The 70,648-nt window shown below is 41.5% G+C and overlaps 1 protein-coding gene across 5 annotated transcripts; it reads right to left on the bottom strand.

Moving 5' to 3' along the window:
- Window positions 1-18,444: 18,444 nt before the first annotated feature.
- Window positions 18,445-69,138, bottom strand: ECT2 (epithelial cell transforming 2). Of its 5 annotated transcripts, none has more exons than XM_034782207.1 (26): window positions 69,046-69,137; window positions 65,151-65,271; window positions 64,409-64,567; window positions 61,687-61,766; window positions 61,495-61,587; window positions 60,183-60,365; window positions 58,198-58,287; window positions 56,959-57,066; window positions 55,550-55,623; window positions 55,275-55,405; window positions 53,680-53,795; window positions 53,420-53,482; window positions 52,654-52,876; window positions 49,976-50,112; window positions 49,181-49,300; window positions 41,482-41,550; window positions 40,097-40,207; window positions 38,382-38,478; window positions 37,100-37,181; window positions 36,098-36,176; window positions 35,752-35,871; window positions 29,367-29,505; window positions 27,443-27,597; window positions 24,961-25,068; window positions 24,218-24,364; window positions 18,445-19,770 (listed from the first exon to the last, which is right to left on the bottom strand). In XM_034782207.1, exons 2-26 carry the CDS (start codon window positions 65,233-65,235, stop codon window positions 19,681-19,683), a joined length of 2,859 nt encoding a protein of 952 aa, XP_034638098.1. In that variant the 5' UTR covers window positions 65,236-65,271; window positions 69,046-69,137; the 3' UTR covers window positions 18,445-19,680. The 5 variants fall into 5 exon arrangements, with proteins under 5 accessions (XP_034638098.1, XP_034638100.1, XP_034638099.1 ...); XM_034782211.1 differs by lacking the exon at window positions 18,445-19,770 and adding an exon at window positions 19,790-21,462; XM_034782209.1 differs by lacking the exon at window positions 65,151-65,271 and having other exon boundaries at window positions 69,046-69,138.
- Between the last annotated feature and the right edge of the window lie 1,510 nt (window positions 69,139-70,648).

Raw genomic sequence — 70,648 nt, 5'->3', positions numbered from 1 at the left:
TACCTGCCTCTGGAGATTTCCATTACTTGCATCTGAAGAAGTGAGGTTCTGACCCACGAAAGCTTATGCTCCCAGTACTTCTGTTAGTCTCAAAGGTGCCACAGGACCCTCTGTTGCTTTTTACAGATTCAGACTAACACGGCTACCCCTCTGATACTTGACTCCATCTAAATTGTATTTCCCTAGTTTGTTTATGAGAAGGTCACATGAGACTGTATCAAAAGCTTTACTAAAGTCAAGATATACCACATCTTCTACTTCTCCCCTATCCACAAAGCTTGTTCCCCCAGTCAAAATAAACAAAAGAACTATTAGGTTGGTTTAACACAATTTGTTCTTGACAAATCCATGCTGACTGCTACTTATCACCTTATTATCTTCTGTGTGTCTGCAAATTGACTGTTTAAATTATTTGTTCCCTTATCTTTCCAGGTCCTGAAGGTAAGCTGACTTCTCCTTCAGTACTGGCAGGGCTGTTAAGTCCCTGAGCATGAAGGAGAGCAATAGCTCCATAGAGCCTCACTATCTTCTACCAACAAGGATGGCACTTGAGTTGGCACTCACACCATTGAGTTAGCCCAGCAGTCAGTACCCAGGCATTCGGTTCCCTAAACTCTGAGCAAGCAATGGTGCAAGACACCATAAGTGTATACTTTAGTACGCCCACCACCGGCAGTGCTGTCACCTTCCAGGATCATGGCCTTGGCTTTGGTACCAACCCCATTTCAGTACCACAGGAGTTCAGATATACCAAGGACCTCTCAATAACAGATGAATGGGAGTCCACACTCATCGTGGGCAGAGTATCTCTCAGTACCAAGACCCAGATCTCTGGACTACATCCTCTGGTACTGCAGGACTCTTTCTGCGGGTGCTTCACCTTTGGCTGAGATGGAGGAGGATGAAGGAGACTTCCAATTGGTCTCCTCTATTTGTGTTCAGATTTCTCCCACATATCCCTTCAGGAACCCATTCTCTGAATCATAGAGAAGACAGGATACTGCACTGTAGACCAGGATCTTAGTTTCCATTTGCCGTTCTCTGTCAATAAAGCCATGACAGAGCAATTTTCCAAAGGATGCGCTGGTGCAACAGATGCTATGTTGTATCTCCACTTCAAGATTGGCAGCTACCAAGGTAAGGGAAATGCTCAATGTTTTCCAGGGGTTCACCACTGATAATTTGTGGGATAAGGGGGGCAATTTGTGCTTAGGCAGGCTGATGAAGCCCCTTAGTCTTCCCAATGCTGAGGAAAGGCTATGATTGGTGCCTGAGGAAAGATCTAGTGTGGATTGCAAGTCAGCCTCGCTGTGTGTGAGGATAGCACAGTCATCAGCACACTGAAGTCCTAGTAACCTTAGTTTTAGAATAAAGACACCACAGGTTGAAGAGCTGGTTGTCCATGTGAGACTCAATCCCAATTCCAAAGGAAAGGTGGTTACAAATAAGAATCAAAATCACAGCAAGATAGATGGAAAAAAGGGTTCAGGCAATAACACAGCTCTGCTTCACGCCAGTATAGATGGTGAGCAGGTCCATCTCCAATTCATTACAGAGGACGGTGTCGGTCACCCCATCATGAAGTAGCCTGACAACACGAATGAACTTCAATGGACAACCGAACCTGGACAGTACCTTCCATAACACTTCACGATTGATGGAATCAAAGGCCTTAGTTATATCAATAGATAACAAACAATGGCTGGTGTTGTTCTCTACACTTCTCTTGAATCTCTTGTGTAACAAACATCATGTCGGTGGTGCCTCGAGACGGTCTGAAACCACATCGGGAGGGGTTCCAGACCATTATTCACATGACGTGCTCAATCGATTGGATACTCCACTCACTGCCATTAGGATTGGTTTATTCAGAACAATGAAGAAATCCTAGCTCTTATTCATTTGAAGAGAAGTGCATTTTGTACTTGCAAAATGAACCCTCTAACCAGCAAAAATGAGAGACTTATCATCAGCTTAAAGGTGTAGTTCAAAGGAACTTGTGTGACATCAAGAATCACTGGTGGCAAGCAAAAGCCATAGAGATCCAGAGCTTCACTGATCAACATGACGGGAAGTTTTTTTCAAGCAACAAAAGCCATCTATCGGCCAAGTTCAAATGGCACAACTCCTCTGCAATCCCAGGATAGCTTCACCCTTCTTAAGGACAATGTAGCCCACAAGCAACATTGGAAGGAGCATTTTGAGACTGTTAAATGGAGAATCTGAAGTCTCAGCTGCCACCATCAAGTCCATTCTTCAGCATTCAATAACAGAACATCTTGATGACCCCCCCATCTTCTGAAGAAGTTTGGTTTGCCATCATTCAATCTAGAAACAAGGGGCCAAGCCCAGAAGGCATCTCCCTGGAGGTCTTCAAAGCTGGTGGCATAGCACTTATGCAAAAACTTCATCAACTTCTTGTTAGAATTTGGATTAATGAGGAAATTCCACCCTACCTAAAGAATGCCAATATTGTGACTATTTTTAAGACAGGGGACAAGTCAGTGTGCAGGAATTATTGAGGATTGCCCTCCTCTCCATTGCCAAGATCCTTGCTCGCATTCTTTTGAACCGTCTCCTCCCTCTTGCTGAAGATGTTCTTTACACCCCATGGACCTCAGTGGAGTTGCACAGCTGTAAATGAGGCCTGAATTTGGACAACTGACCAAAGACTATGTTTCACTTTTTTTTTTTTAAGTGCTGGAGAGAGGCTGACATAAAATGATATGGATTATTATGAAACATTTTAATACGCTTTTATGTGTTATATCAGAAATATTTTGCATACAGATATAACCCACTATATTAATAAAATTTGAAATCTGAACCACAGGTAAAGAAATTACTTTGATATTGCTTGGGACAAATGCAACAGCTTTATTTTTACAGCACCTTTAAAAAATAAACTGTTGCATTTAACTTCAGTGGAGGATGACCTTATGTAAATCAGATCAACCTATTCATATTTGGCACAAGAGGCTGAACCCCATTTTATTCCATTTCATGTGCTAAGAGACCCGCAAGTACCTTTTTGGATTAATGAAACAAATCTCTAAACTATGTAATCTGAGTCTATCTACGTCATCTACTATGTTTCTCTGTAGCACTCATCATTCTCATGTTTAAACACTAAATCAGCAGTATAATTTAATTTTTACTTTGGATGACGGATGTCCCCGCTACATACCACTGCTTAGAATTTTACATTTGTAATTGGCATTGACTAAGTCCTTTTATTGTCTCAGATTAATACAGATGCCCCCCAGGTTACGCAAACCTGATTTACGCAAATCCACACTTATGGAAAAAGTTCCGTAAGGTAGAAATAGTTTTTTGTTTTGGTTTGGTTTTTGTGCATAATGGTCGGGTATACGTTTCCGACTTATGCAAAATTTGAGTTACGCAAAGTGTTCTGGAATGGAATGCTTGCGTAAGTCGGGGAGCATCTGTAATAAAAATGGTCCCTGGTTTTTTAAAAGGTGAAGAACTAGATTTGGATGGGGATATTCCTGATATTCAGGAAGTAATGATGTGTCTTATCATGCTTTATCTTTTTCTTCTAATACACTTTGCTTGGGTTTTTTCCCTTCTTTAGATTAACACCAAAAGGGACAATTATGATGATCTGAATGCCAAGAACTCTAACACTATACTTTTTGATAAATGCGAGCTGAAATAATGTCTTGTTCTCCTTTACCTTGGCTTTATGGCAATATCTCTTGTGGACTTCCGTGCGCATAGGTTGAGCTATTCACTACTTTGTTGACACACTCACAGAAGCGTAACAGATTAGGAAAGCAAAATTTTCCTTTAGAGATGCTGTGCCAATTTTCCCCTTTAATGAACGTTTGTCTAAGTTGTTTGCAATTCTATTTTAATTACAGTTTCAATTAGTAAAACTGCCACTATTGAAGTAAGGCTTTCTGGTCTGTAACTCCCTGGATTACCTTTAGCACCCTTTTTAAAGGTAAATCCTGTATGATTTGCTTCCCTCCAATCCTGCAGCATAATGGCTAATTTTAATGAGACCGGGTTGTGAATTTAATTCTGGAGTAATATTTTTAATATTACCAGACATTTTTTGAGAAGCGTTATAGCTATTAGTCCCCCAACTCTCCATGATGCTGTCTGTTCCCATCTAACGCTTGATGACAACCACCTCAAAAAGCTCCCACCTTCTACCTCATTCTTTGTCTAGATTGCTATCATTAAAGTATGCCCCTCTGGCAGGGATCAAATTAAATTCCGAAAGCGTGTTGAATAAAACAGACAAACGGAGGGGTAAAAAAGTCCATTCCTGCATTTGTTCTGGTGTCTGGGGGCAACCTAGTGGGTGCCTGGGGTGGTGAATGAACTGTCCCATTTTACAGATAAAGGCTGAAGATCTCATTGTTCTTCATATTCAGTGAATGATGGGTAAGGTGATCCATAAGAGACGGAGTGTGCCGGGAACCACGCTGAGTCATTATCCTGCCTTTAACCGTCTCCCTCCAAAGTCTCCTTTATAAGTGAGATGATAGATTTAGAAAATAGAATTACTATTTATCTGCCACTTACGTTAAAACTACCTTGAGAAATTTCATTTCACACAGGGATAAGAGCGTCAAATTTTACATAACCAACAAATGAGCACAGAGAAAGCTTTTTGCTAAGATCCAGAGTGTCACTTTTCAAGGGGTATAAACTGGAGGTGCAGAAAACTGAATTCTACCATTTAATTAGCAATCAGCAATGATCTGTCAGTCATAGCTACTGTAATTCATGAACTGCTAAGTCAAAGCAAAATGGCAAGTAATTAGACTGTATCCATTAGAGCTTTGCTAGCACTCACTCATACAGCTAGAGTTTTAATCTGAGGAAGAAATGGATGTGTGAAACTCCTTAATATATTCAGCTTTTTAATTAGCAATCAGTGCTGATTTGTCAGCCATACCAACTGTAATGCACAAACCATTGAAACACAGAGAAAAGACACATTTTGGAAATCAATTATGCTTATATTTACATTCCCTCCAGGCTGAGACATTGCAGAAACTACCAAAATGCTATCTCTGCCATCACAGAGTAGCAGAAAGCATGTAGGAACTTGCAATCCAATATAGGCAATAAATCACTTACTGTTTAGGTAAAGATAGGGAATCTGAATATTCATGAAGGCAGTGATGCTGAGGTGGTTAGTATCTCCCAACAGTGGGACATACACACCACCATTTTTAACTGTACACAAAACAAATCCTCCAAGAGCACAGGTAACAGGATTTAGATTCTAGTCAATCCCAATTTAGAAGAAGCTCTCAACAGATCAATACTGTGCTCAGCAAACTGTGCTTTTATGGGAGGAAAGGACGGAAATGAGCACCCACAAACCACCTTCCAAGGCCTCAGATAGAAACAAGCTTTCCTCCAGCCCACAAAGGTAGACGGCAACCTCGCCCCTGAGCCCACTAATTCCATCTTGAGCCCTTGCCAGGGATTGTGAATTGGGGAAAGTGTATGAATTACTAAAAGACTGACACATGATATTACTTCCCCAAAAGGGGGACACATGTTGCATCCTCAGTGCTCCCAGCCCGAGCCCACCCCCCAGAACAAAGGATTCACATATGACTGGCATTAGGTCAAAAGGCAGACCCTGCCCTAGCCCAGCTGGCAAAATACTTTTTTAAATTATTAGCCATCCAGTGATTCTGAAAGACTAGAAATTTCAGTTATGGCTTCACCACCACCATCAACTCTGTCTCTGTATCACAACCATTGTTCCTCTTACCCACCTACATTTCTACTCCAGTTCACATACCCTTACTTATCGCTATTGATCACTTTGTGGAGTGAGAGAAGACAAGTGAAAAATGGTGAATTTTTTCACAAAAATAAATCAATGAACATGAAAATATTTTTTAAAATTTCAGAACAGATCTAATGATCAACTAGACCATTCCAATCCAGCATCTATAGGCCACTGGTCTTGTCTCTTCACTTCTACTGGTTAGCACACTCTGCAGAAACCCATATCTTATCTCTTAGTTCACATATGTACTCCACATATATAAAGCCTCCCATACGTCCTATCTATGCTCAAAATATGAGAATATCTCACATCTTATACCCTTCACAAATGTATTATCAGCCTCCTCTTTCTTCACCATCGGTCCTGTTCCCCTCTTTATACAATAATAAAAAAAAACCAACCCACCTCTCAGTCATTATTCCTACATTATTAGAGGTGACTGCATCAGTTGTGGTTATACATAACCCTTATCTGAACATTACCAAGCTTAATTAATTACTGCTATGATCAGACAATTAAAGGCACTAAAAGAGCACAAAACTAACAGGCTTTTGCACACACAGTGGATAATTGTGTGCCTAACTAATTTGCACAAACAAATGTTCAGTTGTAAATGTATTCTGTGGCAACTGAAAATCCAGCCCTTAATCGCGCTAATGTTCCTATCTAAAAACAACTTGTTTGCCTAATGTTTGACATTTAATTTGTTTTTGTGGCATTCTGATTGCCCTTTTGGCTTCTATCAGTGGTAGAGGAGAGCAGTTTTCTGACTCTGAACTTAAAACCAGTCTCAAGGCAAAGAACTTGACATCAATTTACTTCACCACTCCAACAGCTGTTGTGTAGAGTTGGCCAACATACCTAACTCTGAACAGCTTTTCTTGTCTGTTTAAAAAAAAAAAATCACTTGAGCTGGCCCTTATTTTGTCCTCAGCTGATGTCTGGCTTCTAGATGTAAACATCAGTTTCAAAAATAGTAACAAGAAAACAGTGTGAAATAGCTGCTATTTTATTGTAAAATACAGGTCAAGCAGTCTTCTCTGCACCAGACTCAAAAACAGGTACACTCAGGCAGTTTCAATCTCTCCACTTTTTCTCTTCAAACAAAGCATTGTGAAAGATGAATCATCTGAGTCCATAAATGCTTTAATAGCTTGCAGTGAAAGTATGTTTATTTCAAACGGTGAGGTATGAATTCTAAATAGGGATAGGTTTATGGCTGGCTGCGACCTTGGAGCTCTCCGATCTGATGTAAGGAAGCGTTCTCTTGCAATTCAGGCACTGGACAGGGACTCAGGAGGAAAGGGTTCAAGTCCAGCTGCCGCCCAGACTTCCCAGATGACCTTGAGCATGTCAGTTCCTTTTCCTGTGTTTTAGTTTCCCCATCTGTAAAACAGGGGCAATAATCTTCCATGTTTTGTCAGTCTTGGCTATTGACAATGGAAGCTTTTGAGGGCACTGATCACTGGGCACTACTGTAACTTTTATTATAATAAATCTCTTTAGCTTAAGCATGGCCATGACATTCTGTTATGTATTAACTATGATCTACAGTAATGATATCTCTAAACCAGGACGAGGCAGTTAGCAAAAGGGACTTGAAAGAGATGTACATACGCACTGGGAGAGAAACATGAGGCTGATACCCAAAATTGTTGAAGGTGTGGAGAACATTCACCTTGATAGTAGCTATGTAACTATTTAGTAGTGCAGATTGTAAGGGCATGGCTACACTTGCGAGTTACAGCGCATTAAAGCAGCCCCGTGCGCTCTAACTCACAACGCGTCCACACTTGCAAGGCACGTAGCGTGCACTGACTCTGCGGTTGGAGCGCTCTTGGTACTCCACCTCCGTGAGAGGCATAATGCTTGGTGCGCCATGGCTGGAGCGCTGCGGCGCCAGTGTGGATGCCCTAGCCTGTTAATGCGCTCTGATTGGCCTCCAGAAGTGTCCCACAATGCCTGTTCTAGCCACTCTGGTCATCACTTTGAACTCTACTGCCCTGCCCTCAGGTGACCAACCATGGGACCCGCCCTTTCAATCCTCTGGGAATTTTGAAAATCCCTTTCCTGTTTGCTCAGCCAGGTGTGGAGTGCTCTCAGTGCATCTTTCCAGGTGACCATGCCAGGCAATCCCCAGTATGGAGCAATGGCAAGTTGCTGGAACTCATCAGTGTTTGGGGGGGGAGGAAGTTGTCCAGTCCCAGCTAAGCTCCAGCCATAGGAATTACGATACCTTCGGGCAGATATCAAGGGACATGATGGAAAGGGGCCATGACCAGGACGCATTGCAGTGCAGGGTTAAAGTGAAGGAGCTGCAGCATGCCTACCACAAAGCCCGCGAGGCAAACTGCCACTCCAGTGCTGCCCCCGCAACCTGCCATTTCTACAAAGAACTGGACGCAATACTGGGGGGCGACTCCACCTCCACTCCGGGGACCACCATGGACACTTCAGAGCCCAGTTCAACAAGGCAGGCAGGGGAGGAGGAGGAAAGTGGGAGCGAGGGTACTGAGGAGAAGGAAGACACCCCGGCATCCCTAGATGCATGCAGCCAGGAGCTGTTCTCAAGCCAGGAGGAAGGTAGCCAGTCACAACAGCCGATGCTTGGGGAAGGACAAACACCAGAGAAGGTGCCCGGTAAGCAGCTTTTATTTTGGGAAGGAAGTTATTCGGTGCGGGCTCCTGGGGCAAGGAGGGTTAGGGTTGAATGCCTGCCTAGATGCAGAATAGGGAGTTGATGCGCTCTCTCACATCGCAGTAATCGGCCGCAGTGATCTCTTCAAAGGTCTCAGCCAGAAGCTGAGCAATGCGCTTGCGCAGGTTCCTTGAGAGCGCTACTGTACTCCTTGTCCCAGTCAGGCTAACATGTCCACGCAACGGTGCTGTGAGGGGCGGAGGGAACCATTGCTGCACACAGGGAAGCTGCATATGAGCCAGGCCAGAAGCCGCATTGTAGTAGAAGACCCTCCCTTGCTTCCCAGGTCACCCTCAGCAGCGAGATATCTTCCAGGATGAACTCCTGTGGAAAATGTGGGGACAATGTTCAATATAGGGGCCCCCTGCAGCTGTTGGCTCTCCCCAAGGCACAGAACTCCAGAGGAGTACGGCCATGAAACAATCAGTCCCCCTCGACCCTGTGCTTACTCACCATTTTGGGGCTCCTCTGGGTTATGTGCACTTGCTTTGGGACAGGCAAATTCTGCTATTGTTAGACTGTGCTTATCTTTAAGAACTGGCAAATCATTGCTCTTACTGGTGTGAACAATGCTGCCTCTGTTAAGTGTTGCATTTTGCCTTTACAGATGCAACCTTGAGATCTCAGCTGTCCGTGTTATCACCGGCCAAAAGACTCCAAAGAATTAGGAAGAGGCCACTTAAAAGCAAAGAAGTCATGCAGTAGTCCCTTAATGAAAATCAAAAAGCGCAGGAGTGGAGGGAGAGTGAAAGGAGGATCCGCCAGCAGAACGCGGAGTGCCGGCAACAAAGCGCGGAGTGGCTGATAAGCATTATGGAGCACCAAGCGGACTTGATCCAGGCACTCGTAGCCATGCAGGCAGAGCATACCATGCCCACACCCCCCCTACTGCAGCCCTTGTCCCCAAACTTTCCCTTGTGCCTCCATGTCACCTCCAACCCACTTTCCCCAACATCTGGGTTCTCATCACCACAAACTGCCAACAACATCTGTAGCTTCACCACCCAGCCCTGAAAACTACAACCCTTACCCACTGCATGCAACCCCCATCACCATGCAGTATAGCCATCCTGAAGTGCAGCACTGATTGCACAGCACTCCAGACAGGAAGCTGAGTATGAGAACAGGACATATGCAGATCTGTGATTGAACCATTCCCCACCCCACCCCCTTGCCCTTTCTGTTTCCCAAGCAATTGTGTTTCTTTTCAATAAATGAATTTTATTTTAAATAAATGGCTTTTTTGGCTTTGAAAACATTCATTATTATTGCATTAAGTAAAAGATACCGTAGCCCAGGAAAGCAACAGGCACTGCAAGTCAGTGTAGCAAACACAGATTCCTACTAACATTGGAACCACTGCACATCACTCCCGTGCAGGGCACCAAACATTACTGGTGGCTTTCAGCCTCAAATTGCTCCCTCAAGGCATCCCTAATCCTTGCAGCCCTGCGCTGGGCCCCTCTAACAGCCCTGCTCTCTGGCTGTTCAAATTCAGCCTCCAGGTGTTGAACCTCCGAAGTCCATGCCTGAGTGAAGCTTTCACCCTTCCCTTCACAAATGTTATGGAGGGTACAGCACGGGGCTATAACCACGGGGATGTTGTCATTGGCCAGGTCCAGCTTCCCATACAGACAGCGCTAGTGGCCCTTTAAACGGCCAAAAGCAGACTCCACAGTTATTCTGCACCAACTCAGCCTGTTGTTGAACCGCTCCTTGCTGCCGTCGAGGCTCCCTGTATAGGGTTTCATGAGCCACAGCATTAAATGGTAAGCGAGGTCTCCAAGGATCTCAACGGGCATTTCGATTTCCCCTACGGTGATCTTCTGGTCTGGGAAAAAAGTCCCAGCTTGCAGCTTCCTGAACAGGCCTGTGTTCCAAAAGATGCGTGCGTCATGCACCTTTCCAGGCCAGCCTGCATTAATGTCAATGAAATGCCCACAGTGATCCACAAGCACCTAGAGAACCATAGAGAAATACACCTTCCGATTAATGTACTCTGAGGCTAGATGAACTGGTGCCAGAATTGGAATGTGCATCCCATCTATCGTCCCTCCGCAGTTAGGGAAATCCATTTGTGCAAATCCAGCCATAACATCATGCATGTTACCCAGAGTCATGGTTCTTCTGAGCAGGATGCAATTAATGGCCCTGCAAACTTGCATCAACATGATTTCAACAGTCGACTTTCCCACTCCAAACTGGTTAGCGACCGATCAGTAGCTGTCTGGAGTTGCCAGCTTCCAGATTGCAATAGCCACACACTTCTCCACTGGCAGGACAGCTCTCAATCTCGTGTCCTTGCGCCGAAGGATGGGGGCGAGCTCCTCACACAGTCCCATGAAAGTGGCTTTTCTCATCCAAAAGTTCTGCAGCCACTGCTTGTCATTTCAGACTTGCAGGACGATGTGATCCCACCACTCAGTGCTTGTTTCCCGAGCCCAAAAGCGGCGTTCCACATGAGCATGTCTTTGAATGCCACAAGCAATCTCATGTCATATGCGTTACGTGAGTCGATATCATGGTCAGACTCATCACTGTCCGTTTGTAGCTTAAGGAGTAACTTGACTGCCAAACGTGACATGCTGGCGAGACCCATCAGCATATTCCTCAGCACTTCAGGATCCACTCCTGCAGACCGACAGGGAAGACAGAGCGCGCAGCACAAAAAACGTTGAAAGATGGCGCCAAATGTGGACAGAAGCACAAGGATTGCTAGGATGCGAAGCGATGCATCACGGGGCTTTGGGACAGGACCCAGAATGCCCTGCACTCCCCGCCCCCTTCCCACAAGCCACAGCACTCCCCGCCCCCTTCCCACAAGCCAGAATGGGAAGAAGTGCTCTGTGGGATAGCTGCCCATAATGCACCGCTCCCAATGCCGCTGCAAGTGCCACAAATGTGGCCACGCCGGTGCACTTGCAGCTGACAGTGTGGACACACTGCTGCGCTTTCCGAGGCTGGTTTAACTCACAGCGCTCTACATCTGCGCGCGTAGCCATGCCCTTAGTGTGGGATGGACAGCAGTGCAGGGTTCCAAGGAACGTTATGCCCCCACCTAAACTAGTCTGAGTAGGAATCCTTTCCTGGGGAGATTGTTATTGCCTTTTCATTTCCTGGTTTGAGACAATAGGTGAAGGTCGATGCTCCTCTACACGGTCACAGAAATCCAAATCCTAGCCCCCTTGAATCAGTGGCAAAATGACTGCAGGCTGCAGCAGGAGCAGGAATTACCCCCAAAGAGATCAGATTTCTTCCAGTTACAGTTATTTTCCAATAACTGCCAGTACAAGTCATCGTAATCTCCTATTCTTTAAGAGCTTCTAATTTTGTACATCCACTGACAAGATGGATTGCTGAGTTTATGGAACAAGTTCTTTGTTTTCTATAAGTCATCTTCAGATTGCTTTCACTTAGGGAGCGCTGAACCCTCCCTTGCCTGCTGAATATTCACTGGGCTGCTCTTTTGCCAAGGCACAAGTGAAAGTGAAGCAGGCTTTAAAGAAGTGCCTGCTGCAATTGTTCTTTCCACACTGACCCCTGGTCCCCTGAAAAGTTGGAGAGGGCATTCCTATATACTACTGTGGCTGAAACCTGGGGATTTTTTTAAACCACATTTGAAGAGAAAAAAAGCTTACAAATTACCAGGGGACAGCCAGATTTGTAATATGGGGATGCATCTAAGAATCCCAGGCCTGGACCCCTTTGTACCAGGGACTGAACACAAATAGGTTGTAAGCTCTTTGAGACAGGAACAAAAGTAATATAAAGATAAAGAACTATTAAATATCCTGTGTTCTACAGCAGTGGTTTTCAACCATTTTTCATTTGCGGACCCCTGAAAAATTTCAAATAGAGATGCAGATCCCTTTGGAAATCTTCGTCTGCAGACCCCCAGGGCACCCACGGCCCACCGGTTGAAAACCACCATTTTACAGGATACCTTACATCTAAGAGGCTAAATTATTTATTTATGGAGAGAAGCTAGCAGCAGTGACTCTACAAGCCCTAAGATGTTAGTCTACACTTACAACGCTATAGTGCAGTCACTACCTCTGCCAGAGAGTGGGATTCTCCCAGGAGCAGAGTCTACTTCCCCTAGAGGCAGTAGCAACCCAGTGCTATCTACACGGGGACTCTGTTTAACTGTGCAGCTCAAGGGTGTGGATTTTTCACACCCCTGACAGAGTTAAACTGACCAGGTCATTGCTACAACAGTTTAAGGTTCTTTCCAGTGGGAGCTACCCCTTTCATCCATTCTTTCATTCCTCCCACCAGTCAGTGAACAAAGCAGACATCCATCTGGAGTAGAGGTAAAGTGGTTGTGAAGGGTTGCTGGTTCTGTGAACTATGGCTTTTTCCAGTCCTGCCCATTCTGCTATGAGCAAATGGGTGTTGATAGTAGTTCTTTGGTGCATGCAATTTTGGTCCCCTCCCACTATTTCCCAAATGGTTTCCCCTTGCTCAAGTAGTCACACCAAGGTGTGCTTTGATCAAACTGCACGATTTACTGGGTGTTAGGACAGTTTGACCTGTTCCCTGTCAGGAGCAGCAACAGGGTTGACAGTTGATTGACTGAAAACCTATGTAGTATCATTTATTGATGACTATTGCTTCTATTATGTTAGTCCCTTTGAATGTCCTCCTAACACTCCCTGTTCATTATCTGATGGTACTGCACTGTTTGTTACACCCACTTGTTACATCCAGCCTTGGATTATAAAAATCTTTGGTCAGCAAACATTTTTTTCATGTGGTTATATGATGCCTAACACAATGGAATTTGGATCTCAAACTATTACCTGACACAAATAGTCACCCATTTGTGCGGTTGGGAAACATTGAGTTTAGTGAAACCGCAAAGCCATAATAACCTACAAGACTAATGCAGTTTGCCAGTTATACTATTCACCTGTTATGGAACTGCATAAGTCTTTAGTATTTTAACCCCGCTGCTTTTTTTTTTGTTTGTTTTTTTTAATAATAAATAGGAATTCCATCCTCTTAGTTCCCCATTCTGGCTCTCTTAGGGGCAATACTAAAAGCAGAATAAGGGCTTTTGACACTAGCCTGAGATTTATAATGGCAGGTGCTCTTAGCAATTCAGGGAACAAACATGCCCTGAATTAACTGCTGCTCAAGTCTGTCACTACAATGCAGTCACAAAGCAGCACACAAGGCCACGCAGTACAGTCTCTGCACTTTAGCACCTCATTTGAATAGGGAGGTCTCAGTCCTTATGCAGACCTACTGCAAAACCTCTAATTGCTAAGTTCAGCCCCGCCATCTATGGCAGATTTGCCTAGTTACACAGAAAGGCATCCCCCCCCAAAAAAGTGGGGGGAGAAGGACTGGGGATGTTATCCCCACTCTCACCCTTCCTCTTAATAGAAACTTTGGCCTGTTGATGTGAACAGAACTAGAGCCTCCATTTGAAAACATTGAAGAGATTTAAATTTGTAATTAAATATCAAGGAAAAAGTCTTTTTTGGGAATGGGTATGTCAGACACAGGACTCCCCCCTTCCCCTCCCAGCAACAACATGATTGTCTGCACCTGGTCTACTCTGGCGCTTATATCATTGGTAGCAGTAAAGCACTGAAAGTGAGGAATTAAGCATGTGCCCATTTCCCAAGCTACCTGAGGGCAGATGATATTGGTTCCAGCCCTTTGCCACACAGAGTGCACAATTTAGCTCTATGCAGAAGCTCTGAGGTATCCATTTGACCTTTTACAACACAATTTATAAAATGCAGTGATGGCTGCCCCATCCAGGTGCACTGACCATTAACTAAGAGTGCATTGTTTCTTGAGAGCACACCAGTGAAGCCTTGCCCCTCTGACGAAGAAAGATTAAGTATGAAAGTCCAAATTATTTTTTTAAGTGGCAAAATAGAATGAAATGAACCAGTGTGCTAAAGTCCAAAAATGTGATATTATCTTCATGAGTGAAGTGTAGGTAAACAAGATGAGTATCTAGCCTGTAATTCTAATTTTGTACTCATAGTTCAACTTTCCCTTCCTGCCAGCTTTTCCATGTTGGTGCATAAGTAGTACAGAAGGTGACCGGACAGTATTAAGTAGAATTTGCAAGCCCTTATTTGCAACTATAGTTTAGTGTTAAACTAGGTCTTGGGTAAAACTAATCAGCAGCCTCATTTGGACAATGGTACTGTTTAATTCCTAGTTCTTAAATTTGGAGTTTTCAGAAACAAGCTTCCCTCCCACACCCTCCTTGACAGAAAGTCTGCCGAAGAATTTTATCTTCAGTTAAGGACTTACAACATCAAGTGTTCACTGCACAAAATGGTTGATTACAGCTACCTTTTACACACACCTGCTCTGTGCTCTCTATAGAATGCCCCATTTAAAAACAAGAAAGTAGGCACCTTCTGCTCCAATTCAAACCTCCAAAGCAATTTAAAATGCAACCTCTTAGATAGACTACTGCTATGCATTCTAACCCTGAAGAAAAAGGTATGGACAAAACTAGCAAGATTGGTATCTGAAAGATAAGGCTCTACACTGTCTGGTCAGGAAAGGGATATGAAAATGTCTCTGTTCAATTGCTGGATTTGATGTTATTGTTGCAGCCCAAAACTAGTGTTGAAAATAGTTTAAAAGAACCTCTCAAGCATTAATTTCTAAGCCATGTTAGTCATATTTGAAGAGGAGTACAGGAACTGCAAGTTACATCAGCTTTGTTCCTTAACCTTTTTTGAATGATGGACTCAAACATTACAAGCAGAATGTTCTCAAATTCCCCTCCCCTCTCCCAGCACACAAAGTTTGCAACTTGTAAGCTCTTCCCCAGCCAAATTCAGACAGGCAAGCAAAGAAGTCAAGACCAGTCAGAAGGAAAAAGAAAGTGTCCTGTTTATGATCTATTAGTACACTAGGTGTCCATTATCAGCTACAGATACTGCCTAAAACACTTTCCTGAAGTATCAGAGTCTGCTTCACAGCAGAAGCTAGACAGGAGAATCCAACTGGTTGGGGGAAGAGAGGAAATCTTCAGTATTAGGAATTAGCAGACAGAGCATGAAATGAACAAGGAGAGATCAACAGCACACTAGTCATGCTAAAGCCTGAGAAACATGGCCTGAAGTGCAATAGGCTTGCTACCCATTTGTGCCAAATTATGGAGTAGAAAACTAAAGGAAAGAGCAAACAAGACAAGCCACCAATAAAGGAAAGACGAGCCTCTACTTCTAGGTTTTACACTTCAGACCACAAAAACCCCACTTAGGCTGTTTACAGCAGTCCTTTCAAGTTTCCTAGCAGCTTTTTACCTTCACTTCAACCCTTGGGCCAGCTCTAAACAGTTATGTAACCAAAAAAATACTAAAAATCTATATTTGTAAGTTGCACTGTTACAACAAAGATTGTACTACAGTACTTATAAGAATTGATACTATTTATTTTTACAGTGCAAATATTTAATCAAAAATGTAATTGAAATGAAAATATATAACAGAATACAATATATATGAAAATGTAGAAAACAAATATTTAATAAATTTCAATTGGTATTCTATTGTTTAGAAGTGCAATTAAAACAGCAATTCATTTTTTAAATCTCAATTAATTTTGTTTTTAAATTGGGTGAGTTAACTGCAATTAATTGACAGCCCTACTCTTATCCAGACACTGCTAGAGTGAGGTTTAAAAAAAAAAAAAAAGTAAGTCTGCACTCTATGGTAGGGAGTAATTCTACAGGCAGTGGGGTAGATTCCATGGCCAAATTACAGAATAATGGACCATGCTGATCCAGAAGGATAGGTCTTGACAGACTGCAGTTACAAGAGGGCCAAGTAGAGTGTACACAGAGTGGCAGAGTTTTGGTTTATTCTGGTGGAAAATTAGTTAAGCCTTGAAAGGGGGGGGGCGGCTTTAATCCAGCTCCATTTGAGGTTTGAACCTAGAGTATCCAATTTATTTTACTTTGAATCTTGCCTTCACAAAATGTAAAAGACTTGCTAAAGAAAACCAGGGGGCGGAGGGGGGGTTCCTGAACATTATACATATAATTTTTTGGTTGTGGGAATGGCAGAACTAACTGAGCTAGTCAGCATGCCTTTGCTTTATTTCCATTGGTACACTGGAACCCTATTGATTACAGTGAGTTTGGGGGCTTCCCACATAAAAGTCTAAGACTCATGTCAGCATAGCTGAGAAATATAGTTGACAATGTTGATAGCAGCATTTATTATAACCACATACAGAATAGATCTACAACTATACAATAGAAAGCTGTAATTCCATCAAGGCATTCTTGTGACATTGTATTAGAACACAGCTAGTAATCTCTCACCCAGAAAGATCTATACATAAATATCGTGTGACCTTGTCCCTTGGTTGGCCTTTGTGATGATGGTAGACCAGGTGCCAGCTCTCACCAGGGCTTTAGGCACCAGATGAGCACTGACAAATTCATAGCTGGAAACCAGACCAGTTCACCTGTACATTAGTCTTACTCAAGAGAGACGTTAGACTTGTAAGGATGCATTTAGTCTCTATAAAAAATGATTGTATGCATTAATCTTATTTAGAATGTCTGAATCTCATGCTATAAAGGTAATACTTAAGTTTTGTTCTATAGCTGTGAAAATGCCTGCTCTGAATTTATGAACCCAGGCAGGAGGAATGGTTCCCCAGTAATCAAGGGCTATCAAGACTCAATGGGCCATCATGCAACGTCATGATACAAAGACTGGGCTGATGGTCCTCTTACAGCCGTGAAGGTGCTACGTGCAAGAAAGCTCATCCTATCACCTTGAATTTTGGAAGAAGAAAATAAAAATAGCCGAATTAGAATTTCTCTCTCCCTTTGCTGTTTGGACTTTCACAGGGCTGGAGTGAGGAAACAAAAACAGAGATTCCCCAGTTAACCTGGTTTAGCCTTAAAAGGCATTCAATGCTGACAGTTACATCTGTCACTTTTTGGAAGCATAGACTAACTCATTTGTTTAAATATGTTGCCTGCTTTAAACTGTAAAAAAACCTTATTTTTCTTAGTGAATAAATCCTTAGTTAGTTTACTATAGGATTGGCTACAAGCATTGCCTTCGGTGAGACACCTACGGTACAAATTAACATGGGGTAAGTGACTGGTATCTTGGGATTGGGATCAACCTGAATATTTTGAGATCTTTGGGGTAAGATTAGTTTATCACTAAGTCCTGCTTGTCTGGGAGGTAAGAGACTGTGCCCAAGGGGACTGTCTAGGACTCCACGGTAAGATAATTATAGTGCTTCAGGAGTTCACATTTGTTACTGGTTTGGTGAAATCTAATTTTAGAACATCTATCATGTTTTTTTGACAGTTTGCCCTGAGGTTGGCACTCATGGTGATGAACCACTCCGGACAGCATGACACCCTTATACAGCTTTGTCCTGTGCGTTAGTTTTAAGTGAAAACAAGGGCCCAATACAACAAGGGACTCAAGTGAATGGGATAAAAGTGCTCAGGACCTAGCAAGAGAAAGCTCATTGTTTGGCACTTTGCAGTTTACTGGAAAGTTAAAGCATTATATTTCTGATACCAGTAATGTAGTGTAAGCAGCAATCTTATGATGAAATATACTGAAAGATAATATTATTACAGTCTAAGGAAGAATCAATCTCCATCCATCCTACAGCTAGCTTTCAGAGCATGTTTCTGTACTTTAGGGATTTTCCTCTTGGAAGATATAGCTACTTTTTCTTCAAAAACAGGAACCCAAAGATAGTCATATTGTCAGAAAATATGCAACACACTGATAGAACAGTATCCACAGTAGTAAATCCTCACAAGGAATTTCACAGGAACCTTGGTGGGTATATATATATTTAGTGGGCTGGCACTATATTACTATGATTCACTAAACAAGCTTCTAGACTAGCTCCTGATGCAGTAATGCTCTTGACAGACTCATTGGACTTTTCTGAAAAGTCTGTTTAGTACAACAGTAAGCAATGTTGTTTTAAACAGTTTATTTACATGATTTATATTGGCAAAAAACCTATCTTAAAAATACAGAAGTAACAGGCTGACATCTTCAAAAGCAGCACTAATTACATATAACAGAAAAAGTAGCATTTTGCGGTTAAATGGAATCTTAGAGTTGGAAATGCCACACATGACATACAGGCAATTAGTTCAAAGTTATTAAGTGCAGAAATACACACAGTTGGACAATTCCTGAGACGGCGTTGGATAATACAGAGTGAAAACGTGGTTATTTTAAAATGTACAGCTTGCAAAGAAAAAAAATACAGAAAAAGACTAAATATAGCAAAGATGTAGAAAAAGGTTTTGGAAATTATACACCAAAAACCTGCAAGTAAAAATATTAGTGTTAGAAATTGAAACCAGGTCCACAATTTCAGCTTTGCACTGGGAGGAGCCTGTGCACGAATAAACTTTATATAAAAAGTAGTTAAACAAGGGTCTTGAGACAGTTTTAAAAATAGTCTCAACTCAAAGGCTATAAATACAATTTAAGTACAGTGATGTTTTTCCTTGGACTGCCACATCCAAAAAGTGTTAGTTTTAATTCGCTATCAGATCAAGTTACTTTTGGTGGCTAAGCCAGTTATAGGATTTGGATGTATTGGATTAGAAAAGGATGCACAGAAAATATGAAGGACCATATGCAGTAGACCACTCCAAGTACATTCATGCACAAACACGCTAGATCTTCTAGAATACCCAGAAAAAGCAGCTGTATAACAGGCCAACTGTCATACTTTAAAGGGCATATCAAACTATTTCAGTTTAGTCAATGGTCCATGCATTAGCTTTTAAGAGTACAGAGCCAATTGATGAAGTTAAGCAACCTCTTCTAGATGAACTGAAGAACATCATCCAGTGGATGACTCAAGAAAGAGAGACTTCTTAATTTCAGCATTTGACACCAAAACAGTTTATTGCAAAAAGGAGACAATTTGTTGAAAGAAAGTGTTTACATTATGCCGGTGAGGAAATGGATTGTTCAAAAGAATACATTATTTCTAAGCCTAGATCAAGTTTTTCCACTTGTTTGCTTGACCAGGTCATCTGCTTCAGTACTAGTCAGAGTCCCTACAAGTTAGCAATCTGTTAGGTAACTAAGCGACAATGACTAAAGTACCATTAATGTCAGTAATAGGTCATCTGAACAGCCAGTTGCTTGTCAGTCATTACAGTATAGTAGTTCATTTTAAGCCTACTTCATATCAAGTGGGTTGTTGATCGACTTAAGGTATGACTCCTCTTTGCAAACATTGAAGGAAGGTTGACCAAGGAAGGAGAAGGGATACCCTGGTAGGGGAGGAAAAAAAAAAATTGTTAATATGATCAAGGTATCAGTCTCAGTGTTGTAGTCATACCGCTCAACATTTCAAGACCCAAAATAAGGGGGACACAGTGGGTCCAGTTTCTTCAATAGAAGTAGTCTGCTAACCCCTAATTTTAAGGATTGGCATTTTCAAGTTTTGGATAACAAACTTGGTGGGTAAGACACACAGATAAGTTCGTTATAGAAAATGAAGATTTCCCCCATAACAAAAAACTGTTGAGAGGTATGCACAGAACTAGGAGACCTTCTGAAGAATTCTTAATAAAGCAAACATATCTATCCCACATCCTTGTGCAGTTCATGCTTTTACAACAGCATAGTATCTCCTTCCAAGTTTTCAAATGCAGAACATGTTATAACACAGTTTGCTATATTAGCAAACCTTGAAAGATTGAGATGAACTTCCTCTAGCTACATAGCCACTTGAACTGGTTCTGCTCTTACCATATTTTCAAGATTCCTCAAAAACTACTGATTTGACCCTTACAGACGACACTTTGGTATAAAAAAGCCACAAAAAGTGTAACTTAAATTTTGATAGTTTATTACTGAATAGTCTTAGCCTATATATGTCTGTATATGATTGAAAACTAGACAAAAGGCTTGCTATTCTGATGTTGTGAACAAGTCTCAGCAAAACTGATTATCAGTGGATTTTAAGGTGATCTGCAGGCTTAGCAGTTTGTTGCTAAGCAAAAGTTGAAACTAAAATTAATAGAATAGTTGTAAGAGCTGCTTTAAGAGCTAAAAAATTTTCTTTACAACCTCAGAAGTTTAATTTCACTTGAAGTGATAACAAGTGATGGTACTATAGTTGTGCTTTAGTTGTTGACCTAGAAGAGAAACATGTTCTTATGAAGGTTTTTAGCAGATGATAATTGCAAAACTCACTGTTTAAGGCTCATGAAAGTCTCAACAGTTGTACTCTAGAATTCTTCCATATTTGCAATCAGAGGCAATAGACTCCATGCTGAATCCAGAATTTCATGCGTCAAAATTTTTACTTCAGTATGAAGACTCGCCCATATTTACATTAAATGTGTAAATATAAAAGAGGCACTTCAATGCCATCGTAGGGCAAACATGGTTAAAAAAACTTGGAAAGAAATCCAAAACCCCTTGAGACCAGTGATGTCAATTCCATTTCCAAAGAATTTAAATTCCCCATTTAAAACCCAACTAGTTAACAACAGAAGAAATGTTAAGTAGCCTAATGGGAGCTGAGATGTGCACCAAGACAGACCAAGGAAAACCCTGCACCCGTTAGAAACATTTGACTGATTCTTTAATCTTTTAGTAGTTGTGCTCCATAGGAGAATCTTTAGGAAGCTCACTTTATACAACGTGGGCATTAAAGATCAGGGTTTGACGCTGGAACTGTTCTCAACACCACTCCGGTCATCTCCTACATCACAAGTGGTAGTAATGACAGGAATGGGACATGGTCTGGCCAACGAGTGGCCATTTAACCTTTCAGGGCTGGAAAGAGTTTTTCCTTCTCTGGCATGTGAAGGACGGCTAGTTGGAGAGTCAGGACAGAGCACAGGTCGAGACCTGGAACTTTGAGAGCTCCCATCAACAGAATTGGAGCGCTGAACACTAACGACATGTTTGACAGATCCATTTAGGCTGTATGTAGAAGAGGAACGAGCAATCTACAAATAGGAAGGGGGGGTGAAGAGTTAGTGCAGACACTGCATAAATTCACTGGCTATTCTTTTATTGTGCCTTATTTCCAATGCCATTTCTCTAAGTAATAAATAAATAAAATAAAAAGAATTGTACATACTGATGGCCAGGATATTATCTAGACAAAACACTTCACCTAAACAATTCCTTCGAACCTCTTTGTAAGAAACTTAGTGGGCTCTTATGTTCTACGAATTTTAAAAACTTACTCAATATCTTCAACAGATTAATTTTGCAGGAACAGCAGCGAGATCATGCCATAGCACTTTAAACAGGTTCAATAATGCATACAAGCAAGTTCAGTACTCTTTCTGCAATAGTTTGCTTCTAGTGGAGATTGTATTAATGGTCTTAAATTGAAGTAATGACAAATTCACAAGTCGTTTTCCCCATCCAAACGATGCTCTTGGGTACACATTATCAGTGCTATTGTGTGTTAGGCCATTGAAACGCCTACATGAAGCGCTGCTTTGACTGGGTATCCCAGGTGTCTATATCATCTGTCACAGCAATATACAAAGCAAAATTTCAGACAATTGAATCAACTTTATAGAAGTGTTATATGTAACTTTAAGAGCTAGGATCCAGAATACAATCCCAAGGCGGAATTAGAGGGCTGCCTGCTGGAACAAAAAATCACTGGGGTAATTATTGCAAATCCCTAGGCAAGTAGCAAGTCTAGAGTAGCTTTACCTCCTGGGGGAAGTTGCATGTGCTAATTTAACTCTATACTGTTTTTGGTTATTAGTCAGGGTCTCAAAGTGATCACCCTAACATAGTGGGGGAAAAGTCACTTTCACCTGATCAGTGACACTGACCAAGAGGGCCAAATACTGAAGGACTTGGAGAAATGAAATATGGGTAACTATTTGGTAAGTCAAGACTAGCATGTGAGGGGTTTTTAAGATATGTACTCTTTTGATCTGAAGAGACTCTTTGCTTTGACACGGTCATTGCCCCAGAGAGCAAGCAGAACCGCAGGTGCTCAATGAAAAACTCAAGCATGATGAAATAATCTGTGAATTGAAGGAGGAATTACATTCTAGATCTAGATAAAGAGTTGCGGGACTCCAACTCTCAGGGTCCTAGCAGTCACCTAGAGGGTGGGTGTCCTTAAGGAGGCCACAAAGAGGTGAGAGATGTAGTTACCTTGAAAACTGTGAAAATTGCCATTTAGCGCCATGCAAATGCAACACTTGATTTCATAACGGATTTAGCTGCAGGTTGGATTATTTTTAACCACAGCTGCCCTTTTCCTAAGCACAGGATGGATGCCATGCTGTCAACTTGTATGTTTGGTAGTTTACTATTTGGAAGAACATCAAGAGATTTTGAATTCATCTTGATAATGCACAGAAAATAAAGGGATTCAACCAATCCCTGGTAGTTCTGCTGACATGTTTAAGGGTAATGCTCAACTATGTAAGGACATAGGAGGTAGAGAAAAGGCATGACTGGAATGCAGCTATTTTTATGAGATACAAACTGTACCAGAATGAGGATAGCCAGAGATACAATAGCAAGAGGGGAGGAGGAATAAAAATTAAATCTGTAAGTGATTTTTTCGGGAAGGGGGATGCTCACAGCATAAGTCCAACTTCTAATTAATGGGAGGTAGGATGCAACTATCCCTGTGGCAATTTATTCCTTAGTTACCTTCTGCTGGGCTTTTACCAGTTTCCTCTGAAGCAGCTATTTCTGGCTACTGTTAGACACACTGCACTAGGTTGACCACTGATCGGATTCAGAATGTTAGTTCATATGCTACCATCCTTAACTCAAGCAGCAGAGTGAAGAAATACTTTGACTGGGTTGATTATCAGTGGGCTATTAGCATGCACATTATACTTTATTACCCCTATTCCACAGGGGATACCCTGAAAGGCAACTATAGGAGAACACCACAATGAGAGTTACAAGGGAAATTTTCAACAAGTTACAGAGCTAAGAGCAGGTATTAGAACGTTAAATTCTGAGTAAATTGTGTTTAGTTTATTTTCAATCCTACCAAGTCCCATCTGTTATAGTCAATTGTGCTGGCAACTTGAGTGTCTATTGCTATAGTTCTTAAACTACAGCAGAGAAAAAAAAAAAAAAAAAAAGAGTAGCAGTATGTTATTTTAGACACTGAAGACTAAGATCCTCTTCCCTCCCCAAATCTATGACACACTGAGTATCCTTTCGGGGGGAGATGGGGGGGGCGCTGTAGTTTCTTGGCTCCCCACCCCCATTTAGAGTCCATGAGTATAGAAGTTAATGAGGTAAGACAGCACAGGATGTCTGTTTTTATGGGAAATTTACCCATTCAAAGTTACACGAACCAGTTGTATACTTCATCCTAGGATAGCTTCAGAAATTATTTCATTTCAGGTTGTGCTAGGAGTTTCTCGTCTTGCCATGAGAGGGCACGATCACTCTTATAAGGTGGTCACTTTTGGAATCTGCATAGTGCATTTCTCGCTCCTTGTTTCCCATGATACAGCAGAGTTTTCTGCATTTTACAGACTAATGGGACATCTTAAGTGACTTTACTCAAACCAGAATATAAATGAAGTTTTTTTTGTTTTGTTTTTTTTAAAGTATAGACAAGGGTTGCATATGCATTGTGGACTTCGTTTAATAAGAGGTTGCCATGTAAGAATATGTTCTGTGCACCAAAATTAATACAGTTTTATCAAAATTAAGGTTATGCCATTTAGACAGTACAGCCAAGTCACTTACTGCTAATGAGGATGTACTGGTCAGGCGGCTGCCCAAGTATCTTTCACTAGATGAGCAGGGACTCCTTCCTTCTACTGTATTGTGTGCCATTAAAGCCCTTCGAAGAGCTCTCTTTGGTGTTTTGGAGAAAGAGAATGCTCTTGTAACCTGCAGAGTTTGACAAGAGTTGTTACATACATTGTCTTAGCGTGAGATCATTAGCATCTAACATGCATTCACATTTTGATTTGCTGTGGAATTACATTAACAGTCTAGAGACCTTGCAATGAGAGACCATGTCCTACAGTGCTTTCTATAGACCATCTTAGAGGTGTGTTTTAATAGTCAACCTGTGCATGCTCTCTTTTCAATCCCTGCCCCTTCAGCTGAATACTACATGTGGTCTGGACACCATGAGTTGAATTAGCACAGACTCTTCATTTTACGTAGCTCACAGAACAGTCACATTGAAACTCTGCAGCACAACTGATCTCATGGAATTTCCTTTAATGTATAAAAAGTAAAGGCAAATTTTTTGGATGCCTTTACAATCCTGCAATTAAAAACAAAACAAAAAACCCAATTCCATTTTCTCCTCCTAATCAGTTATATCTATAGATATAGAGAGAGAACGAACTTTGGCAGCACTGGCAGAAATACCAACATACATTTCTTGACTACACTGACCCTAGTAGGTTTTGGTGTGACTAAGAAGGTTCACAGATCAGGTAAATTACTTAGCAAGCAAGGAATTAAACACTTACCTTTTTTGATGTTTTCTTGATTGCCCTGGATGCCCTACTCAACGTACTGTCCACATCTTTCGTATTTATGTCAATTGAATCAGGATCAGTAGTGTAAATAAGGTTTTCCTACAGACAGGCAGAACTATAAGAACAGGTGCACAAATCCACCAGGATTTTTCCAACACATCTTTGAGTACACTCAAAAATTTGAGTTTAATCTTCTAAAATCAAACAGGAATTGATAAATAATTACAAGATCCCTAAATTTCACTGGAGAATGGATAGCGAATGTACCTGTACTTAATCTTGCAGCTGCTATTTGGATTTACTCGATTTACTGAAGCTAGCTACTAGAACAGTCTCTTGTAGGAGACCTTAGCCCCATTTTCAAAATCAGGGTGGACCAAAGCAAACCAAGTGGGTCAAATCTGAAATTGTTAAACAGCCAGGCCTGATGTGAAGGGGTACACACATTTTAACTGTAAATGTAGTGGAATCTTGGCAAGGCAAGACACTCCACTATTCTAAATGGACAGAATGGATAGTCTTCAAAAAGATACAGTCTTCTAGTTAAGATTGATACCTTTGGCCTATGTTTGGTAAAAAGTGCTTCAGAAGCTCCCAAGCCCCTCCAGAGAATAGAAATTAACATTACTGTAGTGATACAAAATGTAGAATACTCAGTTACGTAATTAAGAGCAGTGCCCTAGTGCATGGGATAGGATGAAGCTTTACGTATTTTTATAGTTTTACTTGCCAGTTTTAAAAGAAGAGTCACTGACATCCCAATAATTTTTTCATATTCTGCGTTCTGAAACTCCAGTAGCATCACAGGAATCTTTAGATTAGACTATTTATGTGAGGGATAAGGAATTGATCTTTTGTGAAGTCTGAGGAAAGCTGCCCAGAGAAGACTGTACACACACAGTTAAGTTTCAACAACAGCTTATGACAACGTTGTTCACTGCAGTGCTACTAGGCAGAGCTGGAGTTAAAGCCTTTACTGCCACCATGTGGCAGACTTGTAAATACCTAGGTCATTTATGAGAAATGAGGCATACTTATCCAACATCACAGACTTTTCAGAAAGGGTGCGGCAGCCAGGTACAGATGGAGAAGAGAATCAAGTTTTTGACCCCCTAAAGTGCAAAAAGATTCCATTCTATTTGGTATTCAAATCCAGCTAAAGATGGGGGCACATTCAGGGTGGAAATGTGTTGCTTTAAAGTGTGGTGGGGCTGCTGCCTTTAAGTAGACACCAATGTATATTACCACTTTGAGGACTAGATGTAGTTAGGAATGGACTATCTTTCTATGCAGGCAAGGTGCGTTTCAGAATGTCATATTCCACATTGGAAATAGTGAGGGGTCAAGTGCTTTTCTATTGTACTGTAATGTGACAGAACATTAGTAACAGATTATGATACCCCATTTCTACTATTATACTTATTAGAATTGAGTGGCGACAGAGAGACAATTAAAGGAACTGACAGATGGGTGGCTGGCCCACTTAGCAAAATTGTCATTTTATCCTGAGAGAAGTATTTATCTTTTACTGTGGGGGAGAGGGGGAGGAAGGAAGGAAGAGGGTTAAAATACCCCTGCTCCAGAAGTTCATCCATTCAAAGTGAGCCAGTGGATCAGAAATAGTACACACCTTCTGAACTAGTGTCCTCATGGAAAGACAAGACTCATTTAAAGTTTTGGGTTTTTTTTTAAGCCTTAAAGAAGCATCAAATATTTAACAGATTGTATGGTGAAAATAAATAGCATGCTGAACACAGACATCAAACTCAAACCAGCTGTTCACTCCAGTGTGTGTGTACGTACTTGCGCGCAGAGAGAGAGAGAGATAATGAGAATGTTAGCTGGAAGGTCCCTGCCCTGCTACCATTTTTGTGCTGTATTTCAAAGTTAGTAATTTTTTTATTTTTGGCTTCTGGTCTGAAAATACACACTGGAAATGCTTAAAGGGGTGCTGGCAGAAGGCTGACACCTTAGAACATTCCAGTTGGTGATGAAAGATGCTTTAGGGCTCTATGCCTCACTGAGATAAAAGCATTTCATACCTCTGTTCTATCAGGCGATCTATACAGACCAACGAACTACGGGATTATACACAGTCAATTTCTACATCTTAATGAAAATGCCTATGGTTAGAAATGCTACAACAGTGCAGAGAGAACTGCACTGACTGGCTTACACTGGTGAAAGACCCAAAAGATAATTCCGTATAGATACAATAGGGCATGTCTATACTACAGACCTTGGACTGTTATCATAACCATTAAAAAAAGTTTTATTTAAAAAATGCTTAGGTTCTATAAAACCTAATGGTTAAGGAGTAGGCCTCAGCACCCCTCTTAATCACCAGAGAAGTTTTATTCTGTTAGCTTGTGGATATGCCAAGGCCTCGTTTCTTCCGGTTATCACAAGGAACTATCTAAAAGACATTTGTGATGAACTATTTTTACGGATAACCTAGTACTAGAGAACTTACAGCATCTGCTTTACAAATTGTGTTCGCTAGGTGCCGACACAGCATCTTCAGCCAATCCTCTTTAGGAGGCTCCTCAGTTGTCATCTGAAAACTGAACAACAAGTTGTTCTGTTCTGTTGGTGGCCGCACAACCAAGGCAAAAGCTTTGTGGCAGTCTACAATTGAAGACAAAAACATTCAGTTCACACTGTTCCAAACAGAGGACAGTCAACCTTCATACAATTCTGAAAAAAAAAAAAAAAAAAAAAAAAAACGAACACCACAGATTTTAAGCAAGTAATCTTATGACTTACTTTTAAGTAGCAGTCTGGTTCAAGTTAAAGACTATTAGGGTATGTCTCTACACTGCAATTAGACACCTGTGGTTGGCCTGTGCCAGCCGTGCTTGGGTTAAGGGGCTATTTAATTGCACTGTAGACATTCGGGCTCTGGCTGTGAGGTGGGAGGGTCCCAAAGCCTGAGCTCTAGCCCAAGCCTGAACATCTACACTGCAATTAAAACAGCCCCTTAGCTTGAGCCCCACTAGCTAGAGTCAGCTAGCACAAGCTAGCTGCGGGTGTCTAATTGAAGTGTAGACATAGCCTTAGAGGCAGCATGGTCTAATGGATAGGGAAATGGCAGTAACAAAGCTTGGATTCTCTTCTCAGTTCTGCAACTTTGGGCAGGTCCAGTTTCTTCACCTGCAAAGCAGAGGGAAGTGATGCCTGCCCTATTTTGTAGAGCACTTTGAGAAGCAACATTGAAGCTTCTATTTATTCTATTATGGAGGAAGTTTGACCATTTGAGGTATACCAGTTTGACTAAACAGAATTGTTAGAATTACATCTTAAAGGATATTGACATTAAACCCAGTCTATGCTGGACAAGTGACCCGTTGCTGACAACCAACAGGGGCAGCTGAACCAGTGCTGAACACAATTAAGTGGCAAGTGTAGACAGACAGTGCTCAGCACTGCTTCAGAAACGTGGGCTAGAACTTGGTCGGAAGAGTTCAGATACTCTATTGTCACCGATGGATCATCTTTCTAGTGGGAAGAAACCCAGAGGCTAAAATTCATTGTCAGTCTACTCTAGTGTCTCTTTCATCAAATAATTAGGCTACAGTAGAAACAAGCACTCTGTTAATACCAGTTTAAAAAGTGACTGCAGTTAAATCTAAAGTTCCAGCTAGACTGTATGAGGCTGCCTGCTTACTAGATAGATGGCCTCTTCCTACTTCTTACTCAGAAGAGTTGTCTTAAACTCTGAAAAAACATACAAACCCAGTAAGATCTGCTGAAGAGCTCTAGAGAACACCAGCCAAAAAAGTTTGATCGCTTGAAGTGAAACATTATTGTATTTTAATTTCTAACCAGAAAATGTTTACAACAATTACAAGCTTCTAAATACAGATTTATGATGGCATTGCTGCTACAACGCTGAATAATGTGGTATGAACTGTTGCTACTGTGAAACATTAATCTAACCGTGACCAAGTGGTAACACGAGTTAAGTTAAGCCTTTGTCCTCAGGTAGCATGGATAGCTCCTTGAGTACCATCACCACATTTTAAATGAAGATTTGTATTTGTGGAAACAACAATGGGCCAAGCAACAAAAAAACCACTCAGCAGATCAGGGGCTGTATTTAAAAGATCTGTAGGCTTATTTTTTTATTGCAGGATCACAGTGCCATTTGGCTGGCTCTTGTCAATATGGCCTTTAGCGGTTATTTCAAGATCATTGGCCAGCAGGTAAACAATCTTTAAATAAAAAAACACGTTGCTTTCGGATTTCAAGCCAGAACATTAGCATTTGTAGCTGTCAGTTGAAGTGTAATCACATAATTAGTTCTCAGAATAGATTATAAGAACACTTCAGTGTTCTATCTCCCCCTCCATTCCCCCACTGGGTTTATTAGCTATAACACCATTCCAAACACAGACCTTCTGTCTCCCTGATGTCTAGCACTTTCTTGATCTGCGAGAGAGGCATGAGAACAATGTGCTTGAGAGATGCTGGGGGTCTGGTCTGGCCATGGGGGCTCTTGAAAGCACTGATAACTTTGTGCCGTTTCCTTGCAATCTGTAAGGAGAGTATGAGATAAGTTTAAATCTTACAATTAAAACAACCATTAAAAAAATCAAAGCTTAGCGAGAGAGAACAGATGAATTCTTCATCTAGTAACCAGCTCCAACATATGGATTTATACTTCTACTTGAAGAGAAGCTATACGTCTTTCAGAAGAACTGGGATTCTTTTCTTTAAAAGAGGAGGCATGTTCCTTGAAAGGCTATATTTCCTCATCTGGTTCCCCTAGTTTTCCAGCACACTCTTGTATGCACCTAGCCATGGAACAAATCCTAAAAACAGCAGATCGGTCAATGTTCAAATAGAGATGCCACCTGTTAGTTGTAGCTCAGTCCAAGATTTGGATTTCCACAGCCCTTGGCCTAGCTTTGAAAATCCACTTCTCTGCAATCAGAGGGGTTAAAAGCAGTTTTATCTACAAATAGGATACGGTTGGCTTTACCTAAGTGAGACAAGCTACTGAAAAACATGGCAAGCTCAAAGCAACGAGGGACACAGCATTGGAAGGTGGATGGGCTAGGGGTTCCCAGGAGATCATTTGGCAGCTGTTTGCTTTAGGTTAGTATTTTTTAAAATGTCTAACTGCTCTTTTCCATGTAGCCTCGCACTATTTGCTGCGGGAAAGAAGGGGAATTTGGGGATAAATTGTTCATAAGTAATCCAAGGTAGGGAGAGAGTTTCAACATGGTCCATTGCAAGCCATCTTTTGACCTCACATGCCTCGCCAATACCACCTATGCTTAAAGTACTTTTCTCTTTTACCTTCACGCTTAGAGTGTGCGGTGTTTTTCTGACACCTCAGATACCTAATTCACCAGGAGTCAGTTCATGATTCTGTTCTTACACTCTCAAAACTAGAACAATCTTCTCTGTACTCTGTCTGCTGCATTTTGATAATTACTTCCTCTTCCATGTGCTTTCTTCAGGGATTAACTATTTTTTCCCCCTGCAGATTGTCACTGGATCCCTTATTCCCTTGGTTTACTTCCAGATCTCTCTCTCCCTTGAGTCACTCAGATTCCAAGGGAAAGAGTTCACACCCAGCAATTTTTTACTCTTTGAGGACTGGAGAGTCTTCTGCAATCCACCAAAACTACATAGTATAAAAACCTATATTTATTATAGCCTGTTCATTGCTCAGCAGCAGGAGATTCTTTAGAAATGACATGAAATGTTCTTTCATCAGAAAGGCACAATACTGCAGACCACCTTGAATTCCAGATTCCTACTTGTCTGGAGACTGAAAAACCAAAGCAAAGCCATGGAGCCTGGGACTGTTGCACAGGAAAGCAATCCACTGGTCAAGAAACAAGTGTGGTACTTCATCTTAATTATTTAAAATAAGATACTTGCTATGGTGTGTGTACAATGATCTCCCACTTTGCTTGCAGTATTTCTATGAAGTTTGGTGCAGTACTAGTCCACTTTAGATTCCTCCTCTCCCCCAATGACAATGTATGTATTAGCAATACCCATTTTTAAAAAGGTAAAAATAGTCCTCGCTAGAGCCAAAAGTTGAACTAGATTTCCTGATTAAATCCTGCAAGATTTTACAACGATGAAAAATTCCTTATTTATTACTATTACTTCAATGTAAGATCACGTGAATTGGGGTAAGGAGGAGGTGGGAACTTGGAAAGTTGATTTCTAGGCATCCTTAGAACAGGCAATTCTAGAAACTCCTCGGGGGTAGGAAATGTACCACCCACCAAAAATCACAACTCACGTTATCTGTGTATTTTGTGAAATTCCATTGAGAGACAATATTGTAAAAATGTGTATTTTCATGGTCCATCTACAATTCATGAACCTCCAAAGTAACCCTTTCTTGCTCCCCTCCCAAACACATTGTATCCCATCCTGGGACTTAAAGAAGTTGAGATTCCTTTGGGGTCCATTCTGTTTCTGCAGTTTTATTTAGTTCATAACAATCTCTCATAACAGAGTTTTTTATATATGGGTTTAAGTGCATTATGTCACCGAGACCTCTAATAAAGCTATCTAGCACAGACTGCAGAAGTGATTTTCTGTCTACTATTTCACAAAATCAATAGCTGGCAAAACCCTGACCCCAACCCATAGGAAGTATTCTGTGTACTAGTCTGACAAATAAAGTTCCTCAAGCATTTTTTTTTTTGGGGGGGGGGGGGGGGGGGAAGAGACCTATGTTGATGTTTGCCTTTATTAGTGCTGAAAGTGAACAGTTTTCCTCCAAGAGCTAGTGAAACAAGGCAGCAAGTTTCTTTCCCAAATATAAGACATATGAAAAGGTTAAAGACAACTGTATTTACTGGTACAGGAATTACTTGCAGCAGGTTGCCACAGCTCACAACACAGTGAGGATGAGGCAGAAAGGGACTGCAAACCCATCATTTCTCTGCTGAGTTAGGTGGCTGTGCAAAAGGAGCAGAAAAATCTATTTTCTGTGGCAGTCTGTTGGCATACATGACAATGCACAAAGTGATGTTCCATGAGGCATTCTTAGAACAGTCAATGGATGCCAACATCTGGAAACTCTAGGGTTGTTTATTCAGAATCAGGGAAGAGGTTGAGTATAGGATAGGCATAGCACAGCTAAAGTTCAGAAAGCTGCCAAAGGCAGGGGTACTCATGGTACATGGTGCTACTCAAATTCCATGGCCACATCACCACTTTGAGGCACCCAATTATTCAGATGTCTTGCAGAGCCATCCCAGTGTTGCTGCACATGGACAAGTGACTCTGGCTCACCAACTTAGCTCAAGCTATATTATAGACGCAACTTTTTAAAAGGAAGTGACGACAATTAAATGGGTGACTTCCTCCTCTGACCTACCCTCCAGTTCCTCAAATGTCATTTCCTGCTGTGAAAGGGTAGAGGAGGATGGTGTAACCTCAGTTTCCCTAAGGGACAGTACCGGAAGTCTATTGAATTGTTGCCAATAGCCAGCCCATAGGTCCCAATAGGGCCATTGCAGGGGTGGCATACTGGGTTGGTTCCACCATCCTAGATGAGCTGCAGTTTTCCCTGAAGAGGAATGTTAGAGAACCCCCAATGGAGAGAAAGAGAGAGAGGGAATTGAGGAGACTAACTGGGAGTCTTCCTCCATGTTCTCCCATGGGAGAAGGGAAGGGAAAAGCAGACAAGGAGGATGGAGGAGAGTCCTGTGGCACAGATTTGCCACTCAGAGCCCAAGGTCTTGGCATCGTGAGATATTCAGTACCTGACAGCAACTGGGACTCTGGTTCATCTGACACAGAGATCCTTTGAGTATCAGAACTCATGTGGTAATGGAAAGGACCCCCCATACCAACACCACAGCCAAGGTCACAGTGGCTGGAGCTGATAACACCAGTAAAGATGATCACGCCACAGGCTTTGTCAGATGCCGATGCCTGCTCAGTACCAGGGTACTGCTGGTAAAGGCACCCCCACCTGAGCTACTTGCATGGGTACCCATGGCTGGGTTAAGGCTTGTGATGGCACCACTGGGAGGCTTCAATGCCAATGATGGGGCTGAGCTCAAGGGTACCCTCTGCTTACTCCCCTTACTAGTAGAGGGTATGGGCACCCTATTGGAGCCATGCTTCCTCTCCTTGGAGCTCCAGGGCATCAAGGTCCCACTGGCACCAGAGGAAGAGTCTTTAGCTTCAGCAGCACCCGTGGTGATGAAGGTCTGGACAGGAACCTAGTCTTCTTTGCAGTTGGCTCCTTAGATACAGAGTCTGTGCTCCTCTTTTTGGGAGTGTTCCAGGGGTGCTCCAAAGGCTCTCTTTTTCTTAGGAGAAGCATGACCTGAGGTCGATGGGGTGCTGGATCAGTCCAGGGACAAATATTCAGGGGGAAGGAGTCCTGACCTGGATCAGGGGGTGGTTGCAGGGACTGTTCCATCACCAGCAGTTGGAGTTTTAGCTCCCTGTTTTGCCTAGCCCTGGACTTAAGGGCTACACAAAAAACAAAAACAAAAGAATGCTTCTGGGAGATGTGGGACTCCACAAATGGACACACTTGGATCATCCATTGTCACTGGTATAGTCTCCTGGAGGAGAGGCAGCATTTGAAACTTGGCAAACCCAGCATACCCCACCAGAAAAGAATAGGTCTCCAAGGGAAGAAAGAAGGAATGTTCGTTTAGGTGCGAGAATTGCTTTAACCACCACCCTAAATTAACTATGACAGAAAAAGGGGACAAAGAAAGGCCTTGTATGCGCTAGGCAGACAGGGTAGTGTTCCTTCTCAGGCCAAGGCAGAAGTGACGGAACTGAGGACGATTTGCCATGTACTCCTATATAGCCTTGATGTTTGCCACAAGATTTCAAAGGACATGTATGTGGGCTGAATGGACACTGCTACCTAGAAATCTTCAATCAAGGGCTCAAGAGTTGTATGTGTATCTGAAATGGAGCACCCACAGGTGCTCCACTACTCAAAGAACACAGCTTCCCCAGAAGGGGCAGTAGGTGCCAGATACTAGCAGAGATCACTCCTGAGTAGGATATATCAGTTTGGGGGAAGATTAGAGCCATCATTTAAGTGCCAAGTGTGCAGAAAACACATCACAATTTTTATGATTCCTATGTCTTTTCTTTTCTTTTTTTTTTTAAATATGAGAGCAGTATCTTGGGAACCCCTAGCTCAAACAACCTCCAATGTGGACCACTAACCCTACCCCAGACACCGATGATACATAGCAGTTTAAAGACAATTCATGTACACATTTATTTTAAAGCCCTTGGAAAATATTAACTGTTAAACAGCAAGCTAGTCTTTGCCTTAATGAAAGAGGTGTTCCTGCCCCAATACAGTTACAGTGCTGCAAGTGGGCATATTTACATATAGTCCCATACGGTAGCATAGACTAGAATGAATTGAAGTGGATCCTGATTACAAGGGCCCACTACCGCACCAAGATTGTTGTAGTTTTAGGAATTTACACTAGGCCCTGCATCTGTCGGTTAATGCTCAGTCGTTTTCAGTAACTTAAGCCTTCTAAAGGAAAGAAAAGAAAAACAAACAAAAAAAAAGTTTTGTCAAAGCCAATTTAACTTGCCCTTCTTTTGGCAGAGTGGTGCTTCTCTGGGCCAAAGTAGCTCAGCTTTGTTTTGTCATTAAGTGATACAATAAGCTATCTTGTCTGTAGTGGCATGACACTAGTCCAAGGTATTAAACTGCCTTGTGGTCTTTCTTTGGGCAGACTTGCAGGTGAGTTTTAAATTCCTTAATGAAAGTCTCTGAACCAGTCACAGTAGTAGAGTGTTCTTTACAACCTCAATCTCTTCACTTAAGCCTCCAAAGTGGAATTACGCTCCCCAACCACCACATCTTCATCCCCCCCCCCCCCCCCCAACAGCAATTACTATTTATACTGTTTGTGTGGACACTTTAGACTACACAAAAATGTGTACATAAGCAAATATCTACCTGATAGAGACCATTATTTACTGATATTAAATACCAATAAGCCCCAGAAGAACCAATGTGCTGCTAAGCCAGTATCTCCAGCACTTCCAGTAGTGCCAGTGGCTGAAACAAGCACCAAAGGCCTGATTCACTACAAGCTGAAAGTAACACACACACACACACACACACACACACACACCCCTACTGAAATCCAGGTTATCAATCCAATCCTAAGCATGCTGAGGTTTAACATCATCTACTTCTTAGAGGAAAATGTATGTTGACGTGTTAGGGACAAGTAAAATGCTCAAACTTGCTGTATTTTAAAAGCTTTGAGAGATGCAAGCAGCATTCATCCATTCAGGCGAACATTATCTTTATGTACGGCATTTACTTATGAAAAACTGAGTGATTTATCAGAAGGCATAAGCCAGAAAAAAATTATAACCAAGTTAAATGAAATGAGTTTATGTCACTAGTTTAATATTTGTTCCAGAGAACTATGTCCTGTGGAAGAGCAACAGATATTGGAAGCACCATCCTTCTACTTTAGTGGACAGTATTATTCCATATGCTGCTTCAACATAACAATGTCTTTCACTGCCAATACGTAGTCAGTTCATTAGAGATACAAGACATTACCAACTTGACAGTGCAGTCTCATCAATACTTCCAGTAATGCCAAGAAACAGGCAACAGTCTAAATGTTCAGCTTGCCCTTTCGGTTTAGTATTTCTTCATAGGGTTTCAGTATTTAGGATAACTTGCTTATTTATACTAAAGTTTGAGTTACAAAGCATTCTGCAATGCCTCAGTTCAGTAGGGATTTTTTTTTTTTTTTATTACAAATACAGTTTTACCTCTAGACAGTCGTTAAACAGAAAGAGTGTGACCTGTTCTCCTCTGTCACAGAGGTCATCGCCAAGTGCAACTGTTTCCAATCGCTGAACTAAGCTTCGGTGAGACGACAAGAGATTGGCCTAAATGGTAGAAGTGAACAGCTCATTAGACATTAATTAAAAGAGCCGGACTACCACTCACTCAACTCAATACTGGAAATTGAGTTTTATAGTGAGTGACCTTTTAACCTTTGTACATTCAACAACAGTTATACAGAGGTAATCGGGTTATGTAGAATTTTGACCCAAAGGCTAAGTCAGTTGGTTAGTCATTCTACAGGTCGATAGCTTGAGGGAAGTAACTTACTGGACATCCATCAACTTCATACACAACATCAAAGATCAGTCTTTGTGCTTCTGTTTTTCTTTTGTCTTCATTAATGTGTCTGAGGAAAGCATGTTTAATACTGATAAACCAACAATAAGAAAAGATCACTACTAAATTTAAAGGCACAAAAGTGAAGCTGGACATTCAGAGATATTGTTCCCACAGCCATACCAATATATACAGTAATTGACAGTTCAAATTTAAAAAACCACACACACACCACACACTGTCATTTAAGTGAACTGCTTTTCCATGTGTGATGCATTAACATGTACATCTAGATCTGTAACAATGCATTTACACATGTTAGCAGAAACCAGCAAACTGCTCAGCAGCTATGAACAGACAAGCAGAAACTGATTTTCAAACGTGTCAAGTACTTGCCATTTTTGTTTTGTCCTTAGAATTAAATGCAATGCTCACTTGAAGATTTGGGCACGTGTAAGTGAACTGTTGCTAGTTCGAGTTAATGAATAATTTTTTGTATTGGACAAATATAGCATTAGTCTAATGTTGAATATCTTTTCTCACTAGGGTATATCCTATACCTGCAAGAGTCTTATAACTTAAAACTTCAAGATTGAGAATACTTACATTACTACACAGTTACACAACACACACACACTCCTGAAAGGGACCCTCCACCAGTAGTTTATGTCCTTCCAATAGTGTTCATTTGAGTCAAGATAATGGCTCAGTCAAGAGTGTGAGAGTGAGAGTAGATCTCCTTTACATTGGCTAAGAGTGGCATAAGGGAGCTCTAAAAGCGCTAGACCCAACCTGGGCCAAGAGGGAGGAATTCCCCAGACAGGCATAGCAAAAAGATAGCTATGAGGCTGTTTTCGGAGGATTCCCTTGAAAGCTCTTGCATGGAGGTGGGAGGAAATGTTGAGGAGGTTGGGGGTGCCACATCATTGCTGAGATTTGCAAGATATATCAGTAAGACCCAAGAGAATATTTCATATTAAAAGCATCACTTACGTCATCACTTCCTTTAACGATTCAATGGCTCTTTCTAGCATGCCTTTGTCTGGGTTGTCTTCTGCTGTATGTTTCTTAAGGTCTGCAGAACGAAAATGTTAAACAAGTGTTGCAATAAATGATTTAACTTTTGCTTTATAATTCCCTTGATAGGAAGACCTCTTACTTTTCATTGTTAAGTTAATGCAACCTCATGCCCAACATGATAAAGTAACTTGTTAGCGAGTTTTCTGCCGAAATCAATCTTGCACACTCATGGGTGTTTTCAATCACCTTCATGCTAACTGACACTCATTCAAAGAGTATGAGTCACATGTGCCCAGTGCTGTTTCACGTCCGCATGTTCAATTTGCATATACAGTTACCACAATATCTAGCCATTTAACAAGCCATTTATATATAATTTTTGTTCACCCATGTTTATATGTTCGGAAAAAGTAGTCATCTGCACTCCAATCCCAGCAACAAATATTGCGTTCTCCCCTTAACATACAGTGCTTGTGAAGGAACATAAAACTGATATCTAGTCAATTAAGAAAGTTGAAAACTTTCAAAAGTTCTGCCCTGCCTTGAAGTCCACTGCCAGTTTTTGTGCTTTTACAATGAGTCTCTTGAGTTTCTTTTAACTTATCTTCTTTTTTGGAGGCAGGGGGTTGGTTTTATGGGTTGAAAGATCCATAAAGACAGGACAATCACACGATAGTCATATATAGAAGAAATTACAAAACTTGCTACACAAGCTTCTGTCACAGGCACAAAGTAAAATAAAACAATGTCTGTTTGAGAGGTCTTAGGTTCTACTTATAACACTGCTAGCTAGTAGATTTAATACAAGAGGGATGTTTAAACTAGAGTGCCTTTAAGGGCATCCCCCAATACATCACTTAGGAGTACATCATGACTGTTATGACAGGTACCTGTTCACACACTATCAGAACTGAAATGACTACAGAAAGTAGTTCATGCTATGACACTGAAGTGTTCCCAATAATTTTAGCATACAGGTTGTGGCTTTGGGAACTGAAATATATTCAGATTTAGAACATATACCTCATTTCCACAGAGTAGAGGCTTGCCTATACCTGTATGCTGAAGTCAAGCATATGACCAACTGAATCTACTGAAATACATACCACGCAATCTGGCTCTTGGCTTTACCAACTATGATTGGAACATTGAAATAAGATCCTAATTCTTCATCTAAACAGCAACCACCACTTTTCATTTGCCACCCAATAAGCCAGGTGTCTGACCCAAAACACCTTGCCAAAAAAAAGATTACCATTTAGAAGTAAAGCAACACTAGGTAACCGTTGAACTGGTCGAATGAGTAGTTCAGCCAAGCTTTGACGGCCACACTCTGGTTTGGCTTGGTTTATCTACAAAGGAGGAAATCATTGCATTTTACACCAGAGCAACATGCAGGCTTTTCTGCTTGAGAAATCTAACATGGAATTTAAGAAAAAAAAAAGTTCTTAAGAATAGCAGATTCTCAGTTACATTCCTGAGATATGAAACTGTAATTCAAGTTAGTATGTTAAAGAGTACTTTCAATTCTCTTACCACTTGCATAGTTTATGCCAAAAATAATATCAAAGAGAATCTATAAATACAAGCTGACAGCATGTGTGAAAGTTCCGGACTACTGGGTGCTCATTCAACACCATTTACACAGCTTTTGTTAAAACTAGGTCTAAAGCCTATTTTTAAAACAACGATTACCTAGATTTATGTGTAACCAAGTTATCATTCTACTACAGAGTCTAAAAGGAACCCTTCCCCCACTCCCAACCCCTTTGCTTCTATATTAAAGATCCTCTAGTAATATCACCCCTCCTTCAGGGAGTCTGAAAGGTGGGGCACAGTAGTATCCAAGTGCAATCCTATTTCCCCCTCCCCAAAAATCAGGTTGATAGTATGTTTTAAGTCTGTCAATTTTGCTATCCAATTCAATTCTTATCCATCACTCTATCAGCAACAGAAACCAGTTCTTAGTATTCCACATACAGGCCTGAAACATGACTGTCTAGGAATCAAGGAAATCCCAAGACTTTCAGATACCAGAATTTGACCACTTTCTGAATAACCACTTCCCAAGAAGGACAATTTAGAAGGCAGTAGCTGACAAAATCTTGACTGTTGTAACTACTGAACAGGCTCAAAAACATTTTGAGTGAATAATATTCACTCTGACCTCCCTTATCGAGGTATTAACATGGTCTACCAGTTGACCCCATGCCTTCCATCTTATTTTTAATAGCCATGAAGAGCCAAGTTGTAGTTAGAAAACCCAACCTCCTACCACACTGGAAGTAGCCAAAACTCCACCAAGGAGAGTTAAATCTCTATTTTAATCCAGCAAAATACCCTGTTTCCCCGAAAATAAGACAGTGTCTTATATTAATTTTTGCTCCCAAAGATGCGCTAGGTCTTATTTTCAGGGGATGTCTTATTTTTCAGAAATGAAAAATGCCTTATTATCGGTGGATGCCTTATTATCGGGGAGGTCTTATTATCGGGGGGATGCCTTATATTACAACGAGAGGCAAAACTGTAAGTAGGCCTTATTTTCGGAGGATGTCTTATTTTCAGGGAAACAGGGTAGGTTGCCCATCTAATAAGAAGCAAGATACCCTCCATTTGTTTTTAATAACTTAATCCCACAGTGATAGTAACACTTTCTGGAGGTACTGATGATAGTTACATTTAAAATATAACAGCTTGGTTTCAGACAGACTTACCCTGGAGACACTAATGTCACATACTGGTTGCAAAATGCCACCTCTCTATAAAGGTTTGAAGAATTACTGAGGATTATAGTGCCTAAACCTCCTATCCTACCCCCATGTCCAAGGTTTACAGTTCTACAGTATTTTTCCTTCCCCTAACTGAAATCTGGAGATTTACTGAGTTAGTGAATTTTTTAGTGGTATTGAACTTGAATCTCAGTAATATATTCAAAAAAGTTGCTGAAAATAAAGTTCAGTGCGTAAATACCTTTAGAAAAGCATGAAACCGTGGCTTCTGTTTTTCACATTTCATAATAGTTTCTTTGCTCATTTCGAAGAAGTTCACAAAAGGAGGGTATGTTTTCAACAAGTCTTTTGACTGAAAAAAAAAAAAATATTTCAAAATGCTTTAAGTGTAGACCTTGGGTAAACAAGCAAGCAGTCTTTATGTACATTGTATTACAATAGTAAGAAAAACAAATTTAAGACTGTAATGGCTAGTTATGGCTTTAAGATGTATCCTGCATACTACCAAAGCAATTTAAGTTTGTATTAAACCAGTTTTATGTGCCACAAAATAGACTGCAGACATCTTTTATGCTTAAAGATATCGTAATCTGCATCGGGGCACACAGCATATGGTTAGGGACTTGGGCCAAAGTTAAGTGAGTTGCCCCACGTTAGGCTCCTAAACAAAGGAGGACCTGTTTTCAGGTGCAATGTTCCCCCAAAATACCACTACATCAATGGATTTTGTGGTGGGTGCTCAGCAACTCTAGAGCAGAAGCCTGATCATTTATTAATCTAATTTTGAACAGCCAGCTTTGAAAGCTTTAGCCATTTTCCACTCTGGACTTCTCAGGGTCTCACAGTTTAGACCACACCTTCCTTGAAGCTTGAAAACAGAACTCCTTTTCCTTCACGGATTTTCTTCCTCATCCTACAGAGGAAATCATAGGGTTGCCTGTAGTTTTATCTAGGGCTAAGATGTGTGAAAGTGACAGTTGAAAAATATGGCCACAGTAGGGCAAATTAAGCCTAGGATTGTCAATAGTCAGGGAGAGCACTGGACAACTATATTTCTATTATTGTTTCTTTAGAACTACATTCGTCCCTACCTTCTTGCATATTCATTACCGAGGGATAGGAAATCCTGGTCTGACTAAAATAACTAGCCTTCTGAGTTGGTTTAAATTTATTCCTTCAACTACCTTCTCCCCTCCCCCAGGCATCTTTTCACTAGGAATGAAGTGAAAGCAATAAAGTACAACCACACAATTACAATACTGACTGGCTGTTTTCTTGGTGCTCCCAATTTATTCAAACAGCAGTGGAATACCAGAGGTTACAGGAAAATCTCTTTAAATGTTTCAAACCTGGTTTCTAGAGTTTGGATAAACGTCCGTACAAAGCTTTTTGGAGCTCTGCCCAACATTACAATACAAGAAAAAGAAGTCTTTAGTTCGAAGTGAGTTACTGCATGAGCTTCCTTACTGTGTCATTATTTAAATTGACAACTGAGGATTTATCCTGGATACACTAATGAGAAATATGTACAGAGCAGTTTTCATCCAAAAGATTAGTGGTGTTTCTCAATGCATTTTAGATTACATTAGTAAAAACTAGCTTACAGCCACTGTAAAAATAACTTACATATTTAAGAATGACATCCCCAATACTTTTGCTTTCAGCCCAGTTTATCATAAGGTCTTCAAGGTCTTCCTGGAATATAAACAAACAAGTGTATTAGGAAGACAATAAGCAGCCTAATTTAAAAGAGCCATGTATCTAAGTTGTACAGCTTTGGAAGTCTGCAGTTAGTATTTATACATTTCTTTACTCAGGGCCTGACGTGTGGCAATTGCCATGGAATCCAACACTTGCTATAGAACTGTGCTCCAGATTCTAAGCTTACATACCGTACAAACATACATATGCCTCGTATTCATCATTGTGAAACAGCTTTCCAAACATCTAAATGTAAGTCAATACAAAATTATCTTCCAGTTTGCAGATAGACAGACGTGAGAGTTCCTGCATTCTCAAATGGGATGTTAACTCCCAATGACAGTAGTTAGGGAAAGGGTGTGTGAGAGAATGAAAACCCTTTGTAAGACAAACTGTATATCACTTAGACATCCACTTTCCTCTTCTACCTCCTGATAGAGGTAACAGAACCTGTGAAGTGTGTGTGACAAACAGACCCCCGCTGGTCTGGAGTCACCCTTGCCCTGCAATACCCTACTGTCCTAGCTCCCAACCTGGACCATTAACGAACAGCTTGCCAGCAAGTAGGTCACTCCCAGATGTGTTTGTGTAACTGAAGCCTATCAGTCACACACTGCGTTGGTTATACTACAGGGTGACCCCAACATATGCCCAGTCCTGGATTTCCCCCCCAGAAGTGTACTGCCCAGCCCTCTCATGGACAATACAAATACACCTCTCCCTGATATAACGCGACCCGATATAAACACAAATTCAGATATAACATGGTAAAGCAATGCTCCAGGGGGGCAGGGCTGCGCACTCCAGTGGATCAAAGCAAGTTCGATATAACGCGGTTTCACCTATAACGCGGTAAGATTTTTTGGCTCCCGAGGACAGCCTTATATCGAGGTAGAGGTGTATACAAGTACATTATTCTCGTAATGGACAACTACTTGCCAGCTTAAATGGAGTTACCCAGATACTTTGGCTTAAAACACACTGGATTAGATAAAACCAATAAAATAAGTTTATGAACTACAAAAATGGATTTTAAGTGATTATAAGCAATGAGGCATAAGAGTGAGAAAAGTTTACAAGAAAAATAAAGATAAAATGCTTTCTAATGCCCAACTTAAACTATATTAGATTCAAGCAAAGTTTCTCACCACATGCTTCCAGCAGGATTACTGACCAGCCTCTAGGTCAGGGCCCTCCCCCAGAGTCCAACAGCTGCTCCTTATGTCTTCTCAAGTGCAAAGAGTGAAAGGGGCAGGAGAGAGAGGAGAAGTCTCGTGGGGTGTTTGCCCTCCTTTTTATAGTTTCAGTCCCCCTTTGAAAAGCATTTCCAGCTGAGAACCAGGAGACACAACCTGTGTGGAAGGATGTTCCCTGCTGGGTTCTCTCACCTGTCTGAGCTTCCTTTGTTTTCCTTCCTGTGACATTGTCTAATTATATTTTAGATATGCAAGCCATTTTGCTACTGCTGCTATATAATTACAGCAAAACATATACAAAAATATAACTCATGGCCAGAAAGGGTTAAGCACCTTGCAGGTTGAATGACCCAGAGCCCACCTTTAAAGTCATGTTAGAAAGGGGTCTGAATGGTAATTAGGGCCATTCATGGTAGATGGGCTAGAACTTTGAAATGCAAACCTATATTAGAAGTGATACTAATTGTGTGTACTCATAAAAGTTAGCCATGTAAACAGCGAGCTCCTGTCTGTGACTATAAACTATTAATACAGAGATCAAAAGAGAATATTAGATTTAAATAAATCTTGGATGAAGTAATGTCATTGTCTATGTCTCTGAAGTTTGTGATAGACTGCCTAATGAATAAACTGCCCTATGTTAATTTGTGTAATTGATTACTGGTGGTGTTTAGAAAGCAAAAGGTTACATCAAAAGCCTATTGTTTACCCAGGACTGTGTAGTCAGATGGCTGTTAGAAAACTATAAAACTGTTGGGTCTTGAGTTTATCATCTCAGATCTGCTTTAGGTTTCATGCAGGGGAAGTCTAAGCCACAAGGTCTGAGTCCCCAGTTCTGACTGGATCGCCCTGAAATACAAACATTGGACTATAACCGAAGGACACTTTGCATCTACAAAGCTCACCATGTCAGCTACGTATCTGAACCTCAAAAATTGAACTCGTGTCTGTATGCATATTGATCTTTTAGCCATATTCTCGCTTTTTAAATAAATTTTAGTTTAGTTAATAAAAACTGGCTACAAGTTTGTATTTTGGTAAGATCTGGAATATTCAATAACCTGGGAGGTAAAATGTCCAATCCTTTGGAATTGGTAGAACTTTTTTAATATGATAAAATAAGATTCAGAAATATGCATCATATTTGACTTGGATACCAGGATGGAGGTCTGAGGCTGGGTTACTTCAAGGGAGCTATGTTGTTGGCTTCTGGGCAACCAGTGAGGTAATAAAGAAGCTGTTTTATGCTGGCTTGGTAAATCTAAGTATTGAAAATATCCACCAGCTTTGGGGATTATCTGCCCCATTCTTTGCAGTTCACCCTAATTGAGTGACCTCAGCTGGCCTGCACAGGAGATCCCGGTCACACTCCCCTTCCCCATTTCTGCTTAGTGACATTATTGCTTAAATACATATTAAGAGAAGCATACAGACCTGTATTGGACAAAGGAGCGTATGACCAGTTTGGTGCCAGATGCGTCTGAACTTCTACTTTTAACATTATACAGGTGGACATTTATAACTTTACTTATAAATGCTGCCACACATTTTACCATATTACTGATAAGCAAGTTATGAGTTTTCAAATGATACCTCACAACGCATACCTTGTACAAAGATCACTACTGTGGTGTGTAGGGTGTGAATACAGGGGTGCATTCTGTCACAGTACATCTAACACATTGCAATTCTTCCTCAGACAGTGGATATGACAAATGGAGAAACTACTGGACCTGACATATGTAAAATAGAGAAGTGAGAAACAACTTTAATGGGAGAGTCCAAAGGTGCTTCACTTCTGTCACAAAACATCTATGGACAAAATCAGTCCAACATAATCCTCCCTGGTGGGAGATCTGAGGATAAAAAACTAGCAGTAGGTTTATTTGTAACTCCTTAGGGGAAAGAAGGATTCTTGCCTCTTGCTGACCCAACGGCTGACTTGGCCCTGACTGCTGGCTCTGCAATGATCTTCATATCACTGATCTTCAGGGTAAAATCCCCGCCTAAGATCTCTGAACTAGAATCTTAGGCTGATTTAGGATTCTCTGATCCAAAGCCAAAGGGTTTCCTGCATGCAATTTGGCTCTACTAACAGGAACCTTATCTCTCAGTCTCTTGAACACAAAAGCATCTGAGATTTTTTCCTCATGCTTTGGCTCTTATTTCAGAAGCCAGGACTGACCAAGTCAGCTCCAATGATTTGGGAACCAACTAACAGAAGTCCTATGGCAGAGATTGGAGTCTTCTGCCTAGTGTTCTTTCTAGTCCCTGAAGTGTCTGGGCCATCAATGCCCTATTCACCTTGGATATGGATCACTCAGATGTGTTAGATCTGGGTAGCTTTGCACCCAGGATTTCTTGAAACAAATATGGCTTTCAGCCTGTTTTCACACTCCTCGTGTGCCCTTGGGGTAAGAGTGCTGCAGATTCAGAGAGTCCACTTTCCTTTAAGGGTGCTCTGAGGCACACCAAGCATGTTATGTGGATGTCCAACAAAGGAAAGACTGTTGGATGAGAGATGCACCTTTTGAAGCCAGGTCTCAACTTCTGGATCCACCACTGAAGAAAAAGTTACTTACTGTAACTGTGGTTCTTCGAGAGGTGATGCAGATGTGTATTCCACTTATGCGAGCGTGTGCCCAGCACACTGGGGTTGGAGAACTTTGCTTAGTAGTACCCATAGAGGGAGAGTGGTAGCCCCTTCCTGGGCTGCATGAGGCAGTGCCGCCCCAACTTTCCCTCAGTTCTTTCGCACCTATGCCTGGAGATGAGACTCTGTTGCAGAGGGAACAAAGGGTGAGTAATGGAATACACATCTGCATCACATCTTGAAGAAACTGTTACTTACTGTAACTGGGTTCTTCTTTGACTCAATGCAGCCATGCATTCCACTTAGATTCATAAGCAGTACCCCCTAGGAGGCAGGGTTTGGAGTCTACCTAAACAAAGACTGCAGGACGCTCCATCAGCATCCACATCCACCCTGGAAGATGCGATTATGGCATAATGGCTTGTGAACATAGGAAGAGACGACTGCATAGCAGCCCTGGAAATGAGAAATTCTACAAGAGCGCAAGCAACGTCGATAGCAAGAGCTCATATCCCACTGAGGGGCTGCAGCTGAAGTTACTTCATATACAGTCTTAATGCAGGATATTATCCCCTTGGAGATCATCTGGTAAGAGACTGCTTGACCCTTCATGTGATCTGCATACGAAATAAATGAGGCAAAGTACAAAACAGTTTGCTCCTGTCCAGGTAGAAGGCTAAGCATTGCCGGATGTCTAATGTATGAAGACTGTGCCTCTGGAAAGGAATGCAGCTTTGGACACAGGTAAATATACCACCTGGTTCAAGTGGAACTGAGAAGCCACTTTAAACAAGAATTTTGGGAGTGGTCATAAAGTCACTTTATCCTTGGAGAATTTTATACAAGGAGGCTGTGCTATCAGAGCCTGCAACTCCTTCTCCTTGCAGATGTAAAACTACCAAAGTTTTCGGACACCGGATCAGGAATGGACAGGATGTCAGAGGCTCAAAGGGAGGTCCCATTAAGGCTGGACTACATTAAGGTTCCACATTGGGAAAGGCTCTTGAACTGAAGGATGCAGACAAAAGGAGCCCTTTCACAAATCTTGCTACAACAGCTTTGGATATGACTGATCATCTCTGAATAGGGGGGATGAAATGCTGATATCTTGGCCAGATGTACTTTCAATGAGCCCCAATTACCGAAGGTGCAGCAGGTACTCCAAAAAGTCCTGGCTAGAAGCTAGTATTGGTTGGACTCTGTGGGTAATGACCACACCAAAGACCTTTTTACACTGCTGAATAAGCCACCTTCATGGAGGGCTTTCTACAGTTGAGGACGACTTGTTGGACAGTCATCCGAACACCACTATTCCTCTGCATTCAGCCCTGCAGCAGCCATGCCTCAAGATGTGGGGAGCTGAGCTCAGGCTGCAAAGTATGGCCTTGGTTTTGTGTAGATTGCCCTAACCCTGAGCCAGACTGCTTTCTCCTATTGGACCCTTTACCCATTCTGGGATAGTCCCACTGCCTCAAAGGAGGCAAAGGCTGAACAAAAGCATGCAACGGATAGTAATGCTGCTGAGAGAAATGTGTTATTAAACCACACCAGCTCCAACTCCAGTCACAGGTGCAAGAAGGAACTGAGGGAGGGTCAAGGTGGCGCTGCCTCAAATAGATAGGGGAGGGGCTACAGCCATGAGGTGCAAGCACCGTCCCTCTACAGGTACTGCTCTGCAAAATTCTCTAGCAGCAGTGCACACGCACTTAAGTGCAATACATGTCTGCAGCAACTCAAAAGAAGAATCTAGACTTTACTACTGAATAAAAACTGTTCCTTAACTAATTAAACTTAAATTACCACAACTAACACTACAACTACACTAACAGTAAAGCTAAAGCTACAGCTAGATAAACCACTAAGTTCTTCTCAAGAGAAAGATCCAGGTTCAATGGATCCTGATGGTTCACATACATTTGCTGCTGCAGTTGGAGGGAACTGAGGTGGAAGAGGATGCCATATCCCCTTTCATAGTCTCATGCTCAGGAACACAGAGGGGAAGCATAGGACAAACACATGAGCAGTCTATCAGGCACTGTTGAGAAGGTTCCACCATTTGAATTGCACCCACACCAGTGCATCCCACAAGTAGGAATATGCAGAGGACACAAACTGAATTAATCTCAAAATAGCAAGGCCATAATAGTGATTCTATTTACTTTCATAGTTATTCCATTAAAACTCTCAATTTTTTTTTTTTTTAAGTTTAAAACAAAAAGCTATCAACTGCACCAGAGCACCACAGAAACCTTGCCCAGATTGCCAACTTCAGTTCTAGCAGGTCACACACTACCCAGGTTTATATTCACTGGCTGATGTCAGAGCTAGGAGTGTGTTAGCACTCAGGTGCATCCTAAGCAGTGAAAAGGACCATACACACACTTCAAGCAGTGCTGTTTCTACAGTGCTCCATGTGGCAGCTAGGTTTGTTTGCTCCTAGGCCTTTTCACTTCCAGCCTATGCCATGGGCAAGTCACTTGAGTGTCTTGTTCCTGTGCTGCTCTTTTCACCATGACTAAGAAAACAGAGGGAAGAGGCAAGTGTCCTTCACCTCCTCCACCTTAAGTTGAGTACCATCTACTTGCAGGTGTATGTTGTGGGCTACCCAGTTAACATATTGATAACTTTGCCCCAAATACAGTATCATTTCTAAGATTATTAAATATTAATTTGAGAAGGAAGCAAGCTGTCTGAAATCCTCTAGTCCAGACTATTCAAACATGAATCAGGACCGAAAGTCCAAAGCAACCAAAAAAATAGCATCTTGCAATTGCATACTAAGTTTTTTCTAAAACTATAAGAGCAAAACTTTCTTCATTTGATTGAAATTTGTACCTCGTTTCATCAGGAAATTCAATGTTATGGCTCCTTGATATACCATATTGCAGCAAATAGCTTATAGTCTAATTTAGACAGCAACCTGCATATCAAGTGTCCAAACTAAGAGTAGAGACTGAGTGATGCAGGCTATATTTCACCCCAAACCACAGCTCATGCCTCAGTTCCAGGCTAAAGTCTTTAGAGATAGAAGTTTACACCAAGATTTTCAAAACAACTGATTGTGTGGGCCAACTCAAGGTACCTTTTAAAGGGGATTGATTGTCACAAAGTGATGAATGCTCACCACCCTGAACAGTCAGGTCCCTTTAAAGAATCTACTGTTGGACACCAAAAACCTAAGGAACCTTTTTAAAAATAAAAAGCCACGCCCCCCCCCCCCCCCCACACACACACACACACACACACACACACCCCTCTAGTTATTTTTCAGTGTCTTGGCTCTTTACTCCAAAGGGAATTGCTGGGTGCTCACCACTTTGGAAAGTTAGCCTGTTTGACTTGGGCCCACATCCTCAAAAATAGTCCGTCAAAGTCTAAAAAACAAAAAACAAAACAAAAAAAATCCACAGCTGCAGAGCTCCCTCTGTGGAAGCAGCTATTAAGATGGAAATGGAACAAGCCAGCCTGTGGAGTGGAGGGAACTGAGTGAAGAGTTTCTACAATATCTACTGTAGAATGGTCTGAAGTCTTCTACATTCAATCTACAAGTCCCACCTCCTTATATGTACAGGGCCTTTGATCCTTCAGGATCCTAAGATATTTTAGGCTTGCACATCATTCACAGTCCTGAAATAGAGCCAACTCAAGACAAAACGTGGCAGCCAGTCATTCTGGACCAGACAGCATTATGCAACACAAGCAAGTTAAGAATACCCCCTCCAATTGAGGGCAACAGATGTCTATTGTTAAGGTGCACACAATAGATAGTAACTCAAGTTGGAAAATAAGTGATGGCCTGGAGGAAAAAATAAGGGATAAGCATGACAAAACTAGCCTTTATTTTAGTGTGCACATCAAGGATGTCTGGAATGCTGCCAAATATGGTCTTAATTTCCTCCTGTGCAAGGATAGGTCCTCCAAGCTGCCCTTCTTTTTCCAATGGAACTTGAAATAACTGAAAGAGTAAACAAAGACATTTAATGGATTCAGCTTCCATCTTTGAGATAATGTATACACACACACACACACACACACACACCACTCTATTAAACTTGAAATATTGGTGTGAAGGAAAGATTTGAAATGTTTTGTTTCCTGGTCATGTTTTCTATAACCACAAACTTGAGAAGAGGAACTCCTTATCCCCACACTTCACTGGAGTGTATTGTATTATGCCACATGTTAAGTCCTGGGTATGACGATACAAGCATTAAATTCATCCATTACCAAGGCCATTCAATTCTGTAACCACCACATTAGAAAAGTAGGGTAAAGGCTTGTGCTACAGTAACATGTCTAATTGAATAATCATATTTGAGCTCATTCTTAAGTGTATGATCAGCCACTTCAAGGAAATTAATTCTATGGCATTCAATATTTTAGTCAAGTCTGGCTTTGTGTAGGTTCTCTTTTAAAAGTCATGCTTTTCTTTTTTCTGGAGTCTTATACCTCTCTCCCCAGCTCTTCACTAGAGTAGGTTTTTGAATTAAGTCAAGAAAAGGAGAGTTTAATAAATACTAAGTGTTTTGAGATCCTCTAAAGAGGAGGCTGTATCAAACTGCAAATCAGTGATGGGACTGAAAATTAAACAGTGACTCATCTAGATACAGTAACAAATCTACTAACTTACCTGAATAATTGTTGTCAGAATATCTACATAGTTACTTTCTGTCTGATATAGTTCCTTTGCAACCTGCCATCTTGCAGACTGCTTTGCAGGCAGAGGAGTTGAATTTTTGGAAGGCTTTGAACATGATTTTGGCGTTTCTGATGAAAGGGAAAGAGAGACTATTTAGAATTGTGCTAAAATCTTCTGGACGGATTCTTAAGATTATCAGAAAGATACCAGCTGCTTTTGTGAAAGGTACCCCCTTTAATATCAAAAAGGGGTAGAAAGGTTATATTATCTTTTTTGATGCAAGGAGAACGTTTGTTCTATTAGCAGGAGACGGCTTTTGGCTTTGTCTCCACTAGCACATTTGTTGGTAAAACTTTTGCCAGTCAGGAGTGTGGGGGGGAAAACCCCAACCTTGACCGACATAAGTTTCACCAACAAAAAAGTGCTGGTATGGACAGCGCTATGTAGGTGGGAGACGCTCTCCTACCAACATAGCCTCTGCCGCTAGTTAGGGGTGGTTTAATTATGCCGGCAGGAGACCTTACAGTGGCGCAGCTGCAGCAATACAGCTGTGCCGCTGTAAGGTGTGTACCGTAGACATAGCCTTAGCCCAGAGATTGGCAACCTTTGGCACGCGGCTTGCCAGGTTAAGCCCCCTGGTGGGTTGGGCCGGGCCGGTTTGTTTACCTGCCGCGTCCGCAGGTTCGGCCGATCACGGCTCCCACTGGCTGCGGTTTGCGGCTCCAGGCCAATGGGAGCTGCGGGAAGCAGTGCTGGCCGACGGATGTGCTGGCCGTTGCTTCCCGCAGCCCCCATTGGCCTGGAACGGCAAACCGTGGCAAGTGGGAGCCGCGATCGGCCGAATCTGCGGACGCGGCAGGTAAACAAACCAGCCCAACCCGCCAGGGGGCTTACCCTGGCAGGCCGCGTGCCAAAGGTTACCGATCTCTGCCTTAGCCCAAACTCAAACTCTTACTATGACCGTCAAGTGCCCTAGGACAGTGACATTACACTATGGATAATATCCATAAAGCTATGGAGAATATGGTGATCAGTTTTTAAAAACTTACAATTTTAGAATCATAGAATAGAATATCAGGGTTGGAAGGGACCTCAGGAGGTCATCTAGTCCAACCCGCTGCTCAAAGCAGGACCAATCCCCAGACCCCTAAATGGCCCCCTCAAGGATTGAACTCTCAACCCCGGGTTTAGCAGGCCAATGCTCAAACCACTGAGCTATCCCTCCCCCCTTATAGCCTATAGGATTAGTTCTCAAAATGGTGCACCACTCTAGTGGTTCAGAGAGCTACCTGTTCATATGAAGGTACCTCTCTTTCTACCTGCTGAATGCTATTTAAAAAAAAAAAAAAAAAAAAAAAAAGTGCAAGTATCTTCCTCATTGTTACTTTTCCGTGTAAGCATTTGTCATGAGATAAGTAACTGCCAATTAAAGGGTAAGTGGTGTATTAGACTAAAGATACGGTCCACATTATGCAAAGCCTGAAAACCTCTATCCTATAGGAGAGAATCCTGGGGAGCTAGTTGTGCAGCTAGTGGTGTTCTGAATACAGACTCAGATTGATTTGGGGTATTCCGTACATTCTGAAGGCCAACATGGTCACATCCCAAGTAGATTATGTACATTTAATAATCAACACTGCTTAGAAGGGAAGTTTATGCCTGATTTTTCTGAATTTGTACTGATCAACTTCAACATTACTGTGCCTGCAGCAAGTATTCTTACCTGTTGTTATCAGAGCAGCACTGGTATCACTGTAACGGGCTGATTCAAAATCAAAAGAAGAAGGTTCAGAGTCTCCTACTAAAATATTAGTCTCCTCTATCAAAGATGTTTCATTTATAAAGCTACACTGGTCCTTACTGTCCTTTCCCTGATGACTATGCCCATAGGTTACTTGCTGGACATAATCACAGGTGTTCATACAAGTCAGGTCATTCATATTTACATCTGTAGCATTTCCAGATCTCGCTCTTGTTCGTTGGAATTGGGATTTATTTTGGAGTCCAAGTTCTAGGAGTTGACTAATTGTGGATTTTGCAATTTGCTCTTTGCCACAAGAACCATATGTAGAGATATTAGTTTCTGTGTTAGTTAATTGGTCAACATAAGTTAAGCAAGTTGGTTCTTCACAATCTTGTGGCATGTTTGATATGTTATTTGTCCCTACAAGACGTTGACATGAGGCAAAAGTATCTTTCAAGGCTTCAAGATAAGTCGGCCTTACAGTGATCTCTCTGCTTTCCTTTGGAAAAAGGATCTTTTTTTGGAGATTTGATACTGTCCCTTTTCCAGGTTTGCTATTGCCTAGGTTTCCAGATGACTTAATGCTAGCTACCTTGTTTGTTTGCTGGAGACTTTCGACAGGATTCACACACTGCTTTGGAGTAACATTATCTGGAGGCTTATATTTGGTAAATGTGTATTTTTTCCTCATTTTCCTCCATGTTTGACTACTTCTACTGACATGACAGCAGCTGGCCTGGCCTCTACCTGGGTCTGAGCACCTCACTCCTATTCTGCTCCCTGCATAATTTGAAAGGGAGAAAGCCTGTAGTTAACTTGTCAGAACTGTAGCATAGCTAATTTTTTTTCTACTTCTGTAATTTGTAAAGAAAGAACACTGCTTTAAGCACTGGTAAGCTTGGTTAATCCTTTCTTTCAACTATACCTCCATTGGTAATGCTGGACTCTGGTGTGTTAGAAATATCCAGTAAAGACCCCATAGAAAGGGAATGCTCAGCTGATGGGCGTTTCCGAGGAGGGAATGGTGACATGTCAGTTTCTCTGGTGAGCTGTGCCAGGGTCTCTCTCAAGCGACGTCTCTTGCGATTGCTATTTGGGGTATTCAGAGAAAGTTGTGACACTGACTTTTTGAGTTCAGGACTCTCTGGCTGTAATTAGATATGAAAATTCAGTCACTGCCTCCAACTTGATTCTGTATAGACTACAGAAAAGAAAGATTACACAAGACAGTTGCCCCCATTTTGTTGTATGGTCAAACAAAATAATTGAAAGTTTTATACAGCAAACATGTTAATAGTTTAAGACACTACAGTCCCTTAGGTTATTGAACAGGATTTATTGAAAAAGGCCAATATGTATTTGTTTCCAGCTTTAAAAAAAAACTGTAAAGCATAACTGCAAGATCACCATGAAGTGACCACTAAGCAAAGTCCAAGTAAATCACATGTTTAAGTTTTAGTCTGAATACTTCAAGACAATTTAGGAATTTTAGAAATATACTATCATGAGTTATCAGCATCCAAATTAAGCCCTAATCCTGCCAATACTTACACACATGCTTAATTTTATTACTGTGAGTAATCCCATCAGTTTCAGAGGACAATTCACATTAATCAAGTTAAGTATTTGCAGGATGTGGGCTCTAATATGTTAGAGTCAACATATTACACTATTACTAAAGGTCAACATACCTTTTCAAATAAGTACATGGATTCTCCAGCTCTGGCATCCATCTGAATGCTTCCCCAGAACCACTATATGGGGAAAAGAAAGAGTCTTCTATAACAGATCAAAAGCTTGTATCAAGTTTTTGATCTATGATATTCAATATCATTTACATGTCTGAAAAAATCCTCAAAGTGTAACTATGCTCATTCAGAATATAATTGTTGCTTACATATTGAATGATTTAATAAATAGTCCAGTAGTAAGAATTTCTGTGTACACTAACCTCTTGCTTTACAACATAAAGTTTTTTTGGAGGCTCAAATGGGAGATCTTTTACTGTATTTTCTTCAACAACCAGATGTGTGCACCTGTCATCACTAACTGGCAAGTACTGCCCACCTAGAGTAAGAAAATAAATCAAATTAATTGAAGAACTAGGAATCTCGAGTTTTGGTAAGAGAGGATTTCATAGTAGTATCAAAGTTGGGGTAGAGTAATAAAGAAGGGGAGAAGATGCAAGATGAAGGGGGAGTTGGTCAGCAAATTGAGACAGCTGCATCCTGGGCACTCCCAGCACAAAGATAGTACCAGCAGACATTCTATTGCAGTACAACTTCAAGGGACAGCTTTGATAAGCCAACGTGTACTATTTATGTAGTGTGAATCTAGCCCTTCCCAGAGTTCACAAATTTGTGTTACGGTGACAGTTTAAAAAAAAAACAAAAACACTAGGATAGAGAACTCCTACTCTCCTGGAGCTCAGGGCCACCAGGGATTATTTTTTAAAAATATAGTGTGGAGAACATCTTTGAGAAGGTCTGAGAATGAGACTCCCATAAAGACATTGCTCCGAAAGAGCAAGCCAGAAATAGCTTGCCTAGACACAGCCATCACAAATTGGAAATTGTGTACATTGTAAAGCTAGCTGTACCATATGGGCTACAAGGACATTGAAAGAGGGAGACTCCTTGCCTCTGTCTTGATAAAGGCTTAGTTACTTGTATAATGTTTGCATGATAATAGCTAGTGCAGTTCTATAGAATATGAAACAAACTTTAGGCGCAAGATGCTATATATACACATAGCACTGTAAGAACAGACCTTAAACCAACTGAATCAGCCAAGTATTCTCATTACATTGTATTACATTATTGAAGGGAAACAAATATTTGGCTATAAGTTCTATACAAGTGATTTATTTTCTTGCAAATCCATTATAATAAAATTTGAGCGTACTACATGCTTCAAAAAGCAACAGAGGGTCCTGTGGCACCTTTGAGACTAACAGAAGTACTGGGAGCATAAGCTTTCGTGGGTAAGAACCTCACTTCTTCAGATGCAAGAATCTGAAGAAGTGAGGTTCTTACCCACGAAAGCTTATGCTCCCAGTACTTCTGGTAGTCTCAAAGGTGCCACAGGACCCTCTGTTGCTTTTTACAGATTCAGACTAACACGGCTACCCCTCTGATACTTGACTACATGCTTCAAGTAACACTTGAACAGATATTTGCATAATACAACTTTGAATCAGAAGAAGCTAAGCATACACATGGCACATTTTTCTAACCAACTTCCCAAAAAGTTAAATCTTGACCATTAGATGTGGAGGAGGGAAAAAGGTGGTGGTGGGGGAATTGTAGTAAAAGCCACAGTTTTGACATCACAGCATGGCAGAAGAAAAAAAAAAAAAAAAATACCTTACTTTGGTATGAAAAGTTTGGTTTTGCTACATGCTTTATGCCCCATGAGATCTAAAGTTAAATGTAGCTTTTTAAGTGGAAGACCTGTTCAAACCTCCCTGTGTGCAAAGAATCAGCATTTTAGTTTTAGACAGATTTAAGATAAAAATGCATTGCAAATGCAATCATTAACAATAACCTTGCATTTTTGTCATTTCTTCCATGTTAATTCTTTCATCATCGGAAAATCCAAGGAAACTTAACATGCAGTCCTGGAATGGGGGAACCTTGAACTCATTTCTGAATTCTTCATCAGCCGCACAGAAGTCACTTAAAAATAAATATTCATTAAAACAAGTTGTATATTTACAGTTACTCTTTACTATATAGAAGCTTACTTTATTATCATGGGGAAAAAAGTCTAAATTGGGGGGGTATTTTGGGGGGGGGGGCGGGAGAAGAGGGAACACTTACATTTCATTCCGTCTCTCCCAAGCCTTATAAATCCACTCAGCTTTCACAATAGGAGTTCCCAGACTCACAGCAAGCTAGAAGGAAAAGGAAGTCACTAGCTATGACAAGTGACCTCTCCATTTAAGTTCTTTCCAAACCTGGAGAAAGATTCCTGGCAACATTTCTGATTTGGAAAATAGGTATTGTAAAAAGGATGAAGTTACTCCTCTCAGAAACAGAATCACAGAAATGTAGGGCTGGAGGGACCTTGAGTGCTCATCTAGTCCATCCACACACACTGAGGCAGACCATCCTGGATAGATGTTTGTCTAAACTGTTCTTACAAAACCCCCAGTGACAGGGATTCCACGGCTTCCCTAGGTAACCTATTGCAGCCCTTAACTATCCTTACAGTTTGACAGCGTTCCCTAATATTTAGCCAAAGCCTCCCTTGATGTAAAGCAAGATATTATTTCTTGTCCTACTGTCAGTAGACCTGGAGAACAATTGATCACCATCCTTTTTGGAGCAGTCCTTAACATATTTGGAGACTTATGAGGGTCCCTCACCACTTGTCAACCCTCCCTTTCCCCCCCCAGTTTTTTTAAGTCTTTCTTCAGAGGTCACGTTCCCTAAATTTTTGCTCACTGTTGTTGCTCTCCTCTGGATGGTGTCTGTCTCACGCACACACACATCCGCATCTTTCTTAAAGTGTGGCAGCAAAACTGGACACAGTACTCCAGCTGAGGCGTCACCAGTGCCAAGTAAAGCAGGACAATTTACCTCCCAGGTCTTCATCCAACACTACAGCTAATACACCCATAATACTGGCCTTTTTCCCCCACAAGTGCATCATCGAAACAACAGTGTAGACATTCAGGCTTGGACTAGAGACGAGGCTCTGTGACAATCCTACAAAGGGGGTGGATCTCAACCCGAACCTCTACGCTGCAATTTTTAGCCCTGCCGCCCAGATCAGCTGACCACAGCCAGCTGCAGCTGTGCCACTGGCCTTCTATGGGTATGCCTACACTACAATAAAAGCATAACAAGTGCTCTGAAACCCCAACTGAGGTGGTCTCAGTTAACTTAATGTTAAGTACTTCATAAGAGACAAAATGCTTATTTTCAGAGGTCGTATTGGTCTGTAACAAAAGCCTTTAGACAAAAGGTTTAAAAAAAAAAAAAAAAGACACAGGCTGGTTCTTGATTCCAACAGCTAAACAATTACCACCCATTGTTTTTAAAAGCTTGACATCACAGAGGTAAAGATATGCTGAAATCTTTAATCCTTTGTACTTAGCCCATTTTCTTCATTACAAAAGATGCACTTTTGTAAAAAGCTGAACTAGAAGGTCCGATTTGAAGGGGGTCAATCTACACTGAGAGACTTTTTGAAGTGCTTGAAGCGCAAATTCAAGTTCACGTACTCTGAATTTGTCTCCTTGCGTAGAATTAGCCACCAGATGTGTAACTTTTGAACTGAAGTCCCTTCGAATAATTCCACCCATATGATGAACCAAGGTCACCAGCTTAACCTGAAGAGCAAGAGTCAGGAAGTAAGAGAATCATACACTTTTTGAAACTTACAGCTGTTAAAGAAGGGACAAAGGCAAGAGTTATATACCATACAAGTTACAGCGGAACTAAACTTAAAGCAAAGCTTTTACATGTTCATTTAACCTGTACTGGTGGAGTCATTTTTAAAACGAGACATGGTTGGCAAGCCATAAATGTTACCTGCCTTCGAAGTATTTAACATATATCAAATGTATTTTAAGGAAAACATCCAAGCCACCATTGCTGTTTTCACAGCTATACAGTTAGCAGTTCACAATACTTCACAATTATCTCACCCCCATCAAAATCAAAATTTACCTAGCAGCCCATAAAGCCACCAAACAAGATGACTCCCAAAATATAACAGCCCATTGTCATGCTGCCACTTCCGTCTTTGGATTCTGGGCTATTAAAACACAGAAATGAAGGCTAACATACTTGGCTGGGGGGAAAACCCCAGGAGTTTAGAACAAATTAATGGACTGCTCAATTTGAGTCTGGCAGGACATCAGAGTTAACTCCTAGCTGTTGGAAGATGGTCTTGGCTCTGTGCTTCATGCAGTTGCCAGCATCTCCAGCAGTACAGTTTGCCTTGATACCATGCCAGAACACTGATTCAGTAGTGGCTTATGATAGTAAGACACCAAGTGAATTATCAGTTGCTTCTTGTAAATATCAGTTTCCCATTTGACTACTGATCAGGAATGATGCTGCTTAGCTGTAGTTCGGACAAGATTACAGTACATGGTAGTGACACTCCAAATGCTCTGAACAGGATATCCAAGTTTTACTTGAGTGCACCCAAGAGCATGTACATGCTCCAACACAAGTGACAGGTCAAATTCTTAGGTGATCAACTCAATGCTGCCTAAGGGTTCAATCCCTCTCCCATGCAAGTCAGAGTCCCACGGTCTTCAACAGGAGCTGGAGAGAGTCTTAAGTAGACCCTAGAATCCTAAATCTGTACTCAAGAATATAAGCTTTAGTCACTGTTAGTGACTACATTGTACATTAGGGGTGATGTAACAGAAAACTACCTTGAACATAGTTACATGTAGATTAATCAGTCCAAGGGGAGGGGACAAGGGTGCAAGACAAAATAATCTTACTAGTTCTTCTTTCTTCCTGAATCCTGTAAAGCACAGCACCAGATTCAACATACTTGCACAGTACAATGGACGACATGAGAAAGGTAGAGGCTGAAATCAGATAATGATTTGTTACAGAAGTCAGAACCACAAGCTATTAAAAAAAAAGTTAAAAAAAACTTAAAACAGTAGCTCTACAGGATTTTAACTTTGTTAAAATGCACTGATACTGACTGGATACCAATTAACAAGGCTCATTGTTTTCTGGTATGTCTTGAAATAAGAACTGCCAGCATTTTGGTGAAATGATTGAAGTACGTCTGTATCCTCTGCTGAAACAGTGCTGTAAACTAGTTACAACTGTAACTTTGTCATAGGTGTCCTTATGTTTCCTATAAGATCATATTATACACTATTGTCCTGCAACAGAGTATTACCTCCCCAGCAATTAGTTTCTTCTGCACCATATAGCAACCACGCTGAACAGAAGTCCCTGGCACTAAAGCGGTCTTTACTCACTCACTGCAGTATTCCAATGCAGAGGAGCATTTCAGATAATTTATTAATTTCAAGTAAGTGTTAGTAATTAGCATCTGTATTTCCTTAAACCTCTTCCTGGTACAAAGTATTATTTGTGCACTTCTCCTGTCTGTCAAAAATTCTACTTTGAATATTCTTTTGTCAACATCAGACGTTTAGAGGTGATTAGAACACGATTATAAAATGCTTTCCATCTATGCCGGATACCCATTCTTGGGTGGTTCAAATGGTACTTAACATAGGCATCACTACGAGCAGTTTCAATAACTTTTTTTTTTTAAATATATAAAAAGAGTTAATTCAACTGGACTCCTCAGGACTTTAATTCCTAGTAGCTTTCCCTTTCTCAGAATAACCTGCAAATAGCAATAGAAGAGGGAGGGGTTTGTGTTGTCACCAAGACTCTTGAAAGTGTTAAGAAAAGGAAGCAACATATTTAAAAACCACCACACTATACATTACATTAATGCCTTGTCTACACTAGAAAGTTATACTGCTTTAACCATCCTAGGTGCTACAAGTAATAATGTACTGGTATAGTTAAAGCAGTACAATCCCTCTAGTGTGGATGCACTTATAAGCATCTCTCATGCCAGTGTAAGTATACCTATTACTGTACATGAAAAGGAATAAACTATATGGTATAAGGCACTTTTATACCAGCTTAACTGCATCTACACCAGGACTTTTACTGGGGTGACTATTTTCATTAAAAACTTCACACCACTAACCAAACCAAGTATAGACCAGGTCTAATATCTTCCCAGAGAAATGCTGGAAAGTGTATCCCATGCAGTGGGGAAGAGAAGTAATTTGTGAACATAACTGACAGGCTTGAGCTACTTCTGCACATTGGCTTGGCAGTTGTAGGCCACTCACACTGCAGAAGTGCTGAGCAACAACAAATCCCAAGTCAAGTTAGAGCCAGGGGTGCTTACTTAAAATTAAAAAAAAAAAAAAAAAAAAAAAAGGGCCATTTAAGTGTGTGGTGAAACACTGACATGTGAATGACCAGAATTCTGCACTGAGAGAGACTGATACAGCTTTCAGCACTTCCTCCAGTTCAGAAGAATTTAGAGATTCAGAATAGCTGTGTCATCACAATACAACAGTGGTTCTCAAACTTCTGTACTGGTGACCCCTTTCACATAGCAAGCCCCTGAGTGTGACCCCCCCGCCCCCTTGTAAATTAAAAACACATTTTTGTATATTTAACACCATTATAAATGCTGGAGGTGATGTGGGGTTTGGGGTGGAGTCCCGACCCCCAGTTTGAGAACCCCTGCAATAGAAGATCTTCATCTATGTAAATGATAAAGAGAGCTATATTGCAATTTAAATGAAATGTCTACCACAGGAAGAATGTAGTCACACTCCTCGTGTTAGTATTATTGACAACACATGTAAATGTCCATCTAAAAATAAAAGTAAAAGAATAGGTCATTTGCTTTCACCTGAATACTTACCTCTCCTTTTTGAGCACAATGAAGTACTATTGGAGGTCCAAGAACACGACAGTCAAACTTGCACAAGTTCTCCAAGATGGAATCTTGAAAGTCTGCTACAACGAAGACTGTCTCAAATTCTGGAGACTCAGAATCCCCAAACTCTTCCACTGATTCCATCTTTATATAGGGCACTTTAATTTCCTTTATTTTAATATTGTGTGAAAAAATTAAAGTGTCAATTCATGCTACGTACATAGTAAATGAATGTCATTCTTAGATGATTTTTATCTTGAAGTGTTAAAGAAATTTAGTATCAAAGACAACTTTACAGCTTTCACTAGTGTTCCAAAAAGTTACATATCCTGTTTAAAGATCTACAAAGAGGTGATTTTTATATTTCTAGCACTGAACTAGTGATGATCTAGGTTTCTAAAATGATTTCTGATTCCAAATTTAAGGAATTGTTTAAGAGTCCAAAGTAGGTGTTTTAATATTGTTTTACCTCTCTTTAGGGTATTTCCTCAGTCTTTGGGGGTCACATTGACAATACAAGAAGAGTACAAGACCAAATAATATTTTGTTACATTAACTCAATTGGATACAATTGTTCTTGTACAACAGAAAACTGAATCTTTTCCTTCAGGGCATCTGAATTTAATTATGTATTTCGGACTAAATGTATGTATTTTGGACTAATGCATTTTTCAATAAAAATAGCAATTTAAAGTTGTAACTGCAGACCGAGAGATTCCATAAAGAAATGTTTCATGCTGCATGAAATTAGACTTTATATTTCAGAAGGTTTAATTACAGACTACTCTGAATCTGGAGGCCTTAGGTCCAAACTCCATTTTCTAGAATCCTTCACATGAAGAAAACAACTTAATCCTTACAGAACTGTTCATGCACCAATCTTAAATTGCAGCTTTCACACTGTTGAATCAGGAAAGCCATTTAACTGATTATGAAGCTAGTTCATAGCAGAAACTTACAAAAGTCTAAGTGTGCATTTGGCACATAGCAAAGAAGTGTGCATTTGGCATTACATACATCCTCCGAGAGTTCCATATGCAAGTATGGAACACATTAAGTACACCAAATATGTTAGTTCAGGGATTCAGAACAGACATTTAAGCAAATTGCATGGTTTCAAATTTAAATACAAGTTTCTACTCAACTAGCTTCAAACTACACCATAGGAAACATTGTTTATTGTGCCTTCATCACACCCGAATATCAGAAATCATGAAGGTTAAGTGTTTGTGCACTCCAGTCCCAGTGAAGTGCAACATGCTGCATGCAATCATATACGCATAGATGCCTGACATACCATATGAATTATACTTTTTATTAGTTTTTCTTCTGATTTACCAGGACTAGTTTCCTTTATCTTTATAACTGGGACTTCCATTATCTTAATGGTCTGTGGAAGAGGAGAACTTTGGTATGAGATTACATTACTTACATGAAGTTTGTCAAAACAATATTATTATGATGACTGCTTTATGTTCAAGCCACATACCTCCAAGGCTTTCAAGAGTTCCTCGCGTTTCCCAGCTTCCTGAACTAAAACCACTCTGGTTTCAATCTGAGGCATTTCCTCTGTTCAGGAGGGGAAAAAGTTGCAATATTCATATCCAATAGAAAAATCTAATCTTAATGTTAAACAAAGCCATAACGTAGAGAAACATGCTAATTACACTGGTATCTTGCCAAGATCCATAGTCCTCTCTCAAAAAAGTATTATTTACAAAGAATACTTCAACTCTGAAGACTGGATGCTGCCACAACAAGCTTCTTTAAGCCAAGCTTGCAGCTGATGGATTACACAGTGCATCAGTCACAGAAATGTAGGTTTGGAAGGGACCTCAAGAGGTCATCTAGTTCAGCCCCACATGCTGAGGCAGGATTAAGTAAACCTAGACCATCACTGACAAGTGTTTGTCTAACCTGTTCTTAAAACCCTCCAATGACAGGGATTCCACAACCTCTCCTGGAAGCCTATTCTTGTGCTTAACTATCATCCCTACAGTTTAGATATTACCACACACACACAAAAAAAAAAAAAAAAAAAAAAAAAATCCTATCTAAATCTGCTTTGCTACAGATTAAACCTATTACTTCTTGCCTCTAGACAAAGTTGCAGCCAGGCCACAGAAATAACCCAACGAATTTCAGACATACAAATGCACACCTGTGAACAATTAATAGCATGTGCAACACTAGTTTACTTAACCTTTCCCCATCAAAGGGGACCACTGACAAACACCTGTCAGGGATGGTCTAGTCTAGAGACTACTTAGTCCTGTCTCAATGCAAGGGACTGGATGAGATGACCTACTGAGCTCCTTTCTAGTCCCACATTTCTATGGTTCTATGATTGACACTTTTTAGCAATAGATGGGTACTGAACAGACAGGCCTGTAGTCAAAGGAAAAAATACATCATTCCTTCGACTAATTAACAAAAGAATTGTTTTTTGTTTTTTTTAAAAACACACACCTATACTGTCTAGTTTAGGTCAACAGCCTCTGTAGTAAGAATTTTTACTATAGTTTGATGAATTCACAAAAAGTTAAAGTAGTGGCATGAATTTAACCAGGCATTTTGTGGATACATGTTCTCCAAGCTTTTCCAAAAAGCTCTGCTAGTGTTCTTCACAAACATGGACGACTATGTCATGGCCTATTGAGTGGAAACCATCAACTGTTATTTTGTCATGCGAAACAAGGAAGGGAGACTGGGATGGAATATTTACTTTGAACCTAGATCAAAAGAGGTATTAATACAGATACTGTATATTTAGAGCCACTGCAAGTGACAATCACCACAAGTCACTAACAATCTTTTGACTGAATTGCAAGAGCCTCAGCTTCCAAAATGAAGAATTACCCTGCTTTTAATTTTACAGATATCCTCTAAATTAGAGGTTTGGGGTGAATGAAGTATTCAGGTAGAGACATCCATGCTGGAAATACCAAGAGAAAGAGGATAAAATCAAATACAGAGGAAAACTACATTATTTTGTGGGAAATAGAATATACTTTAATTTCTAAAAAGTCTCTTGGGGGTGGTAGTGTCATAAACAGATAGTTAAGGGTTAAGAAGTTCACCCAGCCTAGCTGACACCTGACCAGAGGAACTAATGGGGGGACAAAATGTTTCAAAAGGAAGGAGGGAAGTTCCCTTTGTCTGGGTCAGCTTCAGTTTTGGCCGGAGTGGAAAAGATCAAGGAATAAGCTCTTAGAGTAGTGAGTATTAGAAAAGGAATAAACAGATTGTTTATTTTCTTTTTGTAACTTGTCTTGGCATTAGGTGAATAATCAAATTGGGTATTCTTTTATGTAACTAAGTTTTGCCCAGGGGAATATCCTCTGTGTTTTGAATCTGTTTTCTGAGAGAGTAGCTGGTATGCTAATCTCTCCGAGAGGTTTGTCTTTCACCTTTCTTTCTAAGAACCTGATTGATTTTTCCTTGTTTTAAGATCCAAGGGGATTGGATCTGGACTCACCAGGAATTGGTGGGGAAAAGGAGGAAGGATGGTTAAATTCTCCTTGTGTTAAGATCCAAGGGTTTGGATCGGTGTTCACCAGGAAATTGGTGAAGAAGTCTCTCAAGGCTACCCAGGGAAAGGAGTTAGAACTTGGGAGTGGTGGCAGCAAGACCAGATCTAAGTTGGTAATTGAGCTTAGGGGTTCACATGCAGGTCCCCATATCTGTACTCTAAAGTTCAGAGTGGGGGTGAAACCTGTGACAGGAGGATGAGGGGGGAAGACAGGGGGTAAGACTGGTTTGTATGATTCGGGAGATTAGTAATCAATGTAGATCTTTCCAGATGTAGATTACTAGTTCAAATCTATAGACATCGGTAGAGACCAAAAAGCCACCCATCTCGTGGTTCTTCACAGGCCTATGAAGCAAGTTGGTGATCAATGCCTATTCTTAGTAAAAAAGTGTCCACATCATAAAGCCACCACTATGACTGGATTGATTCTTGGTTGGTACTTTGTGCAATGAGCAAGCATGAAGAATCAACTACTTTCACCTGTACAGTTCTATCCCTTTCTAACAGCTATGGAGAAGGCAGAAACACTACTGTTGGTTCAGTACCCACTTTGTGGCTGTACAAAGGACTTCAGGCTATTGACACCTTCCCATTTAAAAATAAAAACAAAATAAATATATCTTCCAAGAAACAATATTCAAACAAATGTGACAGTATTGAAAAAGGCTTTTCCTGTTACCTTCAACATCTGAAGCCAATCCAATAAATATATTCTCCTTGGAAGTTTCTATAATTTTTGAATCAAGAACAGAAGAATCTCCCAAAAGACTCCTTCCAGTGTCAGTCACTAGCATACTGCTGTCAGTCATGATCAAGTCCGTGTTTCTCTCTTCAGCAGCTGCAAAATAAGTACCCAAAATAAGTTTAACCTGAACAGTATATATTAAAAAAAAGTCCATAAAAAATCCTGTGGAAAGGTAGATAGTAGTTTTAATATTTAGAAGTCTAAAACTAACTTAACAAATCCTACTTACATGCGTAGTATCCTCTCAGCCTAGAACTATTTTAAGAGTCAGAGAGTTTATACAAACAACTATCACAGAAATAGTTTCTACAGGTAATTCACAATAGTTTATTTTTGAGGAAAACTATATGAAGACAGGGCATTTTGATAGCTAGGGATATGGGAGTAAAAAGCCCAGTGTTCCCTTAAAAAAAAAAAAGTCAGCTTTAAGTATTTATTTTGATCCAGGATCTCAAGAAATTGCTTGCTTACTCCAGATAGGAATTTTGGTCTGAAAGAGGTTCAGGAAGCTGGATTAACCACATTATTTGCATTTAATTTCAGAGAAGTTCACACTAAAAAGAGATGGCTTTGCATACATTTTCCAAAGGTGAAAGTTTGAAGAAAGAAGATTGTGGTACACAGGCCACTAGACTTCAGATTTCCCACAAGCATTGACCAGATTTGTCTAGCTTACTATTGGAGTTCCTCAGGCCTGTCTTGCTGGGCAATTCCACTGATGCAGTCCTTATCACAGACAGAGAGAAAGGGTTCCTTGCCATCACCAGAAAGAATCATGGAGGTACCAAGTGCATTATCTACATACAGAATTATAAAGTATTATAAAAAAGTACTAATAAAGTACTCAGTGCAGCATTTAAATACAAAATTCTCCAGTTATCTGACATGGGGGTATGTAATCAGTGAATTTACAGGATGGCAACAGGCAAAGCAGCAACATAAATTTCCCAGTGCTAGACAGTAAACTTTCATCCTGTGGAATCAGTAAGAGTAGACTGTTGAACATTAGTACCCATTCACAGAGTTCATTGTCCTACACTAAGGGATCCTTTGACTCTTTGTCTGCACAATATGTTCCTCCGTCTTCTGAGAAGCTGCTTGAACAATTGTGAACTTCAGAAAAGGAGCTATCCCTGTCTCACCTCCCTTCACACTCCCACCAGACTAAGAAATTGACTAGAGAGCCAGGTCCACTTACCTGAAGCATTAATTCAGTTGGCCAGGATTCTCCTGACTAGGAAGAACCATGTTTTTGTAAGTGGGTTTGGAAATATGCAATTCCTGTGATCCGTCATGCAACTTAAAGTATTCGAACAGTGGTATGAGGGAACGTGAAACAGTATGAAAAAAAGTTTCAGATACCATGGTACGTGTACTATATAAAATCAAGGAGAAAGTGCTAAGTATCTTTTTGCAGATCTTCTCTCCTCCTTATGCTCCCAAATGTACTATGCTTTTATTATTTTAAGGAAAGACATCTGCAAAGTGTTACTCATGGATAACCCTACAATTCACTGTGCTCAAAAGGGATACATATTTTTGCTTACAACACAAACAAAACCTTGTAAAATACAATGCCCTTTAAAAATAGTAGTCTTTGAAGTCACAAGTTAAAACACTGCATGGGAGAGGACACAGAAATTCCAGGAATTTGGCGTATGGGCAGGGAATGCAATGCCTAATCAATTAAGTAACAAATACCAACATTATTTTACAGAAAACAAGGTTGATCTTGCATTATATACTGACATAGGCCTAGTCTACCCTACAGACCTATAGTCTGTATAACTACATCACTCAAGGGAGTGAAAAATGCCACACCCTTGAGCAATGCATTTATACCGACCTAAATCCACATGTAGACAGCGCTAAGTCAATGGGGGAGCTTCTCTCACTAACATACCTGTGACCTCTCGGGGAGGTGGATTAACTACACTGATGGGAGAATTTGCCCATCAGTGTAGGAATGTCTTCACTAAACACAGTGCAGATGCACTGCTCTGGCACTGTGTGTTCTTTACCCTAAAGGCTTGTCTGCACATAAGAATTGCCATACTGGTTCAGACCAATGGATCTAGCCCAGTATCCCATCTCTGATAGCAGCCAGTAACAGAGCTTCAGGGAGACGAGTACAGAACAGGACAGTTGGAGTGATCAACCGGTCTTCCCCTCCCAGCTTCTGGCAGTCAGAGGTTTAGGGCATGAGGTTGCATCTCTGACCATCTTGGTTAATAGCTATTGATGGCCCTATCCTCCATTAACTCATCTAGTTCTTTTTTGAACTCAGTTATACTTTTGGTCACCACAACATCCCATGGCAATGAGTTGCCAACGTTAATTGTGCATTGTCTGAAAAATTATTTCCTTTTCTTTGTATTAAACCTGCTACCTATTAATGTCATTGGGTGACCCCTGGTTTTTGTATTGTGGGAAAAAGTAAATAACACTTCTCTATTCATGTTTTCCCCCACCTGTCACAATTTTATAGCCCTATCATATCCCCACCCCCAGTCATCTCTTTTCCAAGATTCTTGCATCTGAAGAAGTGAGGTTCTTACCCACGAAAGCTTATGGTCCCAATACTTCTGTTAGTCTTAAAGGTGCCACAGGACCCTCAGTTACTTTTTCCAAGATTGACGCCCCTAACCCTTTTAATCTCTCTTCATATGGAAGCCATTCCATACCTGTGATCATCTTTGTTGGCCTTCTCTGAACCTTTTCCACTTCCATTATATCAATTTTGAGATGGGGTGACCAAAACGGGACACAGTATTCAAGGTGTGGGAGCAACATCGATTTATATAGTGGCATTATAATATTTGTCTCATTTTCTATCCCTTTCTTAATAGTGCCCAACATTCTCTTAGCCTTTTTGACAGCTACTGTGCACTGAGCAAAAGTTTTCAGAGAACTATCCACAATGACTCTAAGATCTCTTTCTTGAATGGTAACAGGTAATTTAGACCCCACCATTATATATATGGGTCACTGGGATTATTTTTTCCAACAGGCATTACTCTGAATGTATCAGTGTTGAATGTCATCTGCCATTTTGGGGTCCAATCACCCAGTTTTGAGAGATGCCCCTGCAACTCTTCAGATTCAGCCTTGGATTTACTTATCTGCAACTTTACCAATGTACTGTTCATTCCCTTTTCCAGATCATTAGCAAATATATTGAATAGCACAGATCCCAGTACAGATCCCTGGAAAACCTCACTGTTTGCCACTCTTCATTGTGAAATCTGACCATTTATTCCTAACCTTTGTTTCCTATCTTTTAGGCAGTTACTGATCCATGAGAGGACCTTCCCTGTTAACCCATAGCTACTTAGTTTCCTTAAAACCTTTGATGAGGGACTCTGTCAAAAGCTTTCTGAAAATCCAAATACACTTTAAGAACGGACCACCCTTATCCACATGCTTGTGAACACCCACAAAGAATACAAATAGACTGAGGCTTGACTTCCCTTTACAAAAGCCCTGTTGACTTTTCCCCAACAAGTCACTTTTACCTACGTATCTGATAATTCTGCTCTTTACTATATAGTTCTTGTAAATAGCCAGCAGTTCAGAAGGACCCTATTCTTGCACAAAGGTCTTAAATATTTTACAAACATTAAGTTCCCCAGACATACCACAGTATGGTAGGCAAGAATTACACAAGTTAAACAAAGTATCAAATAAAGAGGAGGATGTGACGCCCTTGAGTTAGAAATGCAGAACAAAAAAGTCTATTAGAGCAGTATTTAAAACAATGGGGCGGGGGGGGTGGCAACCTGCCATTAATGGTCACATGGAGACCTTGCCCTAGTAACATGCATGCAAGTGTAAACATTCAAAAATGTACTAATACAAGCAAGTAGCAGGGTCTTTGTCCGCTTAATAAAAGCTACACACTGTGCATCCCCATTTTAAAGAGCTCGCTTTTCTGTATATTTTTTGCAGTCATGTATATACAAAAATAAAAAGTCTCATTCTAGGTTTTGAAACAGCCCTGAAATACTGGGCAAAAGAGAACAGGAGCGTATAACTAAGGTGACAAGAAAAATAAAGCCGCCAACATGCAGAAGATATACACACACATTCCGCCCGCCCCCCCCATGACCCCCCCTAAGGTTACTATGAGGCTGTTTGGGGGAAGCACCTTCGCTGATGTGGGGTATTTGGCAGCTCTGTCAAGGGCGCTGGTCAGTTTCCCCGCTCACGGGGGGGCAGAGGAGCTATTGTTCAGGGGGGCTGTGTAACGCCACCCGCCTGCAGGGAGATCTCCCGGCAGGTGCAGGCCCAGCCAGGGGCTGCGCTCAGGCCGAGGGGCGAAGCCGATCTTGTCCCTTTACGGCCCCCGGGAGTTAATCGCTGGACAGGACGGTAACGAGCGATAAAAGACCGCTCGCCAGGGCTAGCGTCGAGCCCGCTGGGAGACAGGGGCCGGCGGGAGCAGGCTGCGCACTGCGCGGCCCGGGGGTCGGCTGGTTTCCGGCTCAGCCCCCGCCCGGCCCCGCCGCGCCGTAGCCCACCCAGCCCCCTTCCTTCTCCTCTCGCACCGCCCGGCCCGGTCCGCTCCTCACCGTCAAAACCGCACCCGGCACACCCTCCCAGGCACCATGAGCGGCCGCCGCCGACCCCAATTCAAAAAGCGAGCCGCCGCTCTAAGCGAGTCGCCCATTGGATGCCAGGCGGCGTCAGCGCAGGCGTCCCTATGAAAGCCGGTTTCCCATTAGCCCTTCGCGGGATTGGCATCACGAGGTCCCGCCCTCCCTCACTTCGCTCTTTGAAAAGGGCTTGTTGTCCTGCCTTCTGCCATTGGGCCTTGCCCGTGCGGCTCGTTGCAAAGCGGTCTCCCATTGGCCGAGCGGGATTCCCTAATCCCTAGGTGTGTGCCTGCCTTTCGCCCAGACATAGGTCACAGGGGCTGAGCTCACCTGGGCTCTGATTGGCTGCTGGCGGTTTTCAAATGAGTCCAACAGCAAGATGGAGAGAGAGAGAGACCCGGATGTAGCTGCAGTTGCCTGACCTAGCGCCCGAAGGGCCGCAAGGGGGACTCCGCAGCCTGGGCAGCGGCACAAGGCTGCTCTCGAGGCCGGCGTCTAGGAGCCCCTCCCTGCTCCCCGGCGCCGCTACCCCCCAAAACACACCGGCACCGCCCATCGCCCCCGCCCCTGCAGCTACCAGCCACTGTGCCCAGCTCTACCATGGGCCCAGCGCCGCTGCCCCCTACGCAGCCGTGGCGCTGCGGCCCCTGCCGAGCCCCCCAGGTCATGGCAACCCCGTTAAGACATGACGTTACAGCGGTGTCAGAGGTGAAAGTGAGCGGGTACCGCGTACCAGCGAGAGCCGGTACACAGCCAACCCTACCGGCAGGGGGCAGCTCCCCCACCCACCGATTTAAAGCCGCAGCCGGAGCCCCGGGCCCTTTACATCGCCGCCAGAGCCCTGCTGCCGGGGCCCTGGGGTAGCAGCAGCAGCCCGGGGCTCTGGCGGTGATTTAAAGGGCCCGGGGCTCCGGCTACCGCAGCAGAGCCCTGGGCCATTTAAATCACCACCGGAGCCCCTGGGGTAGCGGCGGCGGCCGGGGGCTCCAGCGGTGATTAAAGGGTCCGGGGTTCCGCTGCGGTAGAGGTGGCCAGAGCCCGGGGCCTTTTAAATCCCCGCCAGAGCCCTGCTGCCGGGGCCCTGGGGTAACAGCGGTGGCCCAGGGCTCTGGCGGTGATTTAAAGGCCATGGGGCTCCCGGCCGCCGCTACGTGGAGTTTTGACCCACAAAAGCTTATGCCCAAATAAATCTGTTAGTCTTTAAGGTGCCACCGGACTCCTCACTCTTTATCCACAAAAACAACAACACAGCTGCCTCTGTGATACTTTTTACCTGACTGTGTTTTGTAGCCATTAAGATTTATGGTAAAATATGTATTTTCCCAGCTGTAGCTAGCTCAGCCCAGCTAGAAGGAAAACAATTTCTATTCATTAGGATTTGTAGTCTCAGGCTTGGTCTACACTACCCGCCCCAATTCGAACTAAGGTACGCAACTTCAGCTACGTGAATAACGTAGCTGAAGTCGAAGTACCTTAGTTCGAACTTACCTTGGTCCACACGCGGCAGGCAGGCTCCCCCGTCGACTCCGCGGTACTCCTCTCGCCGAGCTGGAGTACCGCAGTCGACGGCAAGCACTTC

Source organism: Trachemys scripta, chromosome 9, assembly GCF_013100865.1.
Source record: "Trachemys scripta elegans isolate TJP31775 chromosome 9, CAS_Tse_1.0, whole genome shotgun sequence".
NCBI lineage: Eukaryota > Metazoa > Chordata > Testudines > Emydidae > Trachemys > Trachemys scripta.
The sequence above is the reverse complement of the archived record's forward strand: the minus strand, read 5'-3'. Positions and strand labels throughout refer to the sequence as shown.

What these genes read in the sequence shown, in the direction of transcription:
- ECT2 (XM_034782211.1), bottom strand. Translation starts at nt 65,235, where the DNA reads ATGGCAAGGAACCCTTTCTCTCTGTCTGTGATAAGGACTGCATCAGTG. An exon ending in TGGGAGAGACGGAATGAAAT is followed by an intron (nt 55,406 to 55,549) that starts GTAAGTGTTCCC and finishes TTTATTTTTAAG; the next exon opens with TGACTTCTGTGCGGCTGATG. An exon ending in TTCTGACAACAATTATTCAG is followed by an intron (nt 49,301 to 49,975) that starts GTAAGTTAGTAG and finishes TTACTCTTTCAG; the next exon opens with TTATTTCAAGTTCCATTGGA.